General features: G+C 42.2%; 1 pseudogene across 1 annotated transcript; it reads left to right on the top strand.

The window, feature by feature from the left end:
• The first annotated feature begins 17,418 nt into the window (after positions 1–17,418).
• LOC309801632 (piwi-like protein 3) lies at positions 17,419–53,246 on the top strand (annotated as a pseudogene). Its single transcript has 16 exons — positions 17,419–17,653; positions 17,916–18,003; positions 30,127–30,323; positions 32,312–32,423; positions 38,607–38,733; positions 38,940–39,057; positions 39,774–39,888; positions 41,065–41,243; positions 41,685–41,757; positions 47,607–47,791; positions 47,917–48,020; positions 50,007–50,077; positions 50,437–50,590; positions 51,297–51,417; positions 52,276–52,429; positions 53,112–53,246. The product of its transcript is annotated as a piwi-like protein 3 (transcript).
• Positions 53,247–72,089: the final 18,843 nt, after the last annotated feature.

Here is a 72,089-nt window from a genome sequence, read left to right as displayed (position 1 = left end):
CTCCCTATCCCACCCCTCTAGGTGGTCAGAAAACCCTGAGCTGATCTCCCTGTACTATGTGGCTGCTTCCCACTAGCTATCTATTTTACATTTGGTAGTGTATATATGTCCATGCCACTCTCTCACTTTGTCCCAGCTTCCCCTTCCCCCTCCCCGTAGAGACGTCTGCATCTTTATTCCTGTCCTGCCCCAGCAATCCCACTACTGGGCATATGCCCTAAGAGAACCATAATTCAAAAAGAGTCATGTACCAATATGTTCATTGCTGCTCTATTTACAATAGCCGGGACATGGAAGCAACCTAAGTGTCCATCAACAGATGAATGGATAAGGAAGATGTGGCACATATATACAATGGAATATTGCTGAACCTTAAAAAGAAATGTAATTGAGTTATTTGTAGTGAGGTGGATGGACCTAGAGTCTGTCATATAGAGTGAAGTAAGTCAGAAAGAGAAAAACAAATACCGTATGCTAACAGGTATATATGGAATCTCAAAAAAGAAAACAAACAAAAAAGGTTCGGGAGCAGGAGTTTTGATCCTCTGGAACTGTAACAAACAACTCGGAGTAAATGAATCAGGTGCCTGAGTGCCTGGAGGAGTCTGGAAGCCTCTCTGTGATGGTGTTCTTTGTTTTTACAGGTCTAATCTCATAAATGTTGCACTAGGCTCAGTGCTGTGCATTTTTAGGCTGAGTTATATTTTTCCACGTGTGTACTTCATAAAAGTAAGCGCTTTTATGCTCCCTTTAAAAAGGGGATCTCCCAGCTGAATTGCCAAGTGAAAGCTTTCTAAGGAATTCATTAAGCATACAGATATGTGCAGTATCTCCATCTGTCATTGAAGTGAGTATGAATGTATGTATGTATATCTATCTATCTATCTGTTTATCTATCTATCATCTATCAATCATTATCTCCCTGTTTACCTATCTGTATCAGTCTGCTTAGGCTGCTATAACAAAATATCATAGACTGAGTGGTTTAAACAACAGAAGTTTCACACAGTTCTAGAGTCTTGGAAGTCCAAGATCAAGGCAAATCCAGTTCCTGGTGAATCCTCCTTTATTGGCTTGTAGAGGGCCACATTCTTGCTGTCTCTTCACATGGTGGAGAGGGAAAACTCTGGTGTGTCTTCCTCTTCTTATAAGAGCTAATCACATCATGGCAGCTTCATCCTCATGACCTCTTCTAAACCTAATTACCTCCTAAAGGCCCCACCTCCTAATTCCATCATACATAAGGGGATAGGGTTTCAACATATGAATTTGGTGGGTGGGTGGGCACAGAAATTCAGTCCTTAACTCTGTTTATCTATCTGTGTATCTATCTGGGAATCTATCTATCTATCTATGTATCTATCTTTGTATCTCTCTCTCTCTCTCTCTCTCGCTCGCTCTCACTCTCACTCTCGCTCGCTCTCACTCTCGCTCTTGCTATCTCTCTACCAGCTCTCTATCTATGTATCTATGTATCTATCTATCTTTGTACTTCTCTCTCTCTCTATCTCTCTACCATCTCTCTATCTATGTATCTATCTTTGTATCTATCTATATCTACCTGTCTATCCATCTATCCTTATGTAAAGAACAGTAACAATGCCTTATATGTCACTTCCCTACATTATTTTATCCTTCCAAAACTCTTGAGAGGTCAATAGGCCACAGGAAAAGCACTGAGTCCACTTAAACACTTGAAGGTTGAATTAACTGTTTGTGATCACTCAATCAGTAAATGGTGTGCATGGAATTCCACACACATCTTCTCTGTCCTCCTTTCCTCCTTCCCTCCCTCCTACTTGCTGACTCTATTCCAGACACATTATTTACTAACTCTTCCCTGAGGACACTGGCATCCTTCCTCTGGGCCTTGCAGAGGTTATTCCCATGATCTGGAATGCTTTTCCCTCAGATGTCTGACTCATCTGCCTCTCTCTAGACTGTTCAGATTCCACCTTCCCAGTAAGACTTATCCTGTCTACCGTTTGAGTTGAAAGCCTTGCTTCACTCTGCCCACAATCTCATCTCACCATATACTGCTTAATCTCCATAGCATTTATTACTGGCGGACCTACCAGATAAAGCACATGGGTTTCTGTTCTCCCCTCCACAGACTCAGGAATTTTGCCATTATGAAACCTAGTGGAGGCCCAGCAGAACTCTAGGGTCAGCCAGAACTGGGCACAATTATAACTCTTGTGATATGATATTTTAGTGGATTAGCTCAGAGCCAAGCCAGTTATTAAAGAGGATCTTTTCTGCTATTTTAAGCAGCTTGGTACATTTGAGGTCAACTTAAATTTTCCATAATTACAGAGCAGGTACGAACTCTTCCTTTGTTTCTCCAGACACATGAACCTGGATGCCAAATCCATCCTCTCTGGGTGTAGTGGGAATGTATGAAGATGACTGGCCTAAGTCTCAATTGAATAAAAAGATGCCCCAAAAGACATTTCAGCATTATCGAAGAGTACAATCATAAAGTGTGGTTCCTTATCACACATCAGGGATTATCTAGCCTCCAGTGTGGGTTTTTTTTTTTTTTTGCAGTAAAAATGTGTCATTTTATATTTTAAATTTGCATTATGAAAATAAGTCTGTACACGAAGTAATGCGTATTGAATGAATATGAATCATGTAAATTTGGTCATGGCATTTAAAGTTGGCCTTGGCTTTGAATTATTTTTAAATTCATAGAAAATATTGAACTTCTAATAAAATAAATAAAACATTTTAATAATTGATATTAATAATCAACTTCAAAATTAAATTTCTTTGTCTGCATTTTCTGTTCAATTTTAAAAGAGAAGTCGCTTTCAGTAGTGTTCCAAAGTGAGTGATCACACCTTCTATGATATGAAAAGAGATCCGATTGCCATTAGCTGTTCTTAAGTGCTGAACATAACTGAGAGAAATTTTAACAAGACACTCTCTGTCACTGGCAGGAAATCGATCTCCGTCCTTTGCGGGGGCAGTCCCGAGCTCGTGTTTTAATGGACGCAAATGCAAACCGTGGTTCTCACATGACTTTCTGAAGAGCCCCTGCATCAGGCCCAGGTACCTTGAGTGGACTAAGTCTCACTTTACGGCAGTGGCATCAGATGGTGGCTACAGAAGGTTGCCAACGTCCCTTTGTGCTCTTACAGGCTCTGCAGACCTGGGGACGAAAGGACCAAGGAACTGTGCCCTCAGGAATCCCAAGTGACTGGAGGGACACAGCGTCAGGGCCCCAGGCAGTGTCGCCCACTATTCAGGAGGTGGGTGGAGGCTCCGCAGCTTCAGTTCGTCCAGTCCCTTCCAGTATTTAAAATTGTTGTCAAGATGCTGCATTAACTCAGGCAGGTCTACAAAGGTGTCCCAAGCAACAAACATGTCTGTGATGAAATAGTCAATGAAAGAGACTTGGGATTTGGGGATGCTGCAGGTATTTCTGTCAAAAACTGGCATCACCACAGGCAAGTCCTGTCGCTTCTCTTCATCAGTCTGAGAAAAACATTCTTCTGAGATACGTGCGGCCCACTCGATGCCCTTTTCCAGCATGTTCCCAAATGCTGGGATGGTGCCTGCCCCTCCTACTGCAGCAGCCTTGCTGTGGTAGGTAGATGGCACGTTGTCTGGCCCAAAGTAGGAAGAGAAGCGGTGCTGGGTGCCCCACTTAGTCCTGCCCGAAAGTTAAGTGGTCTGGATGCCTCTGAATGAGTGAGGCCTGGGGCTGACACACCAACTCCAAGGCTCCCACCGGCCGTAGGGGTTGCAGGTCACATGAACAGTGGGCCCGGTGTGGTGTAGGCAAAGAGCGAGCTACCGTCCCTGTACTGGGCATCCTGGTTCCAACTCCAAAGCCAGTAGCAATGGACACAGCCCTGGGGAGAATGCCTGGGTTGTCGTCAAAGGCCCGCTGCATGTTGCTGGTGGTGGCGAATAGGGAAGAGGGCAAAGCTGACTGCAGGAGGCTGACTCGCGGTGGCTAGGCTGCAGGAGCGGCTAGGACTTCATCTTGTGCTGAGGCTGCTGGGTTTTCCAATACAAAATACTGGTTAGGCCTCTGCCCATCATTGTGCCCCAGTTTGGCCTGAGACGGGAGGCCTGGGTGCGAGGAAGCTTGAAGTGTTGGGCTATCTGTTGGTCGCATTGCAGGTAAATGTGTCGAGGCATAGACTGAGGCTACCAATGGGTGGTGTGTTCCCAGACTAGGAACAGCCCAGTGAAATGGCTATTAGTTCTGCCAGGAGACAGGGGCAGATTGGAAAATGACAGCTTGGGAAGGAGGTGTGGTGTCCATAGGTTCACTGGCAGAGCTTCTGCCTCCTGAAGCCGTAAGTGGGGGGCTGGGAAAACAGGAGCCGAATGGAAAATGACAGCCTGGGAAGGAGGTGTGTTGTCCATAGGTTCAGTGTCAGAGGTTCTGCCTGTTCAAGCCGAAATGGGGGGCTGGGGAAAAGAGGAGCACAGTGGAAAATGACAACCTGGGAAGGAGGTGTGTGATCCATAGGTTTAGTGTCAGAGCTTCTGCCTGCTGAAGCTGTAAATAGAGGGCTGGGGAAAACAGGATCCGAATAGAAAATGACAGCCTGGGAAGGGGGTGCATTGTCCATAGGCTCAGTGTCAGAGTTTCTGCCTCCTGAAGCTAAAATGGGGGGCTGGGGAAAACAGGACCCCAATGGAAAATGACAGCCTTAGAAGGAGGTGTGTTGTCCATAGGTTCAGTGTACGAGCTCCTGCCTGCTGAAGCAGGAAATGGGGGGCTGAGGAAAACAAGAGCCAAATGGAAATTGAAAGCCTGTGAAACAGGTGTATTGTCCATAGGTTCAGTGTCAGAGCTTCTGCCTGCTGAAGCAGTAAACGGGGGGGGGGGGGCTAGAGAAAACAGGAACCTAATGCAAAATCACAGCTTGGGAAGGAGCTGAGTTGTCCATAGGCTCTTTGTCAGAGCTTCTGCCTGCTGAAGCCATAAATAGGGGTCTGGGAAAACAGGAACCTAATGGAAAATGACAACTTGGAAATGAGGTGTGCTGTCCATAGGTTCACTGTCACAGCTTCTGCCTGCTGAAGCCGTAAATGGGGGGCTGGGGAAAACAAACGTCAAATGGAAAATGACAGCCTAGGAAGGAGGTGTGGTGTCCATAGGTTCAGTGTCAGAGCTTCTGCTTGTTGAAGCCGTAAATGGGGGGCTGGGGAATACAGAAGCCAAATGGAAAATGACAGCCTGAGAAGGAGGTCTGTTTTTCATAGGTTCAGTGTCAGAGCTTCTGCATACTGAATCCGTAAGTGAGGGGCTGATGAAAATAGGAGCCGAGTGGAAAATGACAGACTGGAAGGAGGTGTGGTGTCCATAGATTCAGTGTCACAGCTACTGCCCTCTGAGCTATGATTGGGGGGCTGGCGAAAACAGGAGCTGAATGAAAATGACATCCTGGGAAGGAGGTGTGGTGTCCATAGGTTCCGTGTCAAAGTTTCTGTATGCTGAAGCCATAAATGGGGGGCTGTGGAAAACAGGAGCCCAATGTAAGAAGACAGCCTGGGAAGGAGGTGTGTTGTCCATAGGTTCAGTATCAGACCTTATGCCTGCTGAAGCCGTAAATGGGGGGCTGGGGTAAACAGTAACCGAATGGAAAATAACAGCTTGGGAATGAGGTGTGTTGTCCATAGGTTCAGTGTGGGAGATTCTGCCTGCTGAATCCGTAAGTTGGCGTTGGGGAAAACAGAAACCGAGTGGTAAATGATAGCCTGGGAAGGAGGTGTGTTATCCACAGTTTCAGTGTCAGAGCTTCTGCCTGCCGAAGCCGTAAATGGGCGGCTGGGGAAAACTGGACCGTAATGGAAAATGACAGCTTGGGAATGAGGTGTGTTGTCCATAGGTTCAGTGTCAGAGCTTCTGCCTGCTGAAGCCCTGAATAGGTGGCTGGGGAAAAGAGGAGCTAGATGGAAAATGACAGCCTGGGAAGGAGGTGTGTCTTCCGTAGGTTCAGCATCAGAGCTTCTGCCTACTGAATCCTTAAAGGTGGGTCTGGTGAAAACAGGAGACGATTGGAAAATGACAGCCTGGCTAGGAGGTGTGTTTTCCATAGGTTCAGTGTCAGAACTTCTGCCTGCTGAAGCGGTAAATGGGGGGCTGGGGAAAACAGGAGCCGACTGGGAAATGACAGCCTGGAAGGAGGTGTGGTGTCCATAGGTTCAGTGTCACAGCTACTGCCCTCTGAGCCATAAATGGGGGACTGGGGAAAACAGGAGCTGAATGAAAATGACATCCTGGGAAGGAGGTGTGGTGTCCATAGGTTCAGTGTCAAAGCTTCTGTTGGCTGAAGGCATAAATGCGGGACTAAGAAAACAGGAGTCGAATGACAAATGACAACCTGGGAAGGAGGTATGTTGTCCATAGGGTTAGTGTCAGAGCTTCTGCCTCCTGAAGCCTTAAATGTGGGGCTGGTGAGAACAGGAGCTGAGTGGAACATGACAGCCTGGGAAGGAGGTGTGTTGTTCATAGGTTCAGTGTCAGAGGTTCTGCCCGCTAAAGCCATAAATGGGGGCCTGGGGAAATCAGGAGCCTAAGGGAAAATGACAGCCATGAGGGAGGGCTGATAGTCATAGATTCAGTGTCGGAGTCTCTGCCTGCTGAAGCCATAAATGTGGGGAGTGGGAAAACAGGAGCCGAAAGGAAAATGACATCCTGGGAGGGAGGTGTGTTGTCCATAGGTTCAGTGTCAGAGCATTACCTGCTAAAGCCGGAAATGTTGGTCTGGGGAAAACAGGAGCCGAATGAAAAATGACAGCGTGGAAGCAGGTGTGTTGTCCGTAGGTTCAGTGTCAGACAGAGCTTCAGCCTGCTGAAGCTGTAAATGGGGGGGCTTAGGAAAACAGGAGCCGAAGGTTAAATGACAGCCTGGGAAGGAGGTGTGTTGTCCGTAGTTTCAGTGTCAGAGCTTCTGCCTGTTGAAGACATAAATGGGGCGCTGGGAAAAACAGGAGCCGACTGGAAGATGACAGCCTGTGGAGGAGTTGTGTTCATAGGTTCAGTTTCAGAGCTCATGCCTGCTGACACCATAAATGGGAGACTGGGGAAAACAGGAGCCAAATGGACAATGACAGCCTTTGAAGGAGGTGTGTTGTCCATAGATTCACTGTCAGAGCTTCTGCCTCCTGAAGCCGTAAATGCGGGACTGGTGAAAACAAGAGCCTAGTGGAACATGACACTCTAGGAAGGAGGTGTGTTGTGCATAGGTTCCGTGTCGAGGATCTGACTGCTGAAGCCATAAATGGGGGGCTGGGGAAAACAGGAGCCAAATGGAAATTGAAAGCCTGGGAAAGAGGTGTGTTGTCCATAGGTTCAGTGTCAGAGCTTCTGCCTGCTGAAGCCGTAAATGGGGGCTAGAGAAAACAGGAACCTAATAGCAAATGACTGCTAGGGAAGGAGGTGTGTTGTCCATAGGTTCCGTTTCAGAGCTTCTGCCTGCTGGAGCCGTAAATGGGAGTCTGGGGAAAACAAGAGATGAATAGAAAATTACATCCTGTGAAGGAGGTGTGGTGTCCATAGGTTCAGTGTCAGAGCTTCTGCCTGCTGAAGCCGTAAATGGGGGGCTGGGAAAGCAGGTGCTGAATGCAAAATGACAGCCTAGGATGTAGGTGTGTTGTCCGTAGGTTCAGTGTCAGAACTTCTGTCTGCTGAAGCCGGAAATGGGGGGCTGGAGGAAACAGGAGACAAATGGAAGAAGACAACCTGAGAATGAGGTGTATTGTCCATGGGTTCAGTGTCAGAGCTTTTGCCTGCTGAAGCCGTAAATTGGGGGGCTGGGGAAAGCAGGGCCTTAATGGAAAATGACAGCATGGGAAGGAGGTTTGGTGTCTATAGGTTCAGTGTCACAGCTTCTGCCTGCTGAAGTCGTAAATGGGGGGCAGGGGTGATCAGGAGCCAAAGGGAAATTGAAAGCCTGGGAAAGAGGTGTGTTGTCATAGGTTCAGTGTGAGAGCTTCTGCGTACTGAATCCTTAAATGTGGGTCTGGTGAAAACAGGAGACGAGTGGAAAATGATAGCCTGGCTAGGAGGTATGTTGTCCATAGGTTCAGTTTCAGAACTTCTGCCTGCTGAAGCGGTAAATGGGGGGCTGGGGAAAACAGGAGCCAAATGGAAAATGACAGGCTGGGAGGAGGTGTGTTGTCCGTAGGTTCAGTGTCAGAGCTTCTGCCTACTGAATCCTTAAAGGTGGGTCTGGTGAAAACAGGAGACGATTGGAAAATGATAGCCTGGCTAGGAGGTGAGATGTGTTGTCCATAGGTTCAGTTTCAGAACTTCTGCCTGCTGAAGCGGTAAATGGGGGGCTGGGGAAAACAGGAGCTGAATGGAAAATGACAGCCTGGAAGGAGGTGTGGTGTCCATAGGTTCAGTGTCACAGCTCCTGCCCTCGGAGCCATAAATGGGGGACTGGGGACAACAGGAGCTGAATGAAAATGACATCCTGGGAAGGAGGTGTGTTGTCCCTAGGTTCAGTGTCAAAGCTTCTGTTGGCTGAAGGCATAAATGGGGGACTGAGAAAACAGGAGTCGAATGAAAAATGACAACCTGGGAAGGAGGTATGTTGTCTATAGGTTCTTCGTGAGAGCTTTTCCTGCTGAAGCCATAAATGGGGGGCTAGGAAAACAGGAGCTGAATGGAAAATGACAGCCTGGGAAGGAGTTTTGTTGTCTATAGGTTCAGTGTCAGAGCTTCTGCCTGCTGAATCTGTAAAGGTGGGGCTGGTGAAAACAGGAGCCGAGTGGAAAAATGAATGCCTGGAAGGAGGTGTGGTGTCCATAGGTTCAGTGTCAGAGTTTCTGCCTGCTGAAGCCGTAAATGGGGGACTGGCAGAAACAGGAGACCAATGTAAGAAGACAGCCTGAGAAGGAGGTGTGTTGTCCATAGGTTCAGTGTCAGAGCTTCTGCCTGCTGAAGCCGTAAATGGGGGGCAGGGGTGATCAGGAGTCATGGAAAATGACAGCCTGGGATGGCAGTGCGTTGTCCATAGCTTCAGTGTCAGCGCTTCTGCCTGCTGAAGCTGTAAATAGAGGGCTGTGGAAAATAGGAGCCAAATAGAAAATGACAGCGTTGGAAAGGGCTGTGGTGTCCATAACTGCAGTGTCAGACTTTCTGCCTCCTGAAGCTGGAAATGGGGGGCTGGGGAAAACAGGAGCCCAATGGAAATTGACAGCCTCTGAAGGAGGTGTGTTTTTCATAGGTTTAATATCAGAACTTCTGCCTGCTGATGCCTAAATGGGGGCCACGGGAAAACAGGGGCCGAACAGAAAATGACAGCCTGTGAAGGAGGTGTGGTGTTCATAGGTTCAGTGTCAGAGCTTCTGCCCTTTGCAGCTGTAAAGGGGGCATTGGAAAAACAGGACCGGAATGGAACATGACAGCCTGGGAAGGAGGTGTGTTATCCATAGGTTCAGTGTCAGAGCTTCTGCCTGCTTTAAGCCTTAAATTGGGGGCTGGGAAAATTAGAGCTGAATGGAAAATGACAGCCTGGGAAGAGGTGTGTTGTCCATAGGTTCAGTGTCTGAGCATCTGCCTGCTGAAGCTGGAAATGGGGGGTTGTGGAAAACGGGAGCCGAATGGAAAATGACAGCCTGGGAAGGATGTGTTGTGTCTATAGTTTCAGCGTCAGAACTTCTGCCTGATGAAACCCGTAAATGGGGGGCTGGGGAGAACAGGAGCCAAATGGAAAATGACAGCCTGGGAAGGCGGTGTGTTGTCCATAGGATCAGTGTGCGAGCTACTGCCTGCTGAAGCCCTAAATGGGGCGCTGGGGAAAACAGGAGCTGGGTGGAAAATGACACCCTGGGAAGAAGGTGTGTTGTCCATAGGTTCAGTGTGGGAGCTTCTGCCTGCTGAAGCCGTAAATCGGCGTTGGGGAAAACAGCGCATGGTAAATGATAGCCTGGGAAGGAGGTTTGTTGTCCACAGTTTCAGTATCAGAGCTTATGCCTGCTGAAGCCGTAAATGGGCGGCTAGGGAAAACAGGAAGCTAATGGAAATTGACAGCTTGGGAATGAGGTGTGTTGTCCATAGGTTCAGTGTCAGCGCTTCTGCTGGCTGAAGCCCTAAATGGGTGGCTGGGGAAAAGAGGGGCCCGATGGAAAATGACAGCCTGGGAAGGAGGTGTGTTGTCCATAGGTTCAGTGTCACAGCTACTGCCCTCTGAGCCATAAATGGGGGACTGGGGACAACAGGAGCTGAATGAAAATGACATCCTGGGAAGGAGGTGTGGTGTCCCTAGGTTCATTGTCATAGCTTCTGTTGGCTGAAGGCATAAATGCGGGACTGAGAAAACAGGAGTCGAATGACAAATGACAACCTGGGAAGGAGGTATGTTGCCCATAGGTTTTTTGTGAGAGCTTTTCCTGCTGAAGCTGTAAATGGGGGAATGGGAAAACAGGAGCCGAATGGAAAATGACAGCCTGGGAAGGAGATTTGTTGTCCATAGTTTCAGTGTCTGAGCTTCTGCTTGCTGAACCCAGAAATGGGGGGCTTGTGGAAACAGGAGCCAAGTGGAAAATGAGAGCCTGGAAGGAAGTGTGTTGTCCATAGGTTCACTGCCTGAGCTTCTGCCTGCTGAAGCCACAAATGGGGGGTTGGGGAAAACAGGAGCCAAATGGAAATTGAAAGCCTGGGTAAGAGGTGTGTTTTCCGTAGGTTCAGTGTCAGAGCTTCTGCCTGCTGAAGGCATAAATGGGGGCTTGAGAAAACAGGAACCTAATGGCAAATGCCTGCTTGGGAAGGAGGTGTGTTGTCCATTGGTTCCTTTCAGAGCTTCTGCCTGCTGAAGCCGTAAATGGGGGTCTGTGGAAAACAAGAGACAAATGGAAAATGAGATCCTGTGAAGGAGGTTTGGTGTCCACAGGTTCATTGTCAGAGCTTCTGCCTGCTGAACCCGGAAAAGGGGGGCTGGCGGAAACAGGAGACCAATGTAAGAAGACAGCCTGAGAAAGAGGTGTGTCGTCCATAGGTTCAGTGTCAGAGCTTTTGCCTGCTGAAGCCGTAAATGGGGGGCAGGGGTGATCAGGAGCCAAATGGAAAAGGCCCGCCTTGGAAGGAAGTGTGTTGTCTATAGCTTCAGTGTCAAAGCTTCGGCCTGCTGAAGCTATAAATAGAGGGCTGGGGAAAATAGGAGCCGAATAGAAAATGACAGCCTGGGAAGGCGGTGTGGTGTCCATAAGTTCAGTGTCAGAGTTTCTGCCTCCTGAAGCCCTAAATGGGCAACTGGGGAAAACAGGATCCTAATGGAAAATGACAGCTTGGGAATGAGGTGTGTTATCAATAGGTTCAGTGTCAAAGCTTCTGCCTGCTTAAGCCTTAAATGGGGGACTGTGAAAACGAGCCGAATGGAAAATGAGAGCCTGGAAGCAGGTGTGTTGTCCATAGGTTCATGGTCAGAACTTCTGCCTGCTGAAGCCGTAAATGGGGGGCTGGGAAAACAGTAGCCAAATGGAAAATGACAGCCTGGAAGCAGGTGTGTTCTCCATAGGTTCAGTATCTGAGCTTCTTCCTGCTGAAGCTGTAAATGGGGGGCTGTGGAAAACGGGAGCCGAATGGAAAATGACAGCCTGCAAGAGGGGTGTTCTCCATAGGTTCAGTATCTGAGCTTCGGCGTGCTGAAGCTATAAATGGGGGGCTGCGGAAAACGGGAGCCGAATGGAAAATGACAGTCTGGGAAGCAGGTTTGTTGTCCATAGTTTCAGTGTCAGAGCTTCTGCCTGCTGAAGCTGTAAATAGAGGGCTGGGGAAAATAGGAGCCAAATAGAAAATGACAGCCTGGGAAGGGGGTGTGGTTTCCATAAGTTCAGTGTCAGACTTTCTGGCTCCTGAAGCTGGAAATGGGGGGCTGGGGAAAACAGGAGCCCAATGGATAATGACAGCCTCCGAAGGAGGTGTGTTTTCCATAGGTTTAATGTCAGAGCTTCTGCCTGCTGAAGGCTAAATGGGGGCCAGGGGAAAACAGGGGCCGAAGAGAAAATGACAGCCTGCGAAGGAGGTGTGGTGTTCATAGGTTCAGTGTCAGAGCTTCTGCCTTTTGCAGCTATAAATGGGACAATGGGAAAACAGGTCCCGAATGGAAAATGACAGCCTGGGAAGGATGTGTGGTGTCTATAGTTTCAGCGTCAGAACTTCTGCCCGATGAAACCCATAAATGGGGGGCTGGGGAGAACAGGAGCCAAATGGAAAATGACAGCCTGGGAAGGCGGTGTGTTGTCCATAGAATCAGTGTGAGAGCTTCTGCCTGCTGAAGCCCTAAATGGGGTGCTGGGATAAACAGGAACTGGGTGGAAAATGACACCCTGGGAAGATGGTGTGTTGTACATAGGTTCAGTGTCAGAGCTTCTTCCTGCTGAAGCCCTAAGAGGGGGACTGTGGAAAACAGGAGCCCAATATAAGAAGACAGCTTGGGAAGGAGGTGTGTTGTCCATAGGTTCAGTATCAGAGCTTATGCCTGCTGAAGCCGTAAATGGGGTGCTAGGGAAAACTATGACCTAATGGAAAATTACAGCTTGGGAATGAGGTGTGTGGTCCATAGCTTCAGTGTGAGAGCTTGTGCCTGCTGAAGCCATAAATCGGTTTTGGGGAAAACAAAACCGAGTGGTAAATGATAGCCTGTGAAGGAGGTGCATTATCCACAGTTTCAGTGTCAGAGCTTCTGCCTGCCAAAGCCGTAAATGGGCGGCTGGGGAAAACTGGACCCTAATGGAAAATGACAGCTTGGGAATGAGGTGTGTTGTCCATAGGATCAGTGTCAGTGCTTCTGCATTCTGAAGCCCTAAATGGGTGGCTGGGGAAAAGAGGAGCTGGATGGAAAATGACAGCCTGGGAAGGGGGTGTGGTGTCCATAAGTTCAGTGTCAGAGTTTCTGCCTCCTGAAGCCATAAATGGGCAACTGGGGAAAACAGGATCCTAATGGAAAATGACGGCTTGGGGATGAGGTGTGTTGTCCATAAGTTCAGTGTCAGAGCTTCTGCCTGCTGAAGCCCTAAATGGGTGGCTGGGGAAAAGAGGAGTTAGATGGAAAATGACAGCCTGGGAAGGAGGTGTGTTTTCCGTAGGTTCAGTGTCACAGCTTCTGCCTGCTGAAGCCGGAAATGGGAGCCTGGTGGAAATAGGAGACCAATGTAAGAAGACAGCCTGAGAAGGAAGTGTGTTGTCCATAGGTTCAGTGTCAGAGCTTCGGCCTGCTGAAGCCGTAAATGGGGGGGCAGGGATGATCAGGAGCCAAATGGAAAATGACCACCTGGGAAGGATGTGTGTTGTCCATCGTTTCAGTGTCAGAGCTTCTGCCTGCTGAAGCTGTAAATAGAGGACTGGGGAAAATAGGAGCCAAATAGAAAATGACAGCGTGGGAAGGGGGTGTGGTGTCCATAAGTTCAGTGTCAGAGTTTCTGCCTCCTGGACCTGGAAATGGGGGGCTGGGGAAAACAGGAGCCCAATGGAAAATGACAGCCTCCGAAGGAGGTGTGTTTTCCATAGGTTTAATGTCAGAACGTCTGCCTGCTGAAGCCTAAATGGGGGCTAGGGTAAAACAGGGGCCTAAGAGAAAATGACAGCCTGTGAAGGAGGTGTGGTGTTCATATGTTCAGTGTCAGAGCTTCTGCCTTTTGCAGCTGTAAATGGGGCATTGGGAAAACAAGAGCCGAATGGAAAATGACAGCCTGGGAAGGAGGTGTGGTATCTATAGGTTCAGTATGAAAGCTTCTGCCTGCTTAAGCCTTAAATGGGGGACTGGGAAAACGAGCCGAATGGAAAATGACAGCCTGGAAGCAGGTGTGTGGTCCATAGGTTCATGGTCAGAGCTTCTGCCTGCTGAAGCCGTAAATGGGGAGTTGGGAAAACAGTAGCCGAATGGAAAGTGACAGCCTGGGAAGAGGTGTGTTCTCCATAGGTTCAGTATCTGAGCTTCTTCCTGCTGAAGCTGTAAATGGCGGGCTGTGGAAAACGGGAGCCGAATGGAAAATGACAGCCAGGGAAGGATGTGTGGTGTCTCTAGGTTCAGCGTCAGAACTTCTGCCTGCTGAAGCCGTAAATAGAGGGCTGGGGGAAGCAGGAGCTGCATCGAAAATGACAGCCTGGGAAGGCGGTGTGGTGTGCCTAAGTTCAGTGTCAGAGTTTCTGCCTCCTGAAGTTGGAAATGGGGGGCTGGGGAAAACAGGAGCCCAATGAAAATGACAGCCTGGGAAGGCAGTGTGTTGTCCATAGGTTCAGTGTCAGAACTTCTTCCTGCCGTAGCCCTAAATGGGGGGCTGTGGAAAACAGGAACCCAATGTAAGAAGACAGCCTGGGAAGGAGGTGTGTTGTCCATAGGTTCAGTATCAGACCTTATGCCTGCTGAATCCGTAAATGGGGGGCTGGGGTAAACAGTAACCTAATGGAAAATAAGAGCTTGGGAATGAGGTGTGTTGTCCTTAGGTTCAGTGTGGGAGCTTCTGCCTGCTGAAGCTGTAAATCGGCGTTGGGGAAAACAGAAACCGAGTGGTAAATGATAGCCTGGGAAGGAGGTGTGTTAACCACAGTTTCAGTGTCAGAGCTTCTGACTGCTGAATCCTTAAATGGGCGGCTGGGGAAAACTGGACCCTAATGGAAACTGACAGCTTGGGAATGAGGTGTGTTCCCCATAGGTTCAGTGTCAGAGTTTCTGCCTGCTGAAGCCCTAAATGGGTGACTGGGGAAAAAAGGAGCTAGATGGAAAATGACAGCCTGGGAAGGAGGTGTGTTTTCCGTAAGTTCAGTGTCAGAGCTTCTGCCTACTGAATCCTTAAAGGTGGGTCTGGTGAAAACAGGAGACGATTGGAAAATGATAGCCTAGCTAGGAGGTGTGTTTTCCATAGGTTCAGTGTCAGAACTTCTGCCTGCTGAAGTGGTAAATGGAGGGCTGGGGAAAACAGGAGCGAACTGGAAAATGACAGCCTGGAAGGAGATGTGGTGTCCATAGGTTCAGTGTCACAGCTTCTGTTGGCTGAAGGCATAAATGCGGGACTGAGAAAACAGGAGTCGAATGAAAAGTGACAACCTGGGAAGGAGGTATGTTGTCCATAGGTTCTTTGTGAGAGCTTTTCCTGCTGAAGACATAAATGGGGGTCTGTGGAAAACAAGAGACGAATGGAAAATGAGATCCTGTGAAGGAGGTTTGGTGTCCACAGGTTCATGGTCAGAGCTTCTGCCTGCTGAAGCCGTAAATAGGGGGTTGGGAAAACAGGAGCCCAATGAAAATGACAGCCTGAGAAGGAGGTGTGTTGTCCATAGGTTCAGTATCAGACCTTATGCCTGCTGAAGCCGTAAATGGGGGTTGGGGAAAACTGGACCCTAATGGAAAATGACAGCTTGGGAATGAGGTGTGTTGTCCTTAGGTTCAGTGTGGGAGCTTCTGCCTGCTGAAGCCGTAAATCTGCGCTGGGGAAAACAGAAACCGAGTGGTAAATGATAGCCTGGGAAGGAGGTGTGTTATCCACAGTTTCAGTGTCAGAGCTTCTGCCTGCCGAAGCCTTAAATGGGCGGCTGGGGAAAACTGGACCCTAATGGAAAATGACAGCTTGGGAATGAGGTGTGTTTTCCATAGGTTCAGTGTCAGAACTTCTGCCTGCTGAAGTGGTAAATGGGGGGCTGGGGAAAACAGGAGCCAACTGGAAAATGACAGCCTGGAAGAAGGTGTGGTGTCCATAGGTTCAGTGTCACAGCTACTGCCCTCGGAGCCATAAACGGGGGACTGGGGACAACAGGAGCTGAATGAAAATGACATCCTGGGAAGGAGGTGTGGTGTCCCTAGGTTCATTGTCATAGCTTCTGTTGGCTGAAGGCATAAATGCGGGACTGAGAAAACAGGAGTCGAATGACAAATGACAACCTGGGAAGGAGGTATGTTGTCCATAGGTTCTTTGTCAGAACTTTTCCTGCTGAAGCCGTAAATGGGGGGCTGGGAAAACAGGAGCCGAATGGAAAATGACAGCCTGGGAAGGAGGTTTGTTGTCCATAGTTTCAGTGTCAGAGCTTCTGCCTGCTGAATCCGTAAAGGCAGGGCTGGTGAAAACAGGAGCCGAGTGGAAAATGATAGCCTGTGAAGGAGGTGTGTTGTCCATAGATTCAGTGTCAGAGCTTCTGCCTGCTGAAGCTGTAAATAAAGGGCTGGGGATAATAGGAGCCAAATAGAAAATGACATCCTGAGAAGGGGGTGTGGTGTCCATAATTTCAGTGTCAGAGCTTCTGCCTCCTGAAGCTGGAAATGGGTGGCTGGGGAAAACAGGACCCCAATGGAAAATGACAGCCTCCTAAGGAGGTGTGTTTTCCATAGGTTTAATGTCAGAACTTCTGCCTGCTGAAGCCTAAATGGGGGCCAGGGGAAAACAGGGGCCAAAGAGAAAATGACAGCCTGTGAAGGAGGTGTGGTGTTCACAGTTTCAGTGTCAGAGCTTCTGCCTTTTGCAGCTGTAAATGGGGCATTGGGAAAACAAGAGCCGAATGGAAAATGACAGCCTGGGAAGGAGGTGTGTTATCTATAGGTTCAGTGTCAAAGCTTCTGCCTGCTTAAGCCTTAAATGGGGGACTGGGAAAACCAGAGCCAAATGGAAAATGACAGCCTGAGAAGGATGTGTAGTGTCTCTAGGTTCAGCGTCAGAACTTCTGCCTGCTGAAGCCGTAAATAGAGGGCTGGGGGAAGCAGGAGCCGAGTCGAAAATGACAGCCTGGCAAGGCGGTGTGGTGTGCCTAAGTTCAGTGTCAGAGTTTCTGCCTCCTGAAGTTGGAAATGGGGGGCTGGGGAAAACAGGAGCCCAATGAAAATGACAGCCTGGGAAGGCAGTGTGTTGTCCATAGGTTCAGTGTCAGAGCTTCTGCCTGCTGTAGCCCTAAATTGGGGGCTGTGGAAAACACGGGCCCAATGTAAGAAGACAGCCTGGGAAGGAGGTGTGTTTTCCATAGGTTCACTGTCAGAACTTCTGCCTGCTGAAGCGGTAAATGGGGGGCTGGGGAAAACAGGAGCCGACTGGAAAATGACAGCCTGGAAGGAGGTGTGGTGTCCATAGGTTCAGTGTCACAGCTACTGCCCTCTGAGCCATAAATGGGGGACTGGGGAAAACAGGAGCTGAATGAAAATGACATCCTGGGCAGGAGGTGTGGTGTCCCTAGGTTCAGTGTCAAAGCTTCTGTTGGCTGAAGGCATAAATGTGGGACTGAGAAAACAGGAGTCGAATGAAAAGTGACAACCTGGGAAGGAGGTATGTTGTCCATAGGTTCTTTGTCAGAGCTTTTTCTGCTGAAGCCGTAAATGGGGTGGCTGGGAAAACAGGAACACCAGGGGGAGAGGCCCTCTGCTGCCCATGAGTGGTCCCAAATATGGGCTGTGGTTTGGTTTGGGGGCCAAAAGTATGGTTAAAATTGGGGTGGCCTAGGGCACCATCGGCAGATGTGCGGTGATGGACACTCTTACCCCTGCAGGGTGCCTCTGCTCCACCCTGAAACCTGGGAGAGACCTAAAAATTACAGCTTGTGAAGAGGCTGTCGTGTCCATGTATAAATCAGAGTGTGCAGTAGACTGGAAGGTGAAACTTCCCGATGCCGTGGCCATGCTGGTGGAAGGGATTCCCATAGAACTTATTGGCCGCCCAGTTAAAATAGGGGGATTGATGGTAGGGACTGGAAGAGGGGTAAGTAAGTATAAAGGGGGGCTAGAATCTACACAAACAGGTGTTGGGGGTTCCTTTTCATGGAATGGTGGCTGGAAGGAGAAAGCCTGGATGCTAGGAGGTGTGGGGAGTTCAGAAATAAGAGGTGTGTGGCTGTGACTGAATGAAAAGGTCCTTCATTCTTCTTTAGTGGAATTCCCAAAATGGGATCAGAAGCTGAAGGAGGAAGAGAATCAGCAGGACTGGCAGCTTAGGGACTGTGTATCTTGTTTCCTGATCAATATTAGGTGTTGGGGAAGGTGGAGGGGCAGACAGGATGAGGGACGTGGAATATAGGTCGGCCAAGGCGGTGGTAGCAGCAGGGACCTGCAAAGTGTGAGTGGCCGTGGGCAGGGAGTCTGCAGTGTGTGAGGCAGGTGGGGAGAGAGAAGGGGCAGGCTGAGGGGCACTGCATTCTTCCTTGACCGTCCTTAATATGATTCAGGATCTTGTTCCACTGACAGTCAGTGTTCTTCTCCAAGGTGCCTGGGTTTTTGGCAGCAGCTAAGCGCAGAAGCTTAGGAGGGGACAGCTCACCTTGATCCCACGTCAGTGCCTCGATCCCTGATGGGAGTGACCTCAGCCCTGGCAGCGGCAGAAAAAGCGGCAGGGGAATCCCCCTTGCAGGGCCTACTGCTGGTAGATACCAGGGAAGAGGAGCTTTTTGATGGGATGCGTGAAGACTTTTCACGCTGCAGCTCCTTCCCAGCCATCAGTGAGCCTGGTGATTTGGGCTGGTGGTCTTCACCCAGCACTTCTTTTGTTGGCCTCTCCAGCAGCAGGGAGCAGCATGCGGTTGGGGCAGAGAACACCATGGCATGGGATGGGACCTTCACCTCCCTCTCCTTTGGGGAAGGAAGTGGGAGGTGACTGGATGGTACCAGATTCCTAACGTTGACTACCTGCTCAGGGCAGAAGTAGTATTTGGAGTACTCTGATAGCTATCCTAATAGATAACATTTTGTTCATTTCAATAGTTTTAATGAGAGAGCTGGGAACTAGGGACACACAGCATCAAGGTTTTTATAATGCATTTTGTAAGAGTTCTTTTTAAGTGTGTACAAATATAGAAAATATATGCACTCATATACACCTCTGTTGCTTTATTTAGCGCTTTACAAGAGCCCCTCAGTGAAGGGGTAGTAGCAGCTCTCAGTATCCTTCCTTTATGATGAACTTAATTTATGCAAAGTTACATCATAATTTATTTGTAACTGTGAAACTAGACTTAGTTATTGAGTAGACCCTCCCTAGAAACCTATGGCATTAATAAAACCAACAAAAATTTGTTCAATTTCCAATGATACACACACTACAGACTGAATTATGGGCCATCCATTTTAATGAAGGGAAGAAGTGCTGTAACAAATACAGAGCAAACGGAATATGAAGTTTTGTCCTCCATTAATATTAGTGACGGGTAAAGTGGGCTCCAACGCCTTCAAGGTAGCTGTAGACCATCATCTCTGTGTCATGGGCAGAGGGATGTTCAGCCAGGATGTCTTTCTCTGTCACTGAGAAAAATTTCCATAATATATAATGATACTTACTGAAACAGATATGGGGCATTTGGGTAATTAGGAATCCGTTAGCATATTTTTCTCTCTTCTCTTTTTCATATATGTCATCTTTTTCAGCAGATGTGTTTGGCTAATATTGGGAGGTAACACGAGTAAGAAAGGATATGATAAGATTCCTTAGACATTCTTGTTTCTTAAAAAAGAACTGCTTCCTTTCTCTGTTAGAAGTAATTTCATATTCAGATGGAAAGCATGGCTTCCCGAAGCTGTTAACATGTTCACTTAGTCTTGGATGTGACCAGTAGCACAGAACTCTGGTGGAACTCAGTAAGACTCCAAATGGTAGCAAGTCAGCATGTCATGGAAAGCACACCATAAGCAGGGTAAAAACTAGATGTGCAGGGGCAGCAGGAATGGTGGCAGGCACACATATTGCACGTGTCTCCTCTGCTCATGCGTACATTTTATCATCCCATAAACGTTCCTTACAAAACGTAAGTTCAAAGATAAAATTATTAAGAATTTCAAGACAGCAGTAGCAGAGCATGAAACCAAGCAAGCGTGGGGCCTTCCTGAGCATTGTTCATGAGGGACGTGATAAACTGATAAAACAACCAAGGCTCTGAGATACCCACACCATGTCAGTGACAGAAGTCCAAGCTACAGATATTGAAGGAACCCTCAATGCCGCTCAGGTACCGAAAGCCCTGTCACTGAGAATGAACCAAAATATAAATTTGGGAGGATAATTTATGGACATTTAGGACTTTGGATTTTTAACCCACAATAACAAGAAAACTTCATTTCAAAAGAAAGTGTGAGGTCTTCAAGTTTGCTTTGGTTATTGAGGGTCCTTTGTGGTTACATATCAATTTTGGGGTCGTTTCTTCTATTTCTGCAAAAATAGGGGATTTTGATAGGCATTGTATTAAATCTGTAGATAGCTTTGTATAATATGGACATTTTAACAATAGTTCATGAACATGGGGTATCTTTCCATTTATTTATGTCTTCCTTAATTTCTTTCAATAATGCTGTAGTTTTTTTTTTTTTTTTTTTTTTTTTGCGGTACGTGGGCCTCTCACTGTTGTGGCCTCTCCTGTTGTGGAGCACAGGCTCCGGACGCGCAGGCTCAGCGGCCATGGCTCACGGGCCCAGCCGCTCCGTGGCATGTGGGATCTTCCCGGACCGGGGCACAAACCCGTGTCCCCTGCATCGGCAGGTGGACTCTCAACCACTGCGCCACCAGGGAAGCCCAATGCTGTAGATTTCAGTGTACAAGTCTTTCATGTCTTTCGTTAAGCTTATTCCTAATTATTTTCTTCTTTTTGATGGTATTGTAAATGGAACTGTTCTCCTAATTTCTTTTTCAGATTGTTCATTGTTAATGTACAGAAATGCAAGTGATGTGTATATGTTGATTTCTTACTCTGCAAACTTTGCTAAGTTGTTTTATTCTAATAAATTTTTTGTGAAATATTTAGCATTTTCTATATCTTTTTCAATAGTTTCCCTTTCAGCCTAAGTGTATCCTTAAATCTAGGGGACATTATGACCTCCATCTGAGGCTTTCATCTTAATTATCAACTTATTCAGAGTCTTAGTTGGTTAATGTTCTCCTTATTGTTTGCCACTTTGGAGAATCCAACAAAATGTTCTACTCAAGGTGAGACCTCTTTTCTCTTCCACCTCTGAACCTGAATATCACTTATTACTTACTTCATTCTCTTAGAAGTTTAGCATTCGAAGTTTAAGTGGTGATCCTTCTTAAAAGAGGTCAATATGCTCACCGAATTCAAGACCTCTGGTGAGTTGTGTCAAGTGTATAGGAATCATATTGACTTCTTGGCTGTTAGCACCCCTGGAAACATTTCTAAAGTGGCATTTGAGCTTGATATTCAGGTTTATTGGACACCACATTAAAGAGGTTAACAGAATAAGAGTAGGCTGGTCTTTCCTAAAGCAGACTTTATTCAAGAGTGACCTTGTAGCCACGTGCATCAGGCTCATCCTCATTGAGTCACTGAGAGCCCTCAACCCCCCTAAACTGTAAACTCCTTATAGACACGAATTATATTTTATAGCTGTTGTTCCCCTTCCCTATGCCTAAACATGCCTGAAATAGGAGGTGCCTCTACGAACAGGTGTTGCTTTATTTTAAACTACATTAAGTACATGTATATGTTCATTTCCCTCTGGGAAAGGAGGCTGCATTCCACAGGATTCAAATATCAAGCCTTTAAACTTCTTTGAACCCATAGATATATAAGTAGTTGCATAACTATCCTCCCTCTATACAACTCTAAGATGATCATATCAAAGTATGGTCATTAATTGTTTTTAATTGCAAACAGATAATAAAGCAAAAGGAACTTATTCCACCAAAGTAAAGGCCAAAGTTCGAAAAGACAAATTAATATGGGATTTGTTACTATTTAAATAGTAAAGAACACTGACAAGAAATATCACAGTGCTGGTTGCTATTATCATCTTTTCATTTTCCATTACAGTTGTTTATATTATCTTCATGGAGTTTCACTGAAGTTATCAAGGTTTTTGAATAGTCAAATTAAAAACCAAAATCCCTTGAAATGCCAATACAAAGAAAAATGAGTCAGAACATGAAAAAATGCTTTAGACAAGTTGACAACACATATTCTTTGCTCATTTCTCTTTTTGAGAGAAGTTCCTTTTTATTCGCACCCACATGTACAAGACACTGAATAAAATACAACCCCATCACTCGATGGTGATAAAAAAAGGAAAGACAAGCTGTTTCCAGAAAATTCCTCTATTTATTCCTAGTATCTTGTTGCATCTGGCAAAAAAGAGCATTTTGAAATATTCTGTGAAGTTTTGTATTTTATAATTTGCTTATTTATCTCAATGTAAACATTAAAAACACATGAGAAATATTTTGACATTTGGCATTTGACTATTCCTATCTATTTCCTTAATGTTTCCTTTGCCTCCTATGATGATCTTTTGGGATAGACAGCACATACCGCTCTCATACTCCCCAGACTCTACAGCCCCATACACATGCAAAATAGCTTGTGGGGATGTGTTAACATACACTTGGTTGAGGCAGGAAGGCTGTAGAATACATCGTTTATACACCTCAACATTTTAAGTGTTTTTGGAAAGTAACCCTAGTTTGAGTGCAAATTCCATCGATTTATCAAATGCATTTCAGGTATACCTAGATATGTCCAGTCAAATGGAAAGGCTATATTACTGGGAGACTATTTACATGAGCAAGTGAAAAGAAATCAGTGGAAGAATATATTATAACCAAGAGTCAGATATAATAGGTCAATCAAATAGAATGTAGATCCCAGAAGCATATCCACACATATAAGGACAATTGAATTTTCAACAGAGGTTCAAAGCCAATTTAGAGGAGAAAGGATAGTCTTTTTGACAAATGATGCTGGAAGCATGTAGTACACGGATATTGTGCATAGATAGCCATATGCAAAATTATGACCTCTGATCCCTACTTCACACCATATAAAGAATTAACTAAATGTAGATGAAAACATGAATCTCTAAAACATGGACAGAATCTTTTTGACCTTGAGTTAAGTGAAGATTTCCTACAGATGATACCAGAAACAAGATCCATAAAGGAAAAAAAGTGATAAATTGGGTTTCATCTTTGGAAGCCATTATTAATAAAAGCCACAGGTTGGAAAAAAATATTTACAAATTATATACATGAAAAGACTTGTATCTCTAACACATATAGAACTCTCAAAACTCAGTAATTAGAAAAAATTTTAAAAATTAACAGTATGGGTAAAAATATTTTAAAAGAGATCCTGCCAAGGAGGTGTACGGATGCAAATAAGCACAGGAAGTTGCTCACTGTAATCAATTATTAGCTAAATGAAAGTGAAAGCCCCAGGAGATACCACTACATTCCTATTGAATGTCTAAAATTAGAAAAGTCCAACCACACCACTTATTGGTGAGGCAGTGTAGGAACTGGAAGTCTTTTACACTGCCAGTGGGAAGGAAGGTGTCATAGTCACTTCAGTCAACAGTTTGGCTGTTTCTTTATAAGTTGAACATACACCTACCGTATGATCCAGCCTTTCTGCACCTAGATATTTATGCAAGAAAAATGAAAGTATATGTTCATACAAAGACTTGTACATGGATCATCATAGCATCTTTATTTTTAATAGACAGAATTGTAACAACCTCAAGCACGCATCAACAGGCGAATGAATAAACGTACTGTGGTATCCTCATACAGTGAAATACTACTCAGCAAAACAAAGTGATAAACTATTGATAGCCACAAAAATATGAATTACTCTCAAAATGATTACATTGAGTAAAAGAAGCCAGATAAAAGAGTCCTCACTGTGTGAATCCCTTTATATAAATTTCTAGAAAAATGCAAACACATCTATAACGATAGAAAGCATATCAGTGGCCATTTGGGGATGTGGAGGGGTGGAATGTGAGGGGGGAAAAGGGGCTTTATGAATGAGGCATAAAAACACTTGCAAGTGATGGATATGTTCGTTTTCTTGATTGTGTTGGCAGTTCCATGGGTATATGCATAGTTCAGAACTTAAATTGTGTTCTTTAAGTATGTGCAGTGTACCGTGTGTCCGTTATATTTAACAGAGCCATTAAAAAAGGCTAAGAACAGACGTTTGTCTCGACAAATGTAGCAAAGAACAGAAAAGTCAAGTACAGTATGATCTCTGTCCATTGAATTTTCCTATACTTTATTTCCCTCAAAAAATATATCCCAGTTCTTAAAAGAGATGGGACTCTTAATAAAAGGTAAAAACAAAACAAAACAAAACAAAAACCGGCAAAGCCATCAGCAGGGTGAGCTCCAGCTACTTTTCAATTGTGAGACACTAGGTGCACGGTGCAGACATGCCAGGATGTTTGTTCTTCCTGCACAATATTTTAGAGAGGAAATTAAACCACCCCTGTTAAATGCCTGCAAGTGACGGCCAGAGTGGAGTTTGGAGAATGATGGCTGTGATCTTTAATATGGTTGTGCCTTTGTAAAGACTCTCACTCAGAATTTCCAGGGTAATTTTGGAGTCAACTTTTTTTTGTTTTTTGGATGATATATATGTCTTAACTCACCTCAAGAATATATACACGTAGACTTGAAGTTAGGGACCAGCTGGTATAAATTTGTGTGGTTATCTCCTGACCTTACCTTGTAGCTTCCTTTTGTTCCTTGATTGTAGTTAAGCTTCATCTTCCCTCAAGGCCTTTGTATTTGCTGTTCCCATGTCTTGGAAATAATATTTACAGAAAAATTGTCCATAAATGATTCCTTTCTATTTGGCACTCATCTCTTAAAGATATTTTTTTTCCTTGATTGTCCTACGAGCCTAACTCAGTCCCAATTTATCAGATTACCTTACTTCTTTCACAGAATAATAATAAAAACAAATATTATCTTTGGTGTCTCTTTGTATTTAGATGAACTTCTTCCCAAAGAACTCAAGCCCCGCAGTGACAGAGGTTGTTACTTTTCTTATCCCTTATTCTGTGTCTTAGAACTGTGTCTGGCATGTAGTAATCACTTGAGGTCTGTTGACTGGGTAAAGAAGATGTGAGTAGATGAACAGATTTGGAGTTATTTGAGGTCGCGCTTAATGACGGCTGGTGTTGGTGATTCAAATTGTAGGTTTTAGAGTTGGAAGTGATCTTGCTGGTCTCACAGCTACAGCAAAACTCTCCCTACTGTAACATCCCTGACAGACGATCAAGTCTGAGCTTGAATAACTGTATATGGAAGACCCTAACCAGGGCACCCTCCTAGTTCTCTTCAAGCAGATCACAACTTTCCATGGGAGTTTGCTCCCAGTTATTCAGCTGTAATTAGGAGAAAACGGTTTGACTTACCCACAATCATCTTCTCATTCTCCCTGTTCTAGTTCCTAGAGAATAGACAGGAAGAGTTTCCTCTAAATTACATCCTTTGGATTTGCATTCTTGCTTGTACCAAAATAAACACCATGCTATGGCAAAATTCTCCTTGATTGTCTGCCACTTATTGCTACATTGCTTGTTAGTGTTTAGAAATAATTTGTCTTAATGTTCCACATTATAACTGATGGAGTACCTAAATAAAAGAGCTCTCAGTGTTATGTCAGAAGCAATCATACAGATATTTTAACTTACCCTTTTCATGTATTTAATGCTGATGCTGTGTGGAATTGAGCAATAGAGTCACCACATTATTGCCATTGATGAAAAAACATATTTATGGTGAAATTTTTGGTAACTTTGAAAGCTTTACCTGATGCGGAAATTGTCAGCTACATCTTAGAGCTCTGAGCATTTCTCAAAAAGCTGTGATACGAAACATCTCTGCCTTTTCTTGTATTTCTGTTATGTTCAACCACTTCACAAAAAGCATTCTTCATATTCCTGAAATAATGATGGGCTTAGTTGAGATTCTTTTGGGACCTAAGGGACCCACATGTGTTCATAATAGTGTTGAGTTACACAGAGCCTGGATGTTTGGCTCCAGACTGAAAGCCCCATGGAGTCGCTTTTTCACATCTGTTTACCAGTGTGTATGAATGGGAGAAAACCAAAGTTCTGGTTCATTTGATCAAGGTGAGCCAAAGTCCTTTTACTTTTGCTGTGACAAACAGGTAAAGAGGTGTAAAATATCTGAAACCAGCCACTTAGGGTTTGGTAGAATGCTTAGAGAATATACAACAAAAAGAAAAACAAGTGAGTACTGCTGGCAAACTGTTTCAAGGACAGCTAACGAAATAATAATAATAGTAACAACAATAGTAAGGTTGATTTTAAAAGACTTAAGAGTGGCATAGATTCCTAACCACTCTACATGTATTAACTCCATGCCACATCTTTGTAGAATGGGTGAGGTTATTAACCCCTTGTTTTTTAAAAAGGAAGTGAAACAAAGAAACACTCCTGAAGTCCCACCACTAATAAGTGGTAAAGCTGGGGGAAAAAGATCCAGGCAAATTAATTTCAGAGTTAGTGGTCTTAACCAGTAGGTTATGTCCCACAGGTAATATTTGCACGTTTTGAAATCACTTTTCAAATACTATTTCTACCCCTAAAGTACACAGGGAATACCCAGAGAAATTGGCATTATAATTATTGTTATTTCTTTGCCAATAATCTGTTAACTTTTGGCAGTTCAGTATCCTTCCCCAACTTCTTAAAAATTCAGCCAACAATCCCAAAAAAATAAGGGCTAGTGAAAATAAATGTCTTCTAAATCCAGTTCAAGAGAGCAACTAAAACCTAAGGCCCCCAAGGATGTAAAAGAGAAAGCAAAAGAAAAGAAGAGACAAGAAGCCCAAACCCAATGATTAAGCTCCACGTTGTTAGGTAAAGGGGCACTTAACTAATGCTTCTTTAACACCTTGTGCACAGAGACATGGCTCTACAGAAGCCAAGGAGTCTCCCTTTCATCACTGATTCATGGTATGCTTCTGGCAGGGTCACTTCCTTCTTTGAGCCTCAAAGCTTTTCATGAATATAATGAGGGAATTAGAACAAAGTGAGCTCTCACAAGCCAGCTCTCATGTTCTCTCGTGGTACCTGTGAGTCTAGGTAAGTGCTGAATGTCGTTAACATGACAGGTTATATTTTTCTTAACCATTTCTCTTCTCCTGATTTTTATGTAATTTCTAATACATAGTAGAATACTAGAAAAGAAAAAATACCAAACTGAAAAGTAACTGATACACTAACTTTCCATTCTCATTTCACTGCCAATTCAGCCAAAAGCCATCTGTAGAATTCTGATGCAGACCATGAAAACACACTCTAATTGTTCCAAAGTCTTTGCCATACTTGGTAGTCCTGTGATTTCCATTGGCAGAACTATCTTGGACTGTCATCTGCAAATCAATGAAAAAGAAATTAAGTAATAGGAATTCATATCAATGGTATTGGAGAAAGAAATCCTTGAAGTTATCTTATTGTGTGAACCTTCATCCATGTACAAAATCGACAAGAAAAGTTAAGCTTTAAAGGCAACATATTCCCATGAATAGAAGGGAGAACATAACACAAACAATATACAATGCTGAAATTATGTACATGCACATATATACAAGTGGTCTTGAAATATATTCCAGGATATTAATTGGATTAAGTTTTGGGGCACTAAAGCATTTTTTCTCATAGAGAACATTATTCTTTAAGACACATACAGACACACACATATCTGCCCTGCTGGCCTCTCATAGTTTCAGTTGATTCCAATCATTTCCCCATATATTTATTCTCAGATTAATGATTTTTGAACAAGTGTTCATCTCTTTAGAAATACCTGTGCCATGACCGCAGAGTGCTCAGATTTTTTTTGGCATTTGGTGGCATATGATGGGGAAAATGATGAGTTGTGTGACAGGAGAGGTACAAGGTGAACCTTAGAGTAAGTAAGACTTTGTGCATAGTTCTTAATTCCAAAAGGAAAAGAGAAGGATAGCAACAGCAGTCATTGGAATAAAGGACCTCTCAGATGAATCAGCATTAGGATAATTCATTGGTTACTGACTGTCCAGTCATTTTACGTTATAAAGTATTCCTGAGTGACTGCATCATTTTATGAAAGGATCTACCTAACTATAGCTATGTCTTGCTGGAATTAGTTTAGATGGCAATAATGTGCATAGAGAATGGCAATTCTGAATTCATGTCTTCCCAAAATTGAAGACACTCATTAAGGTACAAGTTTACCCAACACCAAAAATGATTTATCCATACTATACTAACTGAGACTGTGTCTTACCATTCTTGTTTGTTAAAGGAGATAACAAGGCTAACTTTTAGTAGAGTAATAGCAGTATACTTAGAAAATGCTTTCAGGTTAAGTTTTGTAAGCAAAGTTCAGTGTTCACCCACCAAAAGCAAATCAGCTCATTTAGTATTGCAGGAAATGCCTTCATACTTTTTCATTGCCACTAAAGGAATTGAAAACACCTGTTGGATATATTCCCTCCTAGAATGTCATTTGTACACTTATTCCTAATAGGACCTGTTATTTTAAAAGCAAACTCCTATTATACAGCGCAGAATAGATACTCAGTATTTTTAGTGATCACATGGTTTTGGGTTCTAAGATTTGGGCTCAGACTTGCATTTCAAGCATTGCAATCTGGGCTTGTTAAATGATTTCCTTGCAACCAGGAAAAGTTGTTTATCTGAATCTAGAGCCCAATTAAGTAAATGTGATAGTGGTGATAGTGGTTGATGAAGCAGACTAGCATAGCAGCTAGGGCAATTATGGACAAGTTCCTTTCAACCTCTCTGTGCCTCAGTGTCTTCCTCTGAAACTGAGTTTCTTCATCAATGGTGATAAATACTGGTACCAATCTGACAGACTTATTGGAAGAAATGAAGGAGTTCACAAATTTCCTAAAGGCTTAATGTTTAGCTTGTCGTTACTAAATGCTGGTAATTAGTAGTAAAACAATATCCCTCTATTATTTATTATATCAAAATAATAATGATAAGGGCCTGTAATTTTATTTATTTATTTATTTAGTTTTGTTTTTTGCGGTACACAGGCCTCTAGCTGTTGTGGCCTCTCCCATTGCGGAGCAAAGGCTCCGGACGGCAGGGGCAGCGGCCATGGCTCACGGGCCCAGCTGCTCCGTGGCATGTGGGATCTTCCCGGACCGGAACACGAACCCGTGTCCCCTGCATCGGCAGGCAGACTCTCAACCACTGAGCCACCAGGGAAGCCCAGGGCCTGTTATTTTAGTAGTTCTATTTTTTGGTCATATAGTTTAGACTAACACATATTGTTTAAATGTGAAACCAAGAAGAAAAACAGTTTTGTTTCTTAAACCTGGTCAAGGCACCCAAATCACCTAATTCAGAAATGTTTCTAATTTGGCATCTGCTTTGAATCTGTCACATCCAGAGAAAGTTTATTGTCTCAGAAAGTGACAGCCTTGTATTTGTGTAGCATAGAAAAGAAGATACAAGCTAGATAAGATACATATACCCCTTATCCTAGTCATGCCACATAGAGTGCAAAACTATTCCTGCTGGGTTCAAACATTGTGATCCAGAGCCTGCCATTGCCTATTATCAGGAGCAGCAAAGGGTAAGAACCGTATGTGTTTTCCCTTAAGTTGGTCTACAACACAGATACTGTCAATCAGCGTCTGATAGTACCCTCCCCATGGACAAACTTCTGTGCTCTTTTGAGCATGCTCAGATGGAGTCTACCATCAGTGTGGTGGGAGTTCACTTCGCTTAAAGTGTGTCCACGTTGAAGGGTGAAATTAACACATACTAACGAAATTGTGGCTGTCCAAACTAGGAAAATAGTTAAAGAATCAGGACAGGAAGAATCAGGCAAATACTCATTTGGCATCAACCCAATAAAAAAGCTTCTTGGTGAGAAAATAGTTGCCAAAGATGAAAACCCAGAATAGTGCTACTTTAGCCTAACCACAGTGTCAAAGCAAATAACACACATACACAAAACGCAAAAGGAAGCCCTCTTCACACTAATGCCCCAAAGTCCTTTATGGGTCTTCAAATTGAGCAGGTATGTTGGTTGATTACTTGGGTAATTTCTCTGAAAATATTGTCAGTCATCACACTTGTGTCTCTGTGTATGTATTACTCCTTGGTATACGTGTATATAATTTACATATGTATGTACCATATATATCCTCACATTTGAGTACAGATAATAGTTTAAGCCCATAGGTGATAATAAAAATGGTTTAACAAAGATGATGTATTACTTATAACTAGTGTATCTGGTAAAAATCTCTGTTTGAAGGTCCTTCAAAAGACCAGTGATTATTAAAAATAAGAGATTAAAACTGACTCTAAAAGCCTCAATTTTAGACAGTGAGTTTAGGTTCCCTAATACCTGGATTTACGTCCAGAGCTGGGATCTTGACACCCACATCTAACTTATTTGCAGATCGGAAATCTGGCCTGGCTATATTACTTCCATTCTTCCATATGAAACTGGTCTTACCCTCTGTGCTGATGTGAGCCATAAACTGCTCCGAATGGAAACTGCTTATGATTTAATATCACACACTCGTGAAAAAGCCAGAGGAGAAGATGCAAAAGAGAAATTCTTAAAAAATTAGTTGGGTCATCTGTTCTTACAAAGTATGTCTGCTTTTTGGAAACCTATCCAATCACTTTGACTTTTTTTCATTAGAGATGTTCCTAGGGTTTTTGAATGATTAAATGTAGACATTCAGAAGTAGAAATAGCATGAAAATGGCAAGAATCACTGGATAATTTTTCTCATCTGGTTGTACAGCATGGGAGAGGAACATGTGTCAGTTGTAAACTCTGAGGCTCTTGTGAGGCCTACTGTTAACTCAGTTGTTGGCTCTGAACGCTCACTTGCACTCAAGAGAGTACGCATCTTCCAAATTTCTCTTTTCCTTTCTCTGTCTAGCTATTTTTAAAAATTGGTGCTTAATTACAATCTACTAGAAAATTTCCATTCGAAGGAAGCTTTTATTTTTAATCTCCCTCTACACCAGAAATCTTAAATTGATAAGAGGATGTTTTGGCTAAGTAACCTTAAATCCAATCTTTAAGAAGAGCAAAGTTGGAAGACTCGCACTTCCTAATTTCAAACCTTATTATGAAGCTACAGTAACCGAGACAGTGTGACGCTGGTGTAAGTATAGACCTAAAACTCAGTGAAACAGAATAGGGAATCCATGAATTAACCCTCACTTTTATAGTCAGTTGACTTGAACAAGGGTATGGAGATAATTCAATCAGGGAAAGAACAGTCTTTACAACAAGTATTGCTGGGATAGCTGGATATTCACCTGCCCCTTCATCACAGGATACACAAAATTAACTCAAATTCACTAAAAAATTAACTCAAAATAGACCTAACTAAAAGAGGTAAAAATATAAAATTCTTAGAAGAAAACATAAGAGTAAATTTTGACTTTGAGTTAGGCAAAAACCTTATTAGATAAGACACCAAAAGCACAAGTAATGCCCAAAGAAACAAATAAATTGGACTTAACCAAATAAAATGTTTGTTCTTTAAGGTATACTGTCAAGAAAGTGAAAAGACAACTGGCAGAACAGGGGGAAATACTTGCAAATCACATGTAGTAAATAATTTGTATCTACATACATAAGGAATATTTACAACTCAATAAAAGAAACTCAACTTTAAAAAATGGGCAAAGGATCTGAATAGACATTTCTCCAAATAAAATATACAAATGGCCAATAATCACATGAGAAGATGCTCAACATCATTAGCCATGAGGGAAATGCAAATTAAAGCCACAATGAAATGCCACTTCCTATCTACTAGGATTGCTAAAATTTAAAAAGGAAGATGTTAACAACTGTTGGCAAGGATGTGTAAAAATTGAAACCAACCATTATACACTGCTGGTATATGTATGGCCTCTTTGGGAAACAGTCTGGCATTTCCTCAATGTGCTAAATATAGGATTACCATACGACCCAGCAATTCCACTCCAGCTTATATACCCAAGAGAAATGAAAACATATCCACCACAATTGGTATATGAATGTCCACAACATCACTATTCATAATAGCTTGAGCATAAACAACCCAAATGTTCATTAACTGGTAAACGGATAAACACAAATGTGGTATATCTATACAATGATATATTATTTGTCAATAAACTGGAATGAAGTAGCAATACATGCTACAGCATGAATGAACCCTGAAAATATTATGCTAAGTGAAAGAAGCCAGTCAGGGAAGATCACATATTATTTGACTCAATTTATATGAAATGTGATGAGTAGGCAAATGCATAGGGACACTAAGTAAACTAGTGGTGGTTTAAGGACTGGGGGAATTGGGTGGAAACAAGGAGTGACTGCTCATGGTTCAGGTGTTTCTTCTTTGGGTGATGAAAATATTCTAAAATCGCGTTATGATTGCATTACTCGGTAAGTATACTAAAAACCATTGGACTGCACACTTAAATGGGTGAATTGCATGTTATGTGAATTAATCTTAACAAAGCTATATATATCCTGCAATTACCTGTAGGATTTTAAACCACTTCTTTCTTACATGGTTTCATGCAATAACGTCAGGAATAATACCACATATTACATTTATTCCACAGGTATGACAACAGAACCTATAGGGTGGATGGTATTACTTGGGAGAAGTCTCCCAGCTCTACATTTACAAGATCGGATGGTAGTGAAACCTCCTTTGTAGACTATTACAGGGAGTTATGAAATTTTATTTCTTCAAACATATTTGTCTTAAAATTTTTCATGTTATACAATTAAGTATATTTCTCAAGTCTTAGTTAGACACATATATATGTATTTGTATATATTCTCCTTTTGGGGTATTATAGCGTGGCTTATATCTGTTATCCATGTATTCAGTGTTTTGTGTATAGGGTAATGTCACATAATTAGAATGGCTCCAAGATGGCCCTCCCTGTCAGGCTTAGAAGTGGCTATGGATGTTTTGACCATGTAGATGGATTGTTAGGTAGAAATAAAATATGGTAAGACTTCAGAAATGAGAACTTTATGTAGGAGTTTCAGCCCTACAGAACTTGGTTCAAAAAGAAGAAAAAATGACCAGTTACAATCTGAGATGATGTCTGTTATGTGCTAAATCTCATAATTCATGGATTCCTCTATTTATTTATTTATATTTGCCTGTGTTGGGTCTCCGTTGCTGTGCGCGGGCTTTCTCTAGTTTCGGCGAGTAGGGACTACTCTTCATTGTGGTGCGCGGGCTTCTCATTGTGGTGGCTTAGTTGCTCTGCGACATGTGGGGTCTTCCCGGACCACCGAACGAACCCGTGTCCCCTGCATTGGCAGGCGGATTGTTAACCACTGTGCCACCAGGGAAGTCCCTCCTCTATTTTTTTAATTTTTAATTTTTTAATTTTTTTTTTTTTGCGGTACGCGGGCCTCTCACTGTTGTGGCCTCTCCCATTGCAGAGCACAGGCTCTGGACACGCAGGCTCAGCAGCCATGGCTCACAGGCCTAGCCGCTCCGCAGCATGTGGGATCTTCCCACACCAGGTCATGAACCCATGTCCCCTGCATCGGCAGGCAGACTCTCAACCACTGCACCACCAGGGAAGCCCTCCCTCCTCTATTTTTAATTTGAGTGCTCACAAATAAACTCAGGCCAGTTGGTGAGGTTGGTTTTCTAGCTTTAGCAGATGAGAGAAAGGTAATTGAAGGAATGGCAGATATTTGTGGCAAATGGAAAGAACTTATAGATGGATGCTTTTTTTTAAGAAAGCTTGTATTATACTGGGAGTCAAAACATAGCTACTTGGAACAATTGCAGGTACATAACCCTCTGACATCCCTTCAAGGGAGGGTTATTATGACATTATCCTCATTTGTGTTCCACACTTATTACTTGTTCATTCAATCCCAAAAGCATTTAGTGAGTGCCTATTGTATATCTTGGGTATACATTAGTAAGACTATTTAGTTCTCAGCTCTTAAGGCACTTGCATTCTCATGGCAGACAGAGAGATGACAAACGAGAAGAAAACTATTCTAATAGTTATAAGGGATATGGAGATAATTAAAATTGGGTGGTACTATGGAGAACATCTGGTGGCTATTAGTCTGCAAGGTCATGGATATCTTCTCTGCGAAGCTGATATGTAAATGGCAGCAAGGAGCGAGCTAGGTACGGATGAGGGAGAAGAGGTAGAACAAAGGCACTATTTTTGGGGTGGGCATGGTGTACCCAGAGCCCAAACTAGGCTGGAGTGTTCTCTAGAGAAGTAAATTGGATTTTATTGTCAAATCATATTATGTAGGGCTTCCCTGGTGGTGCAATGGTTGAGAGTCTGCCTGCCGATGCAGGGGACACGGGTTTGTGCCCCGGTCCGGGGAAGATCCCACATGTCACGGAGCGGCTGGGCCCGTGAGCCATGGACACTGAGCCTGTGCATCCGGAGCCTGTGCTCCGCAATGGGAGAGGCCACAACAGTGAGAGGCCCGCGTACAGAAAAAAAAATCATATTATGTAGATATTTGTAAGATTTCTGTCTAATATACAGAGAATGGGCTGTACGGGGGTAAAAATGGAGGCAGGAAAACCAGTGAGGAGGTTATTAAATCAGTTGACTTAAGTGATGATGGTGGCCTGGAGCAGGATGGGAGAAGTGGGTGAAAATGGAGAGGACATAGTGAAGGCTTGGTTGTAATAAGTGTAATAAGATTGTTCTGGGATGAGATAGGCACAGATGGAATTGCAACCTGAAATATCAGTAAGTTAATTTTAAAAGGTTTATTTCTGGCTTGAATAAAGTCTAATGAGAGTCAGGGAGACTCAGTGATCTCATCTGTTACCATTTTGTGGCTCTACCATCTCAACAAGAGGACTCCAAGGTTGTCATGTTAGAAGAAAAGAGGTAGAAGCAGCATACTGGCTCTTAGGTCCCTTAGACTGAAAGTGATAGGCTAATGCACTACTTTCACTCATATTTCTTTGTTAAAATTCAGTCCTATAGCCTGAACCTACCTAAGTGGACACTCTTTTCTTTCGTGTACAGATGTGGTGAGTTCAGTATCATCTCTCTGCCAAAGGGGGTAAAAAAAGTATGCTCTTTGGGCATGCTGATGAGTCTGGAGTCCCACGGTGTAAAGCCTGGAGTTTTCATTTTGGGAATTATTAGCTCTTACCTAGTCTTGGATTTTGATATGCAGTCACCTAGGCAGAATATATAGATGACCAAGAGAATGTAATATTTCAGGAAAGAAAGATATGCGTCTCTGTAGAATGTTAAGATGAGGTTAAATGAGAGCGTATACATATGCCCCAATTCACCAAACTGTACACATTATGGGCAGATTTTTGTATACCAATTATACCTCAATAGAGCTGGGGGAAAAATACACAGTGAAGAGTATATTGAGTTTCATAGCATAGAGTTCACTGCCAAGAGCAAATTGTGTAATGGTGGGCATTGAAGTCCAGGTGGAGGGTACTGAAGGAAAAATTTAGCAATGTTTGCATAGAAGGGAAGAGAAATGCTATGTAGATGAAGGATTTTTTTAAGTCAGAGAATACTACAGTGTGTGTTTATCCTGGTATAACTAGAGAAGGAGAAATTGTTAATACGGAAGGCAAGATAAATGAGGGGTAATGATAGGAACAAAATCCCTGAAGGAAAGAAGAGGTTAGAATCCATAGCTGTAGTAGAGATTACAGACCCTTTTCTGGAGCAGGACACATCCTCCATAGTAATCAGAGGGCAAGAAGAACATACATATGTGTAGAGAGAAGGCAAACACTGGGCAGAATATAAGTGTATTCCTGTCTGAATCCTCAGACATTCACTTCTCAGTGAGTATGAAGCAAGACCATTGGCTGAGTTAGTTGATGGGCAGCGATGAGGGAGATGTATAGCAGATTTGAGAAGAGATGAGAAAGTGTGAAATGCTGGTTTTTTGAACGGGTAGGAAGCATAACTAGGGAATCTGAACAGAACACCCCTTTTAGATTGTGGCAGACTAACTCTAGAACCAGTCAGCAGGGTTTGGTTGTTGGTTGCATGGGCAGAACAGACAGCTGGGTTTTACCAGGGTTTGAGACTTGCCAACGTAGCATGATCAAGGCATAGTGAAGGAATGAATGGCATTTGTGAGGACGTGATTGTGACAGGCTATGGAATGCAAGCTGGGGAAGTAAGGGAGGTGAGGCTGTGAGAGAGTTAAGGACCTCTCTCCTTCTCAGTTTATGTGTGCTGATACCTCCACCTAGGCTGATGTTTGCTTGTTCATCCTACAAATTTTATCTCAAAGATCTTTGATTAAGAAGAGCCGTTCTGGGTCCATCCATGTTGCTGCTAATGGCATTATTTCATTCTTTTTTCTGACTGAGTAATATTCACTTGTGTGTGTGTGTGTGTATACACCACAACTTCTTTATCCATTCATCTGTCGATGGACATATGATTTACTTATATGTGCAATCTAAAATATGACACAAATGAACATATCTATGAAACAAACAGACTCACAGGTACAGAGAATAGACTTGTGGTTTCCAAGTGGGAGGGAGTCGGGGAGGGAAAGATTGGGAGTTTAGGATTAGCAGATGCAAACTATTATATATAGGATGGAACAACAACAAAGTCCTACTGCATAGCACAGGGAACTATATTCAATATCCTGTGATAAACCATAATGGAAAAGAATATGAAAAAGAATATACATATGTATAACTGAGTCACTTTGCTATATAGCACAAATTAACACAGTATTGTAAATCAACAATACTTCATAATTTTTTTTAAAAAAGAGCCATTCTGGATATCCCAACAGTACCCCTCCCTCCCATGTATACACTGACCTGCAACATCAGGCCTCTGTGAGGTCACCCTTTTCTGTTATGTACTTGTATTTCATAACACTTATCCCAATTTGTAATTATATATTTGGGTGATTTTTATAAATCTCTCCCCTCCCCAATAGACTATGAGTTTCATAGGACTAGGAGAGCTATGATTCTGCTCTTTGCAATACATATCTCTTATACCTTACACCATGACTGACACATAGTAGTTCATACACATAGGTTGTAATAGATAATTCATGCATGTTAGAATCAGAGAGTAGTGGGATTAGTAATAATTTGAGAGAGTGTGTCACATTAAGGCAAACTACCTTCTCAGCATGTGTTGATATATAGAGTCTTACATGTAAACATAAGAAAATGGTTCCAGCAGATTTACTTGAGTGAAATGGATGTGCTGAAATATTTGAATGACTAGGGTAGTCTCAGGATGCCCTGGTAGGAGCTGAGTCTCATAAGAGTCTCATAATGAGATCTGGGAAAAACTGCTGAATTCATAGATGAGGCATTAGAAAGTAGGCACAATCCTACCTTTCAAATAATGGAAATAGGGACAACAGGACTGATTTGTTTTTTGGACCTAAAACAATAGACTGCAGGTTTCTTCTTCAGCAAAGATGGGTTTATTTGGGATCAGTGGAGAATTGCAATTTGGGGTCTGCAACCCTGGTGAGCCATGTGCAAGTCCCACTTGAGGAGGACAGGAGAACCCTTTCATAGAAGAGAAAAGAAAGTTGGAAGGGCTTTAGTAAACAAAGAGACCATGGCTTTTCATTGGCCAAGGTCTTGCCTGGGAAGAAGAGAAGTCTTTCTTCTTCCTGTTGGGCTCTGCTATCATGGCAGGGTATGAGAGAGCTCCCCCTCTGGTCTCCTGACTCTATTTAATTGAGGTTTGTTTATTTTTTTATTTTTATTTTTATTTATTTTTTATTTTTTTTTACAAATTTAATCAGTTATACATATACATATGTTCCCATATCCCCTCCCTTTTGCATCTCCCTCCCACCCTCCCTAGAGGTTTGTTTATTTTTTACAAAAGCTATAAGAAATGGGAAGTGTGATTTCTATAGTTCTCTATAGGAGGAAGAGCATGTCCGAAGGCTTTGATAAACTGGGTGATAGGAGCTGTGGATGAAGCTTAAAATGATGCCATGATTCTACATGCATGTATATACCTGCACAAGTGCCCTCCTTAAAGAAGGGTCTAGGACAAGGAAATAGGGGGTGAATCTTAGCTGCCTTCAAATAACTACAGTGCTTGAAGGAAAAAATATATAATCTGTAACAATAGCATGAGAATTAATAGTAGCCACCCAGCTTGAAAAGAAAAGAGCCATGAAACCTCGATTTGAAGTCTTCTTGCCCAAAGTTGGAACTCCTTTTGAAGCTCTCAGATGCTTAAATGACAGATGATACCAGAATTCATGTGGTTAACTTATTGATGAGGACCTTGCTAATAAGCAGCTTAGGAAGATCTACAAAGAATCTCCACTTTGTGTTGGGGAGTAAAGTCACTCTGTTGTACAAGAATTTGCTGCCTTAGGGATAGGAACTTCTGTATGTGATGTCTTAGAAGATGCCTTTCCCTACTGGAAGCAGAGACTAAGGGTTTAGGGGAAATAAAGTAAGAGGAATGTTGGGAATAGATCTGGAATTGCCACTCTAAAATGTTGCCAGGTTTTTTTGTCCCCCATTAGTAGAGGAATCCTCTTGAAAATTCTCAATATGTTTTAGAAACTTTCAAGGCATTACTGTGGTGAGAAAAACATACTACACAAGTCTCACCCATCTACATCTATAATAAAAAGGGTAGCACAATGATTCCATTATGTTTTGTGGGTGTTCTACTCTCCTTGGCCATCTATGTTTATAAGTGATCCCTGGGACATCAAATTAAGAGAATATTAAGAGTGTTTTGGAGGCTTTCTTAAACTGGGGGAAACAATATCACCACACCTCTAGGCCTCCATTTGTGATCCGAAAATGCACTTTTGTACCTATTTATTTGATGTTACTAAGGTTTTGCTAATAGGCATGCCAGTGTTCGTTTTTCTGTTGAACAGCACTGTGGTACAGTGGTCACTACCTTAAATCAGCCACTTTTGATCACCAAGGGCAAATGGAAAATGAGCCGACAGGACACACTCCATCAACCTATAATGCTGGTTCCTGAGCTATGCCACCTGACAGGTACTGTGGATTTATACCATTTTCATAAAAGAGAGCCCTTCTTTAAAGTCACCAATATTACTTTACAGGATTTTCACAAGACTCCACATGACCCAGACTTGCTCTCTCTGATTTTCTTCTTCTTCCGGATACAACAGTTAAGTTTTCTCTAATAGAAATCTATTCTTGCTAGTTTGGAGTGTTATCTTTCGGATTTTTTTTTTAAGGCTTAACGGATGACCTGCATAAAGACTACAGAATGATGAGAGAGTTGTCCACCTATATGAGGATGGATCCAGGTAGAAGGCAGCATAAATTGCTAACATTCATGGATGCTTTAAGGGAGTAAGTGCGTGGCAATTCCCTGGCTGTCCAGTGGTTAGGACTCCATGCTTTCACTGCTGAGGGCCTGGGCTCAATCCCTGGTCAGGAAACTAAGATCCTGCAAGCTGCACAGGGTAAGTGCTACTTTTCTGTGTGTGTGAAGTGGAGACCTGTGTGGATCACTTGGCATCTCAGATTCTTCAATTAAAAAGTGACAATTGGGGCTTCCCTGGTGGCACAGTGGTTGAGAGTCCGCCTGCCGATGTGGGGGACACGGTTCGTGCCCCGGTCCAGAAAGATCCCACATGCCGGGGAGCGGCTGGGCCCGTGAGCCATGGCCACTGAGCCTGCACGTCCGGAGCCTGTGCTCTGCAACGGGAGAGGCCACAGCAGTGTGAGGCCCGCGTACCGCAAAAAAAAAAAAAAAAAAAAAAAAGTGACGATTGGGAAGAAAGTGATATTTGGGGAGTGGGGAGGTGCAACTCTATTTTTTTCTGTCATTGCAGTGTCAGAGGAGGCCAAGAGGGGCTAAGAATGAAATAGATTCTAAGTGTCTGCACAAATGTGAGAACAAAGACAAGATTGAGTCTTAGGGAGTTTACCTGTAGCATCTTGACACAAAACACAAGCAATAAGGAACTTTAGATGAGAGGAACACTGACTTGTGTTTTGCAAATGGATAATTGCCTCTGCATATTTTCTTGGATTTGAGCATGTGGAAATATTTTTTCTTTCAGAAATAATACTGTGCAAAAGGAGCTTCGAGACTGGAATTTGGAACTTGAGACAGAGTTTTTATTCTTTTCTGGAAGAATTTTGCAAGATGTAAGAATTCATCAAGGAAGAAGAATTGTAAGACAGCTGCAGAATTGTCACGTCAAAGTTGGGTCAAATTAGTAACAACCCAAAGGGGAACTAACTCGGTCATGTCAATAACTATGACTGCTGTTTTCAGACTACCTGTCATTTCCATATGAGAGGACAAGCCATCATTTAATAAGAATACAGGTAACATGCTTGGCATATAGTAGTCTCTGTATTATATCTTTATTAGTATTGTGCACATTCTCTCATAGTAAAATGATCTTCCAAATGTATCCTTAAGAGTCAAATACCTAAAATCATAATAACCCATGGTATTCTAGTGTGACTAACCTATATCTTAAGGAAAAATAGCTGACATTAGACCAGATGTGAAAGACTACAATGTACATAGATTTCCTTGGACTGCCTTTTTTTTTTTTTTTTTTTTTGCGGTACGTGGGCCTCTCACCGCTGCGGCCTCTCCCGCTGTGGAGCACAGTCTCTGGACGCGCAGGGCCAGCAGACATGGCTCACGGGCCCAGCCACTCCACGGCACGCGGGATCCTCCCAGACTGGGGTGCGAACCCGTGCCCCCTGCATCAACAGGCGGACTCTCAACCACTGCACCACCAGGGAAGACCTGGACTGCCTTTTTAAGTCAGCGTTTAATTCCAACCCCAGGATTCTCATCTCAGTTGTTTGTGATTTCATAGATCCGTGAACTTTGAATATCTGTCACGTGCAATCTTATGTTACCTGTTCTTGTCCTTCAGCATTTTGAATGAGCATTATAATGACAGTAGAAAGCAAGTGGTTTGTTGATTTCTTAATTTTAATGGACCTTTACCTAGAATATAATGTGTTGGAGCTTTTCAGGATCAACTGACAAATGAGAATTTCATGTTTAGATTTCATGTAAAACTCTGTCCAAGTTCTTACTCTGTATCTTGTGGGGAGGGGTAACAAGGGAGGGATTTACTTTTTTTGCAAACATGTTTGAAAACATGTCAGCTTTTGTATTCATTAGTTATAATAAACTTATTTTTAAAGTACTTAAACAATCTTGTCATGGCTGAAGTTTAAAATGGTAATGTTCCAATGGGAGATAGCACAGATTTACAGTGGAAAGGATTGTAAATGGATAATTGCCTTTGCATATTAGATGATGTTGGTTTTCTTTTTTTTTAATGAAGTTTTATACCATGTCTTGGAATTCTCTTCCAGTTTGACAACCATAATGAAGATTGGTCAAGAAACACAAGGGTACCTGTACTTAGAGCAATGTCACTGGATCATTGGCTAATACTCTACACTAAGGGAAATTATGGAACAGCCCTTACCTTTCAGCAGAATCTACAGAAAATCACACCCAAAATGGGCATAATTGTCAGAAATGCAAAACTGTAAGTAGAGCAGAAATTATCTACAATTTCAAAATCGATTGCTGGCAATTTGAAAGTGGAAAAACTTCTTAAATTGTAGGAATCTGTCACGTTATCCAAACTCTGAAAGTGTGTAAGCAAAAAAGTAAAGTCTGCTCCAGCCCACACATATTAAATCAGGCTTTTGTGATCTATGGATTTCTGGCTATTGGGCTACATCTTGAAGACATGAGAATTAGCAACTTGATATGAGTGGACGGGGGAGGAGGGAATAGCAAAAACTACTTCCCAGTCTTGTTTCCAAAAATTGAACTTGTTTTTGTCTTAAAAACCTTCAACTGAAATACTTACCTTGGCAGTTTATCTTGCCTTGTTTTATATCATGTTTCATTGGCTGTATAAAATGTGACATGTTTCACTGTTCATTACTTTTGAAGTATAGATGAAATACTTATTTTCTAGGCTTGAAGCAGATGATACAGTCCATTCTTATATAAGCACCTTTGAAAAACATGCTTCACAAAAAACACAGATTGTAAGTGTCTATTTGATGTGTGCCCCGTCCTTAGTGAGCTGCATTTGTATGTATTTTAGAATTTGGATGTTGCCATTGGTTTCCTAAACCAGCCAGAAAATATAAATTTACCCCTATAATGTAGCTGAATACAGACTTTGGGGTTTAAGCTACTACTTAATATCACCATGTTATGCTCATTCTTTTAGGCTTGAGGACTTAGAATTATCTTTTAAGTCTCAGATTAAAAAACACCATACAAATATTAAGTAATATGGATTATGGTAGGCACACATTCATCATTTCTCTCTCCAGCTGTAACCTGCAAAGTCTATGATCTGTTCTCTTCCAGTAAGTGTTCTTTCTTTTGTCTGGTATTTTTCTTGGGATTTTTCCTTTCTCCCATCTGTTGTCACTACGTTGTATCTGAATTACTAAAGCAACATCTTTTTCCTTTCTTCCTTGGATTCTTTTCCCAAACTCATCTCCCATTCTTCCCTCATCATCCAGGATGCTCTTTATATTTATCTATCTATCTATCTATCTATCTATCTATCTACCTATCTATCTATCTTGGCAGTGCCAGGTCTTAGTTGCGGCATGTGGGCTTCTTAGTTGTGGCATGCAGGGCCTTTTAGTTGCAGCATGTGGACTCTTAGTTGTGGCATACGGGATCCAGTTCCCCAACCAGGGATCGAACCTGGGCCCCCTGCATTGGGAGCGTGGAGTCTTACCCACTGGACCACCAGGGAAGTCCCCAGGATGCTCTTAAAAGGGATCTTTGTTTCTTGATCCTGAAACCAGGATATTCTTCCTATTGTCTTTTCCATAGAGCCTAGACTTTTCTCTCCTTTCAGCTTCTACCAAGCAACCTTGTAGGCTACTCTGAAGGATACCTTCTGTGAGCCATTATTATACTCAAATGAAATGTCTTACTTTTGAAATCCTGTTCTTAAATCTGTGTCTTGCTTCCTGTTACTTTGATTGAATGCCATGCTTCATGCTTCTCTGGTGCTGTAGCCTTAAATGCTCAGCTAGGTCAAGGAAGCCTCTGGTGGGACTCAGCAAAGCATCACGTGTTAGAATGGAGTTCAAGAGGCCTTGGTGGTGGTTTGCATCCCAACTCATCACATGACTTTCTTTGTTCATTTAGCATCTGCCTAGAAAGTGAAAGACTGCCTTTCTAATTGTGGGAATTTCTCTTAAGAAAGTTTATCTGAAACTTGAATGGGAATTTGCCCCACTTTTACTAATTTATCCTAGTTTTGCTTTTTGGAACAATATCTTTTATTCAGGGCAGTCCCTTAAATATTTTAAGGTATCTTTTCAAATGGTGGGGAGAGCATGCCTACAATCTTATGCATTCCAAACAACTGGGAATGACCAATAAAATAGGAACTGGAAATTATGTGTAAAACATCTTCTGGCACAAATGTAAGTCTCCCTAGACCAGGAACAGAGGGGAATTCTCGTATATAAGCAGGGGTGAAGCCATGTGGCTCACAAATTTCAAACGCTGTGTGGCGCTGGGTGGGGGCCAGAACCAGGCTGTGTAAGGTAATCCACTGAATGTGATGGGAAGACATCAAGTCAAATATTTATATTATATCCCAAATTAAACATTAACTTCCCAAATATTAATATGAATTGGTGGTAACACTACCAAGAGTTCATAAGTACTCACATAGTTTGGGAATAGTAAAGAATTTAATTCCTATAAACGTGTGAGCTGGTGGAGTAAGGCAGAAATAGAGGAAATAAAAGCATAGGTAAACTATAGACAATTTTAAAACCAGGAAGGAAAAGCAATCTAGTACTGTATTAATAATTTAAGGCTAAAAGAATAAAAATAGCCCTCTTACACATAACATTAATAACCTATTCCTCAAAATCAGATATTGGCAGTAAAAATGGCAACTGTGAACATAGTCCCTGTTATTTTAAATAGAGAATCTTTTACAAATTTTCTGTTTAAAAATGAGTACACACCAATCCAATCTAAAACCTCCACTATCTATTTTCCTGAATATTTTAAAACTTTTTTCTTTTCACTTTATATTTTCAGACTTACAGGAAGAGTTGCAAAGACAGTACAAATCTCTCTATAACCATCATCCAGATTTCCCAACCAGTAAATTTTAGCACATTCCTATAATCATTCTCTCCCTCTCTATATCTACCTACATATAATCATTCTTTCCTTCTCACTATATATACATATATATGTATATATATATACACGTGTCATTATTCATAGTAGTTACATGTGTATATATATGTTTTTTCCTGAGCCATTTATCTGATCTATACCCCTAATCCAAATTCTTCCAATCATTCCTTTTTACAGCAAAATAAATTCTTTGGTCCATCAAGGGTCACCTGAGGCATCTAACCAACAGGCTTTTTCAGTCTTCTTTTAATCTGGGAAGTATCTTCAATCTGTCTTTGGGTTTTATGGCCTTGACATTTTAGAAGTGTACTGGCCAGTTATTTTATGGAACAATCCTCAATATAGGTTTGCCCATTTCCTTATGACTAGATTCAGGTAATGCATTCTTGCAGAATATCACAGAAGTATTCTATGGTTTACTAAATCCATCATATTTGGAAGACCATGATGTTGATTTAACTGGTCTTTTTTTTTTTCTTTTCATGGTTTAAGTCATCAGCTCTCCATGTAATAATTTTTTATCATTATTAGAGTTTAGTTGATGTACAGTGTTGTGTTAGTTTCTGCTGTATTAACTGGTCATTGTAATTTTGCTCATTTGATTAAGTTGAGGTCTGGTAGGTTTCACCATTATAAAGTTACTGTTTTATCCCTTTGTAATTGATTAAAGTTATTATGGTGCGACACTTTGAGACTATGCAAATGTTCTGTTTCTCATTGAAGTTTCACTCATTAATTTTAGCATCCATTGAGGATTCTTGTCTGAAACAGTTGTTAGTTAACATAGTCTCACCAAATAGTGATGTCTATGTTTCCAATATCCCTTCTATATTTATTAGTTGATATTTTATTATAAGGAAGAGCTCTTCATTCTTACTTATGTAAACACAGACTCATGGATTCTTATTTAATGGATCATAATCTTTTAATCTCATTGGATGCTCACTTTGTCCCCTTCACACTCACTATCCTACGAAAGAAACTACTTCCCTGACTTCTTATCACCATAGCTTAATGTTGTCTGTTCTTGAACTTTACCTAAAGAGCCATGTGGCTTCAGTCTTGTGTTGGTTTTTCTTTGGCTCAGCATTGAGGTTTATCTTTGTTGGGTGTAGCTGTAGTTTTTTGTTCTCTTGCTCTAGATAGTAACCCATTGTTTTTAACTTAATGCATCCTATTGTCAAACATTTGGGATATTTGTAGTTTTGCTATTACTACAAATAATCATGACTACTATCATGACTACTTTTGTACTTGTCTTTAGTGCTCATATGTATGCATTTCTGCTGGGATGTACCTGGGAGAAGAATGTTCCTTGTCACTAGATGCTGCTAATCAGATTTCTAAATGGTTATACCAAGGTGGTACACACCCACCATCAGCTGGAACATTCTCATAGCTTCATGTCTTTAAAGCATAGTATTATAAATCGAATCTGTTTAGAGTGGTAGGCTCAAGATTTAACACGAGTACCCTTTCCTTGGCAGGACCTGGTCTTTGATTTCTGTCCTTCTCCCTCTTTGAGGAGAGGCTGTTAGTCTTTTCAGAGCCTCCCAACCTCTCAGCCATGTTTACTGGGATGGGCAGATACCTCAGGAGAGAATGCAGCCTCAGTTGCTGGGATCACCTCTCTGGGTCCCTACTTCTCTCCTATCTTAATCCTATCATTCTTTATTGCCTTGTTAAACTGGCTGAGCCTGAAACAGGCATGTTTCTATATCTTCATCAGCTTGAATAGCTCTTAAGAGGAGACAGGTCCATGCTATTCCAGAAGCTGAAATTTTAGGAGACAATATTAGCTGACCACTCTCAGGAAACTCAGATCAGCAGATTTAAAAAAAAAACAGAATCTAGAAGATTTTAAACTTGTACCTAAAAGCTTGACCTATTAACCTACTCACATATATATATATATATATATATATATATATATATATATATATATATATATATAGAGAGAGAGAGAGAGAGAGAGAGAGAGAGAGAGAGGAAGGAGAGACAGGGAGATGTGTGCGTGCACGTGGGCATGCATGTGTGTGTGTGTGTGTGTATAAAATATGGACTCAAAAGATTAGGTGCTCTTTAAAAGTGCATCTATAAGTTCATTTTGTCTTTGTCTTCAACTGATCACACTGGGCTTGGAGAAACCTAGCCAAATAATGTAGGACCAGGATCCTATCGACCACATACACTGACCACAGTACATTACAATTAGAAATCATTAAACCACGTACACCTGAAGAAACCATTATTTTTTTAAGTAACAGTGATATTAGAGAGAATAATGGAAATTTATTAAACTCTTACAACCGAGGGACTATATAAATAAGTACTAGGCATCAAAACGTGGGTGACACAGCAAACTAGAAATGAGACCAACAGCCCTTGACGAATACACTGGGAATGAAGTCTGGATTTTAATGCACCAAGAACCAAGTCAACCAAAGTAAAATAGAATGAATGAAATCAACAGTAAAAAGAGAAACTAAATAGAAAACAATCTGCAAATAAATCTAAAGCTTTGGAAAAGTTAAAATTAGATACTGTCAAGAATAAAGAAAAAGAGTAAGTCTCAACAACACTAGGAATAAATAGAGTTCATTATTAGAGATTTGCTGGTGGTTAAGGAAATATTAGGAGAACACCATGGGCTAGAGTGGGCCACTAAGTTCGAAATAGGTTGTTTATATTTTTCAAAAAAACTGGTTAGTGTGGTGAATTATAGTGTGGTGAATATTTCTTAGTCCATGCAGGTAATGCATTTAATAAAATCTCATACTTCTTCATGTGAAAAGAAAAACTCACTTAATCTACAATGAGAAAAGAATTATCCTAATCTGATAAAGAACGTCTGCCAAAAACTTCTATAAGCATCATTATGTTCAAAAGAATATACTGATGATTTTTCCCATTAGTCAGAAACAAGGCAAGCAGTAGCCTCTCTTCCTAACTGCTCAGTGTCCAAAGAAAAACTCACTTAATCTACAATGAGAAAAGAATTATCCTAATCTGATAAAGAACGTCTGCCAAAAACTTCTATAAGCATCATTATGTTCAAAAGAATATACTGATGATTTTTCCCATTAGTCAGAAACAAGGCAAGCAGTAGCCTCTCTTCCTAACTGCTCAGTGTCCTACTGAAGGTCCTGGCGAGGGTTTGGAAACTTGCTCTGCTGCTTGTAAATCAGGCAGTTTCCATAACAGCCCCCAAGCTTGTTTGCTGGTGGGGGCAGATAATAGTATTTATCTCAGTCGATTGGTGAGAGAATTAAGTGAATCAAGTAGAATGCTTGGGAAGTGCCCACACAGAGCCATCATCCCATCGACGGTGACTGTCCTGAGGACGGTATAGATCAGTCTGTGTTTTTAACCCACCCATATTGACTTCATGATAAACTTCTGGAAATGGAATGACTCCTGGGAATGGAATGACTAGGATGAAAGGGTTTTGCAAGTTTAAAGGATCGATGCATATTGCCAAATGCCTGTCTCGCAGCCTGTCTCTTCCATACACTCACACTCACACTTGTTGAATGCAGTGTGATTCTAGACCCTTCACCCTCATGGATTCAGATATCTATTTAATAAATAGTCTCTACTTTGTCAGTGCTCCACCTATATAGCTTCCTCGACACGCATCCATTTCTCACATCACTGTGTTCTTGCATTTTGGGGAATGTCATGTTTGCTTTCTTTCAAGGTCCTTTTCTTGCTGCCCACTGAAAATAAAGAAATTTATGAAGGCATAAAAAGATATCTGTGTGTCAGTTACCCGATTCCAAGCCAGTGTGTGTTGAAACGGACCTTAGAGAGACCATCACTACAAAGATTGCCCTACAGATGAACTGCAAGCTAGGAGGTGCCCTCTGGAAGGTGGATATAGAAGTACGTGGGGATTTTGTTGCCTTCTCTTGCTTTCATCTGTCTTTGGTAGAATTTGTTAAGGTCCTATTTAATTGGAAATTTGCTTTGTGTTCTAACTCAAGCTGCTACCTGGTTTAAAATTTAAGTTGCAGAATGCAATGTTCATCATTATCGATTGTTTCCATGGTATTGTACATCGACGGAAGTCAGTCGCAGGATTTGTGGCAAGCATCGATCCAGACTTGATGCGGTGGGTAAGCTTTGGCAGACAGTGTTTAGTGGGGAGCTATCTGGAGGCCAGATAGGAGAGGCGGACCTAACACACATTGTTGGCAAGCTCCATGGGCAAGTTGTTCTTAGAGATGTGCTCTCCTGATCTTCTGGCAAAGTCAGGCTCCCAGAACATTCTGTATGGAAGCCTCTGATCATTCTCTATTGCTGCCTAACAACTATGACAAAATATGGCAGCTTAAGACGACACTCACATGACCATGGACAGTCCTGTGGGTCAGATGTTGGGCACTGCGTGGCTCTCAGGGCCTTACAAGGCCAAGATTTTGTTTTTTGGCTGCACTGCGCAGCATGCGGGATCTTAGTTCCCTGACCAGGGATTGAACCCATGCCCCCTGAGGAGGAAGTGCAGATTCTTAAACACTGGACAACCAGGGAAGTCCCAAGGCTAAGTTAAAAGTGTCACAGAAGCCACATTCTCACCTGGAGGCTTGGGATCCTCTTCCCAGCATACGCCGATGTGGCAGAGCCAATTTTCTTGTGATTGTGGGACAGAGGACCCCACTTCCTTGCTGGCTGTCACCTACAGCTAGTCTCAGCTTCTAGAGTTCCATCCACATTCCTTCTGATGTGCTCCTTGCCTCCCCTCCAACTTCCAACCCGCCAATTCACACTGTGCTCTTGTTCTCTTTTGAATCTCTCCATCTTCCTCTTCTGTCATCAGCCAAAGAAAACTTGCTGATTTTAAAGGAGCTCATGAGGTCGGATATCATCCATCTGGAGACTCTCCTTATCCTAAAGTCAACTGTGCCATATAACATCATCACAGGGGCTAGATCTCAGTATGTTCACAAGTTCCAAGGATGAGGACAGGTAGAATTCTGCCAACCGCAGGATTTGATCAGTGAGCCTCTGCATAGGGACACATGAGGAAGCACTTAGGATATACGTGGGTGAAGACACCTATGGGAACATACCTAGTGGCCTGTAGGTATCATAAGATCTTGTCTTCATACATTTGTATATAATGTACCTGAATAAGGAGATGTGCTTCTATAGCCTATGATTCTCCTTTTCTCCAGGGACCTTCTTTTTTCTGTGCTTAGAGTAGAAAATAAAACCCATAGTGCAGATGGGTTTGCATATTCTTCTCTTGTGCATTATGGTATGTGGGACAGTCACAAACCACCACTATGTTCAATGTTGTTTGTGGCCCACCAAGTATAATTCCACAGTATCCTTTAAGGATCTTTTTTTTCCAGTCATACTCTAAATACAGTAACATGGATTTACTCTGCCTTTTTTAGTAGAAAATGTTGTGATAATAGGTAAAAAGTTAAGCTTACATTCATGCAATAGATATTTTTGAGCACTTGCTATGTGTAAATACTGAGAATGCAGCAGTGAAAATGTAAAGCCAAAATACCTGATCCCATCCATCGGAGTACAGATTCAGATGAAGAGGCAAACATACATCATACCCTATCAGGTCATCCTAATACTCTGAAGTAAACAAAAACGCAATAAGGGGATAGAAACTCTAGACAAACAGGTGATTTTACTTGATACATTGAGCAGTGGTCACAATAGCTATTACTGTTTTGAAGCAAACTGCTCCCTCCAAAGCAGATTCATATGGATGAACCATTGTTTAAGACATTGAACTAGAAGTAGGAGTCTCCAGAAAAACACTGGGTTTGCACTTTGTGGAATTCCCCAGGAGCTGAAACAATATGAGTCATATGTATTCAAAGCATGTATAATTTGTAGTTAATGTTAACAAATGTTTCCATTCTTACTCTTTGTGTGCATGCAAAATGTTACAAAATGCCTAAGATATGTGAAGAGACCAATACTTGGATCTCTACAGCAGGATGAAGAATGGATCTTTAATTGGGTCCTCAACCACTGATAGTGAATTTTTTTTGGTCATGGATTAATTTCATCATTTTGATTCTGAATTAATCTTGTTTTCCAAACTAATGGCTTATTTTTCTCCATACAGGTGGTTCTCTCAATGCATCATCCAGCAATCGGGGCAGGAGCTTGTCAATGGGCTGACGACCTGTTTGCATAGTCAGTGCCTGGTGGAAGCTGGAGGGCTTGAGTCTATACTGGTGGAGATACTGCCCCCCCACCTGGGACATCTGGCAATGAGTGAAAACATTTTTCATTGTCACAATGGGGATAGAGTGCTAGGGATGCTGTTAAATGTCTTACCATGCATGGGACAGCAACACTCCCTGTCCCTGACCACCACAAAGAATTATCTGGCTCAAAATTTTCATACTGTTGTTAAGTATGGACTAGACTGAAGATTTAAGCAGTGTCCTGAAAGCTACCATGTTGACAAATGAACATAGAAGTTGTCAAAAACAGTGGCCACTTTGTTCCAAGTTATGGTTTATTTATATGTGTTTCTGACTTCCTTTCAGCTGCCTTGAAGCTCTGGTATGAACAAAATTCATCTCTGCCACATTCTACCATTGTGCATCGAGTTGGAGTGGGAGATGGACAGTTTCAAGCACTGATTGACCAAGAACTAAAACAGATGGAGTCCTACTTAGAAAATGCTTACAGAGGACACAAGTGGGTATATTACTCATTAAGTGCAGATTTTGTAAGCTTTACATTTTAGTTTCCGGGGGCAGGGGGAAATATCTACAACAGTTGTGATGTGTGAATTGGAAAGCTGGATACAGAGGGCTTCAGTGGATGGGTGGGGAGAAAAAAACAGACCCTTCCCACTTTGTGTTCCATGCCCATGTCAGAGGAGAAAGCAGAACTGAAGCCTTGCAGTAGCAGGTTGTTTCCCCATATGGAACCGCATGATTCTTCTCTTTTTCTAATCTCCTTCCAAACCTTGATGGAGGAGGGCTTGCTAACCTCAGATATTCCTAAAAATCCATGAACATAGCCTGTCAATGGTTTGTACTATGCAGCTCCTTTATCCTGGAGTTCTGTACGTCCCAGGACTGGGGATTCCTCTCAGTTCCCTTCTCTGGCTTCACCTGTTTGTCAGTGAAGCCTGGCGCCCAGCACAGACAGTACTAGTAATCCTGACTTTGGGAGGAAGGGACCCTTCCCCTAGGATCTGAATGGCTATGAATAGAAACCTCCTCCTTTACTTCCTGAATCAGGCTCTTGGAGCTAAGACAGTAAAATTGGGGTGTGTGGAGAGATACCATCTGCAGACTCCTTTTAATGGCTCCTATGTGTGGGCTGTTTTCGACACTCTGAATGCTTCTGAGATAATGCAAAGCAAACAGAGTGACATTGATCTTAATCTTTTAAGTGTCAGACTAACTTTCATCGTGGTGAAGAAACAAACATCAGATTTTTTATTGAAAAGGATGAAGACTTGACAATCCATCTCCAGGAACAGTTATTGATTTAGAGGTGACTAGGATGGAATGGTAAGCCATCTTTCTTTATTTTAAAGATTCCTTTTTATTTAAATAGTAACAGAGTTTTTTAAGGTTTGCATGATTTGGACGAGAAAGGAAGAATTGACCTAAAGAAGGTTAAAAATGATAGGTATATTAGATGATAATTTTTTCTGTCTTCAATCATTTTGTTTTTCAGAGAATTTTAAAAACAGACAAATATTTATTGATCGTTCTATGATTCAGTTGTTAGGAAGAAGGCTAGAACTTCTGGTTAACTTTAGACTTCTAAGTGAATTATGCAAATAAGAAAGTTATGCAAAACCACAGCAAGAAATAAAACAGGACATTCATACCAACTGATAGGGAGAAATGAATTAAATTTGAAGGCAGAAACATTGATTTTTCTAGTAGAAGGCATGAAAGGATTGAAGAAAACAAAGCAAATGAAAAGTACAATTAACATAAAGTATAACATAAAATGACATAAACATTCAATATTTACAATAAATTGGTTAACCTTACCACTTATATAACTTAGTTTGAATATATTCTGGTGATTTGCAGAGATGGATATTCCGATCTTTCCCTAAATCTCTGAATCACATTACCTATGACCATGTCTAACATGATAATTTGATGTTTGCTGCCTCTAGGCATCAGTGCATATGCTTGTGAGTTTAAATCCCATGAGTGTTATTGTCAATGATTTCACTGTCCTTTGTGGATTTGCTTTAGCAAATCATTGCTCAAAATTTAGCCAGGCTTCTAAATATAAAGGAAACTCTGTATCATAGATTTCTGTAAATTGTTACTTCAAAGACTAGGTTTGCTACATTGTTTTTCTTCTAAAATAAGCTTGATACCAATTATGTTCTATAATTCTAGGTATGACTTTTTTATTGTGAGTCAGTCTGTGAAAGAAGGCACTGGCACTGGCACTCCCACTCATTATAATGTCATCCATGACATGCTTTACTTGAGCCCAGATGCAGTACAGAGTCTAACTTACATACTATGCCACATGTATTACACTTTTTTAGTAAGTATTCTTTTTCTTTAATTTGGTAATGTGCATCTGTTAATCCTATACTCCTAATTTATTGCTCCCCCCTGCACTTTCTTCTTTGGTAACCATAGGTTTGTTTTCTGTCGCTGTGAGTCTGTTTCTGCTTTGTAAATAAAAATAAGTTCATTTGTATGCTATTTTTTGGGTTCTACATGTAAGTGATATCAAATAATATTTGTCTCTGATTTACTTCACTTAGTACGATAATATCTAGGTCCATCCATGTTACTGCAAATGGCATTATTTCATTCTTTATGAATGAGTATTATTCTATTGTATACACCTACCATATCTTTGTCCATTCATCTGCTGATGGACATTTAGGTTGCTTTTGTGTCTTGGCTATTGTAAATAGTGCTGCTATGAACATTGGGGTACATGCATATTTTTGAATTAGAGCTTTCATCTTTTCTGGATATACGCCCAGGAGTGGGACTGCTGGGTCATATGGTAGCTCTGTTTTTAGTTTTAAGGAGGCTCCGTACTGTTCTCCATAATGGCTATGGTATTTTTTGATACTGATTTTCCTTCAGATCTGTGAAACTGTTCAAAATTGAATCTACTTTTTGAACCTTGGATATCCATAAAAATTTAAACTTAGGGAAAGTAGATATAAAGGTAAAAAAAAATTTTTTAGTTGATCTTTCTCCTAAAGGGTATCATCCGAGTTCCTGCTCCTTGCCATTATGCCCATAAGCTGGCTTACCTGGTGGGCCAGAGTCTTCACCAAGAACCACATGGATCTCTGTCAAAAGTCTCTTTTACCTTTAACATAGAGAAGAAAGCATGATGGGATGTTGAAAACCACAATTTGTAAATTTATTTTCTCATTCTGCATCTGTACATCTGAAATTTTTTTCCTAGATGCACGATCAGAGTTTAAAACCATTCTTGACTGGACATGGATGAGACTCCAAGTGTGTTATGCTATTTTCAATACTACCACTAACTTAACATGAGGCTTCTCTTCTCCAGGCGGGAGAACTGACAGTGAGAGTTTTGTTTTACAATTTACCTCTCAAATGTGTTACAAGGACTGAATGTGTTACATGCCTGAATATTCTGTACTCCAAGCAATGCTGCTCTAATTGTAAAGGTTGGGGGACTTCCCTGGTGGTGCAGTGGTTAAGAATCTGCCTGCCAATGCAGGGGACACGGGTTCGAGCCCTGGTCCAGGAAGATCCCACGTGCCGTGGCACAACTAAGCCCATGTGCCACAACTACTGAGCCCACATGCCACAACTACTGAAGCCCACGTACTCTAGGGCCCATGCCCTGCAACAAGAGAAGCCACCGCAATGAGAAGCCCGTGCACCACAATGAAGAGTAGCCCCCACTCACCACAACTAGAGAAAAGACTGCACACACCAATGAAGACCAAACGCAGCCAAAAATAAATAAATAAATAAATAAATAAATTTTTTTAAAAGGTTGGTCATTAGTCACATGGAGAATATATATATATCTATGAACAAGTAAATTCTACTTGGAAAATCATACCTACTTTATTTTTGTAACATCCTTTTTCTCAAGGACAACGAAGACATAAAAGTGGCAAAATTAAATGGGAATTTATTTGTGTGTAATACTTTGTATGAAAGAAACAACCTATGTATGAAATAGTTTGTTCTTTGTACCTGCATGGGAATCTGAATTTTTTCTGGTGGAGCTGCAGTAAGGAGAGCTTTGCGATTTAAAAGTTGGTGGCTCAGGAATGTAATATTTTGTCACTTTTTCCACAAAGAAGGTAAATTAAGGGCTTTGTTAGCATTTCTGTTTAATTCATTCTCTTGTGCATGTCTAAGAGTGACATTATTGTGTTAGCTGTATCATCATCAGAAGAAAGTCTTGAATAAGTTGTTTAAATGAAGCTATCATGTTTTTCCTGAAAGCAGACACATTTTTTTTCTCTCTCCACTTAAAACTATCTTTAAATAGACTTAAGAAACAATATGAGGGACTTCCCGGTGGCTCAGTGGTTAAGAATCCACCTGCCAATGCAGGGGAGACGGGTTCAAGCCGTGGTCTGGGAAGACCCCACATGCCGTGGAGCAGCTAAGCCTGGGCGTGACAACTACTGAGCCTGCACTCTGGAGCCCGCGAGCCACAGCTACTAAGCCCACACACCACAACTACTGAAGCCCACACGCCTAGAGCCCATGCTCCACAACGAGAAGCCACCGCAATGAGAAGCCTGTGCACCACAATGAAGAGTAACCCCCGCTCACCGCAACTAGAGAAAGCCCGCACACAGCAACAAAGACCCAACAGAGCCAAAAATAATTAATTAATTAATTTATTTATTTATTTATTTAAAAAACAATATGTGAAACTTTTGTTCTCTTATACTCCTAGAGTGTTTTTTTTTTGAGGTGGGGTAGTTAGGGGGCTTCAAATACATCAAAAAGGATATGTTTAAAAACAATATAATTGCTTTGATTATAGGTTAATCAATTTAGGTTTGCAATTTGAACCCATCTTATAAGAAACAAAATTAAAACAAGTCTTTTAAATATACTGTAATCGGGCCTCCCTGGTGGCGCAGTGGTTGAGAGTCCGCCTGCCGATGCAGGGGATATGGGTTCGTGCCCCGGTCTGGGAGGATCCCATATGCCGCGGAGCGGCTGGGCCCGTGAGCCATGGCCGCTGGGCCTGCGCGTCCGGAGCCTGTGCTCCGCAACGGGAGAGGCCACAACAGTGAGAGGCCCGCATACAGCAAAAAAAAAAAAAGAAAAAAAAAATATATATACTGTAATCCAGGTAACGTCCTACCTAGCTGTATTGCTAATAATGATAAATATAATATAGGATATGGTTTCCATGATTAAAGATAACACATTCTTTTCTAAAGCTAGAATTTGATTTATGATAATACATTTATGGTAGTACATTTCTAGAGAGCTACAAAAATCACTTGGAACAAATTCAAAGTAATGAGAACTTTCTGAACATTTCTTATAAATGCAATACAAATATTATTTATTCACAAAACTATAATGTCTAGAATTATAAATTTAAAATGTGATTCAATAAAGGTATTCATGTTAAAATCACTGAATTCAGTCTTGTTATTAAAAATATGGTCTTGGGCTTCTTAATCTACTGATTAGAAAAAATTGTTGCTTTTGTAAGATGAATAGAAATATTGTGACCAGGACACCATCTGACTTTATTAGCCTACTAGTCCTTTATAAATTAGATGAAGGAAACTGGGTATCAAATATTTCTAGGGGAAAGTGGGCTTCCCTGGTGGTGCAGTGGTTGAGAGTCCACCTGCCGATACAGGGGACACGGGTTCGTGCCCCAGTCCAGGAAGATCCCACATGCCATAGAGCAGCTGGGCCCGTGAGCCATGGCCACGAGCCTGTGCATCTGGAGCCTGTGTTCCACATTGGGAGAGGCCACAGCAGTGAGAGGCCCGCATACCGCAAAAAAACAAAACAAACAAAAAATATTCCTAGGAGAAAGCTTTATTGTTCCAAAGGCTTATAGATAAACTTTCTCCAGTGTATCATAGTACCTAAGTTTCACGTTACTGAGTAGCTTAGGAATGAATTTGGCCTAAGCAGCAATATAATATATAATCTAAGAATAATGAATTTCCTGACTCTGAGTTAGAGGTCTGATGTGGGCATTACTGGGCTAAAATAAATATCAGCAGGGCTGCATTCCTTTCTGGAGGCTGTAGGAGTCTGTTTCCTTCATTCTAGCTTCCAGAAGTTGTCTGCATTCCTTGCCTCCTGGCCCCCCTTCCATCTTCAAAGCCTGCAATGGCCAACGGAGTCATTCTCATATCCCACTGACACTGACTCTTCTGCCTCCCACTTCCACTTTTAATGGCCCTTGTGAAGATGTTGGGACCGCTTGGATAATCCAGGATATTCTCCCTATTTTAATGTTAGCTGATAGGCAGCCTAGCTCCATCTGCAACCTTAATTCCCTTTCCCCATATAAGGCAACATTTGGGTAGAATCCAAGGATTAGAACATAGACATCTTTGGAGGGGCCATTAACCTGCCACAGAGACATTGTCCAGGGCTGAGCGTGTCGGGGAACAGGGACACATGTGAATGTAGGAACTCCTTCCTCCAATGGGTGCCTCAGAATAAGAGAGACTTAGGGGAGCACCCACTGGAGTCTCAGGCAGCACAGCTCTTGAGCACCTGCCCCATGACCTGCACCCCTCTCCTCATCATTCTCCTCCCTCTCTGCATAGGTGAGGGCTGACCTGTTCTGGGTGGAATATTTGTGGGGGACCCCTCAGTTCTGCCCTGTACCCTCATTCACTTGGCTCACTCTTCCCTCTCTCCCTCTAGGGTCTTTGGCCCAGGCAGGGCTGACTTAGCCACCCTCAGCATCCAAGGGCCCAGGACAGATGGCCACCATCACCTGTACTGGAAATAGCAACAATGTGGGCAACCAGGGAGCAGCTTGGCTGCAGCAACACTCAGGCTGTGTCCTCACACTCCTGACCCACAAGTATGTTAACCCACTCTCAGGAATCACAGATTCGTGGGCTCTGGGTCAAGGCAGACTGGCTTCTCTCTCTCTGGTCTCCAGCCTGGAGATGAGGCTAATTATTAGTGCTCAGCATGGGACAGCAGCTTGGTGCTTGCATTGTGCTCAAGGTCCACAGGGAAGTGAGAGAAAGACCTTTGGGCTTCAGGCTACCTACTCGCTGCCCAGAGCATCGGGGAGCAATGGATCCCTGAGGAGATATGGAGTAGACAATATTGGGTACTTGAAGGGGCTTTTTTAAGTTGGGACTGCCAACAAAACTCAATAAATCCAGTTAAGGATGTTTAGAATTACTCATTCAAAAATATTTATATGCAGCACAGTTCTAAACCTACTGGGATCTACTTGATGATGTGTATTACATGTATTTATTAATGAAGAGGAGCTAGGTTAAATGTTTATTTAACCTCCGATTTTTTTTCCATAAAGGAACTGTAAACAATTAATGCCAAGAATAGCTAAAGGGACATTTACTTACCCAACTTCTTCCTAACAATCTTTCAATTCCATACAATGATCTACTTTTTCAGTCCTGTGGATTATCCACCATTACAGCATATATTGGCCACTTCCTGGGGTCCCTAACGCTAGAACAGTAATGCTCTCACACAGCTTATGTTTTTGGATGTCAGTCTCTTCAACTGTGCCTCCAAAGCCCCACCTTCACCTTTTTCTACCAGTCCCTGAACACAACGGTGTGAGAATTAGAAGGGTGCCTTGGGAGCACAAATTGAGTTAAATCCCCAGTGAGGGTTTGGGCTTGGGGGAAGCATTTAGGACACAGAAACCTGACCCCAGAGGGTGATATCTTTAGGATTTATGGAAATGAGCTAGAAGGAGAAATGAGGGGGGAAATGCTCTAGGTGTTGGTAACAGCATATGTCAACAACAGAAAAAAAATTTTTTGGTTGTTCATCCAAGTAAATAATAGAATTTGCACTGGGCCTAAGTGTGGCAGATGGCGGTAGGGACAGGGTCAGGAGAAGTGACTCTAGATGTGTCTGGATGAGATGAAGGAAGGGTGCAGCCATGTTGTAAAGTTGACACATTCTAAGTATGCATTTGGCTGTAGAGGTCATGTGGAGCCTGAGCTAGTCAGAGTTCTCTAGAGAAACAAAAAGAGATAGAAGGAGATTTATTATGAGGAATTGGCTCACATACTCAGGGCTGTGCACATGCTCAGGAAAGACCTGGGAAGGTTCTAAGCTCTCACCTCTGGCTGACCTTGCCATTCTGCACAAGCAGGAAGTGAAGGCTTAGGTGGGGATTTCCACTGCCTGGCTGAGTGTTAAGACAAAAATCCCCATGCTCACAGAGCCCCTCAGTAAAGATTGGGTGACTTCTTGGTTCCAGGCTGTTAATGAAATCTCTATCCAGTCAACAAATGACCACCAAGTAACCAAACAGGGACGACAGTGGTCACACACGACACAGAATACACTTTAGTGAATTCCCCCAGAAAAGTCAATAGCAAAAAAACAACAAAAGAAAAAAAAACCCAAAACAAAAAACAAACCAAGGGCTTCCCTGGTGGCGCAGTGCTTGAGAGTCCGCCTGCCGATGCAGGGGACACGGGTTCGTGCCCCGGTCTAGGAAAATCCCACATGCCGCGGAGTGGCTGAGCCCTTGAGCCATGGCTGCTGAGCCTGCGCATCCGGAGCCTGTGCTCCACAACGGGAGAGGCCACAACAGTGAGAGGCCCACGTACTGCAAAAAAAAAAAAAAAAAAAAAAACAAGTACAAAAAAACAGCATAACAACAAATCCTGGGGAAGGGTGAGAATCTGATTCTCAGAGTTTCCATGTGATATTAATTTAAATGTCCAGTTTATGCCCCCCCACCAAAAAAAAGAAGAAAGTAAAAAAAGTGTCCTACGTGGTCCAGAAAAGAGTTGACATAGTAGGGCTGAGACTGCTTTCCTTAGAAAGGCCTGCTTGCTAGGTTGGCCCTTGGCTCGAGACTGGGAACTTGGAATCAAGACAGTCCCCACCATTCTCCAGTCAAAGTGGCTCACTGTGCCCAAGCTGTTGTTGCAAACACTGTGCTTTATGTTGAACATCTCTTTCCTGCTGAAATTCTTGAGTTTAGGTATGTGCTAGGCAGAGGATGACTAAATGACCAGCCCCCAGTAACAACCTCTGGGCACACAGTCTCTAATGAGGTTTCCTGGAAGACAACATTTCACATGTGCTGTCACAAGTTTTGCTGGAGGAGTTCAGTGTGCCTGTGTGACTCCACTGGAGCAGGATTCCTAAAAGCCTGTGCCTGGTTTCCTCTGGACCTCCTTCATGCACTTTTACCCTTAGCTTATTTTGCTTCGTGTGCTGTCATGGTAATAAATCATAGCAGCTAGTATGATAATATACTGAGGGCGGCGAGAGAATCACATAGCCTGGGGGTGTTCTCGCCACCCCCCAAAACAGGCTGACACACAAGGGGAAAAAAGCCCTAGTAGACAGTATCTTCATGAAACTCCTGACAATGGACAAATACTTTATATCAGCTATTTTTTAAACCATTTTTTAAAACTGAAGTGTAGTTAATTTACAATGTTGTGTTAGTTTCAGGTATACAGCAACAAGATTCAGTTTATATATATATATATATGTGTGTTCTTTTTCAGAATCTTTTCCATTATAGGTTATTATAAGATATTGAATATAATTCCCTGTGCTATACAGTAGGTCCTTCCTATTTATCTACTTTATACATAGTAGTGTGTATATGTTAATCCCAAACTCCTAATTTATCTCTACTCCCTCCCCCTGCTATCCCCTTTGGTAACCATAAGTTTGTTTTCTATGTCTGTGAGTCTATTTTTGTAAATAAGTTAACTTCTATCATTTTTTTTAGATTCCACATATAAGTGATATCATATGATATTTGTCTTTCTCTGTCTGACTTCACTTAATATGATAATCTCTAGGTCCATCCATGTTGCTGCAAATGGCATTATTTCATTCTTTTCTATGGCTGAGTATTATTCCATTATATATATATATATATATATATATATATACACACATATACACCACATCTTCTTTATCCAGTCATCTGTTGATGAAGATATAGGTTGCTTCCATGTCTTGGCTATTGTAAATAGTGCTGCTATGAACCCTGGAACATTTTTTGAGTATGTTCAAAGAATTAAAAGAAATCATATTTTAAAAACTAAACAATAGTATGAAAATTATATTCCTCGAAGTAGAGAATGGCAATAAAGAAGATAAAATTATAAAAGAGAACCAAGTGGAATATCTGTAGTTGAAAAGGACAGTAATAACTAAAAATTTCACTGGAGGGGCTTAGATTAGTTTCCCAGGGCTGCTGTAACAAATTACTACCAACCACATGTCTTAAAAACAACAGAAATTTACTGTTTCACACTTCTGGACGGTGGAAGTCTGGAGTCAAGCTGTAGGCCCGGCTATGCTCCCTATGAAAGATCTAGAAAATTATTCTTCCTTGCTTCTTTCTAGCTTTTGGTATTTTCTGGAACTCATTGGTTTTCCTTGTCTTGCAGCTGTATCATTCCAATCTCTGCTTTCATTATCACGGGGCCTTCTTTCCTCTGTGTCTGTGTATCCAAACTTCCCTGCTCTTATAAAGACAACAGCCATTGGGTTAGGGCCCACAGTAATCCCATATAACCATATCTTAACTTGAGACCCTATTTCCAAATAAGGACACTGTCACAGGTACTGGGTATTAGAGATTTAATATATAACTGGGGGGACACAAACCCACAATAGGGCTGAACAGATGAGAGCAGGAGGAAGACAGAATCAGTGAATTTGAAGACAGGTTAACTGAGTTCCAGTCTGATGAACAGTAAGTTAAAAAAAGGGGGGGATAGGGAAGAAAAATGAACAGAGCCTTATGAGACCTGGGTAATACTATCAAGCATACCAACACATGCATAAAGAAGAGTCCCAAAAAGACATGAGAGAGAGAAAGGGAGGCCATGTGAAGTATTAGCCAAAATCTCACCAAATTTGATGGAAAACACAATCAATATTCAAGAAGTTCGATGGACATCAAGTTGAATAAGCCCACATCACAATAAAATGGTTCAAGGTCAAAGACAAAGAGAGAATCATGAAAGCAACAAGAAAGAAGTGACTAATCACGGGCAAAGGCTCCCCACTAAGTTTAAGGGTCGACTTTCATTAAAAATCATGGAGAACAGAAGGCAGTGGGATGACGTAGTAAAAGTACTAAAACAGGGAATTTCCTGGCAGTCCAGTGGTTAGGACTCCACGCTTTCATTGCAGAGGGGCCGGGTTCAATCCCTGGTTGGGGAACTAAGATCCCACAAGCTGTCTGCAGCGTGGCCAAAAAAAAAAAAAATGAAGTGCTGAAAGACATTGACTGTCAACCAAGAATTCTCTAGTAGAGATGCCCTTCAGTAATGAAGAAGACATTAAGACATTCCCAGATAAATAAAACCTGAGAGAATCCATTGCTATCATCAGGCCTATAAGGAATATGGAGTCCTTTAGGCTGAAATGAAAAGACAACAGAGTAACGCAAATCTACATGAAGAAATTGTTACATATGTAAATATAAAAGAAAGTGTAAATATAAGTACATAAGATGTATATAGTACAAACATATAAACAATGTACTATTTTCTTCTATCTGCTTAAAAAGGACACTTACAAGAATATAATAATCTACATTGCTGAACACACAATGTATAAAATATGTAATTTATATGACAATAACAGTATACAGAAGGGTACATGGAACAGATCCACAGATGAGTAAAGTCTCTTTAAGTCACTGAAATTAATTTGGTATTAATCCAAATTAGAATGCTATAAATTAAGATGTTAATTGTCCCCAGGGAAACCACTAAGTCTATAACCCAGAATCTATAGTAAAAGAAACAACATGGGAATTAAATTGGTACACTAGAAAATAACCAGCACAAAAGAAAGCAACAATGGAGGAATATTAGAACAAAAAGATATAACTCATACAGAAAACAGATGGCAAAATGACAGATTTCAATGCTACCTGATTAGTGATTAAACTAAATGTATTCATACATAGTTTACAGACTCCAATAGGCAGACATTGGCAGAATGGATAAAAAGCTATGATCTAGCTATATGCCATCTACAGAGTTGCACTTTAAATTCAAGATACAAAGAGATCTAAAGAAAAAAGATGGGAAAACGTATATCAAGCAAATATTAACCAAAAGAGAATTAGACTGGCTTTATCATATAAGGCAAAAAAAACATTATGGCAATTTTTTTCTAGAGACAAGTAAGGACATTTTAGAGTGACAAAAGGGTCCATTTCTCAAGGAGGAAACATTATAAACATTTTGCACTTAACAAGATAGTTCCAAAATACGTGAAGCAAAGTGACAGAATTGAAAAGAGAAACAGACTCCTCAACAATAATAGTGAGAAACGTCAATACTCAACTTTCAGTAGTGGAGAGAATCTGTTATTTCTTGGGATTCTCACATCAGCACTGTGGGGTGGACAGAGTAGGGGCTGTGGCCCATATTTTACGGTTCAGGGCACTGAAATTTAGAGAGATTGAGTAACTTGCCCAGAGTCACAACACTGAGGAGTGATGGGTCTGAGGCAGGGGAGGGAGTTGATTCCCTGGGGATAGAGATTCCTGAACACGTGGACATGAGATCATGCCCTGGATACACAAACCAAGAGCTCTCCTCACTCCCTTTCCCACATCCTCCTGCCCCAAGGATGCTGCAGGGAGACAGCTGATACTCGGAGGAGGTACCAGGCCCAAGAGAATGGCTCAAATCGGGACCCACCTCCTGGCTCTACGTTTCAATCCCTGACCCCAAATACAATGCCTTTCCCCCAAATGAAGACCCCCTGATGGAGCGGGATATCCAAATATGTGTGCATCTCCCCTCCCTTCCCCCTCAGCACTGGATTCTAGCAGCTGATTTGCAGTGAGACTTCCTGGTGGTCAGGTGACCACCCTGAATAACCAGTAGTCTACTTGACTCCCTAACGACTCAGAACCCAGGACATTCCAAACCAACTGCCCACATGACAGTTGCACAGAGAACTAGCATCATCTTCAACTGACCAAACCTGGATGATGAGCAGTTAATATTCATTATCTGGGAACAGGGTCTACTGGGCTGGTGTTTTGGTGGCTTAACAGATGAAGTTTACAGCCCCCCAGGGTCTCACTGACTAGAAACTGCCCAGTCATCTGAGCAGCTTGGACTAAGCCCTGGCTAAGAGCGGGCAGTGGCTGCATGGGCTCTGAGTGGGCACCTTCCCTGCCCAATCCTCCCTCAGCCAGATCCAGGCTCTGCTGTACAAACTACAGCCATTACTCCTGAATCTACTTACTGGTATTATTTCCACAGTACCTTCGGTGGAGTGGTTAGTGGGGGTGCTATTTGTGTCTGTACCCTGTTGTTTGGCCAGATGCTGATTCTGATGTGTCTGAACCACCGCTGCGGATGGCCAACAGATTATCTTGATCGCAGAAGGTATTCTTGTGCATCCTGTGTTTGATTCCTTTATAATCTTCCTTTTCTTCTTGGTACCCAAGTCATGATCCTGGAAAACACAAGAAAAATTGAGAGAACTATTGATATGTTGCTGGGAGAAGACCATGAGGAGGTGTCAATTCATTCCCAGGTCACACGTCTGTTCTCTTTGTTCACCAGCCTCTTAGGGGAGCCAAGTGAATCAAAGCTGGGCTTGAGAAGAGGGTGTTGCAATGTGGTGTGCACTTAAACTAGCCAGCAGGCTGACTGCACGGGGACATGACTTTATTTAGTGAGATAATATAGAAAGGGAGCACAGCACAGTGACCAACAGAGTGGGGGCTGGTGCCTGATGGTCTGGATTAAAATCATACCAGAAGCCACGTGAACCTGGGAAAGTTATGCAGACCCTCTGTGCTCACTTCCTTGTTCTGTGATAATGGAAATGTTAATAGGGCCCACTTACTAGTATTACATGATGAAGCTTAATACAACAAATCAGGTAGACCCTGACGAAAAATGATGGGTACTTCATAAGTGCTACCTAAGTGTTCAAATAGTAAATGTCTGGAAGAATAAGCAAGAAATGTGGTAGTGTTGCCTCCAGAGAGGGGACCTGGATGCCACAGGGCAGGGGAGCAGGGAAGGTTATGGGTGTGATGCTTTAGAGCTTGTGAAGAATATCTGTTATCATCTCCTGTGATCCCCACATCAGCCCCGTGGGGAACTCACGGCAGGTGCTGTGATCCATATTTTATGGTACATGGCACTAAAATGTTGAGATTTTAAGTGACTTTCCCAGAGTCGCAAAGCTGATGACAGATGGATGTGGGACAGGAATGTAGTTGGTTCCCTGGGACAGAAATCACTGAACCCCTGAATCCTCTAGATGGTGCCCTGGACTCCTGAGCCCAGGGCTCCCCTCCCTCCATCCCCCCATTCCTCCTGCCTGCCCCATGGTTGCTCCAAGGACAGGAGGGGTCTGAGCCAACAGGAGGGCCCATGCCTGATCCAGCTGCCTCCCTTACATGTTGATCCCTGACTCCACAGCTGTTAAATATCCCTGAAAGAGGGTCCCTTTAAGGATCAGGGGGTCCCATCTACGACCCTCCTCCCTCAGCATCTTCACACACTGGGTGAGCCTCCTGGTGGTTTGACCAGTGGTTGGCTTGTCTCCACGTGGCCCAGAGGCCTGGTCTCTCCAAGCCAGCTGCCCACATGGCACATCTCTAACAAATTAGCTTGGTCTTCAACAACCAGCCCTGGATGCACAGTTAGTGCTGATTAATGAGGACAGTGGCCTGCTGGGCTGTGCTTGGTGGTTTAGTGGGTGAAGCTGGCGTGCCCCACTGTCGCCTGACTATTGATGTGAGCAACTGTCTGAGTAGCCTGGGCTACAGCCCGGCTGGGGAGGGGCCGTGGCTGCACCGGCTCTGAGGGCGCACCTTCCCTGCTCATCCTTCCTCATCAAAATCCAGCCCCTACAAACTCCTCATCCATCCCTAGACCCTGCAGTGGCACAGGAGAGAGGCCCATGTCCTCCTAGAGGGACCCCTCCATAGCCACAGCCTAGAGATCCCATCCCAGGACTGTCTCTGAGGATGACCCAGGCCCTCCCAATCTCTGTCACCAAATGTTCATTCCACTAACCCGATGGCACTGTCCCTTCTCTCCACGCAAACACCCAGTGATCCTGTCCACATCAACCACTGGAAATACTGCCATGAAATCCCAGTTTCCTTCCTTTCTGAAAACCTCTAGATTTAGAATGCTAACATTTGCTTTTGGATTTTGACATTGACATTCAGAAGTGTTTAGCCTGTAATTTCTCCTGTCCTGTAATATCTGCTGCTGGTATGACATCAGTATTCTCCTGGTCCGATGAAAGCAGTGTGGGTGTGTTCCCTCTGTATCTGTTCTCTGGAAGAGTGTGTAGGAGACGGGCATCATTTCTGTCTTAAATGTTTGGTAGAAATCAGAGGAAGCCACCTGGGCCTGAAGTTTGTTTTGCGGGGAAATTTTTTTGCATCTCTTTCTAATTGAAGTTTACTTGGTGTATTGTACAGGGCACAGATCTTAAGTGTAGAGCTTTATGGTGTCTTGTAAATATAAACACATCTATTACCAACACCCAGTTCAATACACAGGACATCCCCAGCACCCTCACAGCCCCCTGTAGAAGGGGAGAAGAATAAGTGCTAACTTATTCGGTTCTAAGAATGAAATCAGTTACTCCGTGTATATTCCAAGTGCAGTGATTTACACACAAATAACTCAAAATTAGTGTGGCAGCACAATCAGAGAGTAGTGGAGGGCGCTGGAGGGCTGGGAGAATCCAGTCCCTTTGGGATTTCCGCTGTGGAGGTCTGGGGCCAGAGTAAGGAAGCTGAGAGGAGCTTCTCAGAAGCATCTGGGCTTTTACAGAGGGAAAAACTACTGCTCCCCAGAGTGGAGCGCCCATTGTAATTCACTGAGCCCTCCCTTTGCGGAGAGTGCTTTTCTATACTTGTGTGTTATTTTACATAGAAATGTTTAAAAAATAAACCAAGGAGGAGATCAATTTTGCTTGATGTAAGAGCCTCCAGTGTTAAAAATAAAACATATATCTAAAATTAATGCTAAATCTGTACAGCTCTGACAGGAAGTAACCGGCACTCACTAGCTGACTCAGGAGCGGAGGGGGAGCAGAGAGGCGGCCCTCCTTCCTAGGCCTCGTGTCTCATTTAAGCTGCCAGACGCTGCACAAGCTCCATCCCCTCTGAGTCTCAGGCTGAGGCCTCCAGGTCACGGTCTTCACAGGTGTCAGACCAGAACCTGCCACACAAAGGCAGGGACTGGAATCAGTGGGGAGGTGGGCTCCCTGGGGTCGGTGTGTGGGGCCCAGGGGGCTACTCAGACCCTGGAAGTGACTTTGGGCCCTGACATCCACAGGGCTCACATCCTCAGGGCACTGAGGCCTGTTTGCTGCTCTTTGCCAAGTGTGTTCTGGTATAAGAGAGAGATGTCCTACAGGGGCGATTTAACCTGGGCATTTGGCTGGGCGGCGTTCAAGTGACTGGTCCCCTGAACAGTGAAAGTGATGCAGAGGAAAGGGGAGGCCCTGGGGCTCCAGGGTGAAAAGTGTGGGTCCCTCTCACCTGGGCACTGTGAGGAGTGGGAGGTCTGATGACACAGGTGGGAGTAGTGACCCTGTCCCTCCAGCCCACACACAACACGGCCCATCATGAGACCAGCACAGTGGAAGTGGGCAGAGAACCGTAATGTTCCCTTTTCCCCTAATACTCATTTTTCTTTCTTTAACACCCCAGCCAAACTTGCCTGTGCTTTTTAATTTAAAAATATCCTGATGATCACTGCTTTGTGACCGCCTGGAGGGGTGGGATAGGGAGGGTGGGAGGGAGGGAGATGCAAGAGGGAAGGAAAAAAAATAAAAATAAAAATATCCTGATGCTGTGGTAATAGAATCATAAATTTTATAGCTTTGCTATATCCCAACATGAAAAGTTTACAGAAGACACTGCCTTTCAGAGTGTAATAAAACCAGATGTATTTGTTATTTAATTTTAAGGTCATAATTAATTTGGAATCCTGGTCCTTCAATTCATCCTAAATGAGCATTGCCTTGAATTGCCTTCATTTTTTGTGTGTGTTGTATTCAATTTTTACACATCTATGAAAAATCTATAGAACCTCAGGTTGAGAAATGGTGCCATGAGGTGACCCAGGCCTTTCAGTGGGGCTCCACAGAGGCTGAGGGGTCCCCAGTCCCCAGGGGTTGGGAAAATCCCGGCCAGGTGTGGATCCTGCAGTGTCCCCTACTGGATACCAGGGCTACCGCGTGCCCACAGGGACGCAGCAGCGCTGGGCCAGGTGAGCTGTCTTCTTGCATGAGAAGAAGCCCCGGTGCCTCTGTCCTCCTCACCCTTTCCCCAGGAGGCCTGAACTGGGGGGTACCAAGGCCACTCCAGATATCTCACCACACCTGGTGATTAACTGGGGATGTTGCCTGCTGACCTTGGCGGGTTGGGAGGGCAAGGCTGGGTCCTGCAGAGGGAGATGTTGAACCTCACCAGGGACACTCTTTACAAAGAACACAATGTGAACACCACCACCAGGAGTGATGTATGTGGTGACCCCACAGACGCCTCCGGCCCCCCTCTAAACATAAGAGCCTGGCATCTTCAGGGGTTCTATGGAACGGGGACCGTTACCTGGCGAGATGCACTCAGGTCATCCTCCAGTTGCCTGCGCAGATTACCACCATTCTCTTGTCTCCACCTTTTTGTTCACACGCAGTGGTGACCACCTCCGTGCTCTTTTCTGGCTTTTGGGTTTTCCTGAAGCGCCAAAAAAAAAAAAAAAAGTCAGGGATGGTAAGGGAAGCACATACACTTAGTTGCCTTCTGCTCTTCCTCCTACCCTCTCCACGCTCACATTTCCTCTTCTTGTTCTTCCTCACCCTTTTACTTCATCCCTTCTCTTGAATCCAGGACGAGAGAATTTCTTTTCTTTTTAATTGGATGAGTCAGTCTTCTTTTATTTATTTATTTATTTTTAACATCTTTATTGGAGTATAATTGCTTTACAATGGTGTGTTAGTTTCTGCTTTATAACAAAGTGAATCAGCTATACATATACATACATCCCCATAACCCCTCCCTCTTTTGTCTCCCTCCCACCCTCCCTATCCTACCCATCCAGGTGGTCACAAAGCACCGAGCTGATCTACCTGTGCTATGCATGCAGCTGCTTTGCACTAGCTATCTATTTTACGTTTGTTAGTGTATATATGTCCATGCCACTCTCTCACTTTGTCACAGCTACACTTCCCCCTCCCCATATCCTCAAACCCATACCGTTTTTATGTTAAGTTATATTCTACATGTAGCTGGAAAAATGTTAAAATATTTTAAAGAACTGCACATCTATTTTTGAAGTTGATTTGTCTGTTCAAGGCTTGCTAGCACTTTATCCATCTCAGTACTACTTCACTTAGTAAACAAATGCAGTTGCCATAATTGCTGCATATGTGTCTGTGTTCCCTTCTAGGTTATATGTTTTTGAAGTTAGAAACTATATTTATATCACAGCCCCTATGTATAGCACAATATCCATTGCTAATTCAGATTGTGTTTTAAGATATGAGACAAAATTTAAGACTTTTATTATAGTCATAAACATCTAGCAAACCAACCAGAAAATAAAAGCTAATTTTCAATTGGTTGTCCAAGAACAAAAAAGAGAGGAATACCTAGTGCAAAACCATATCTCTAATAACTACTGTTGGATTTAGAGCACACACATGCTAACCTTATTTTAAAATATCTTCTTATCAAAGATTTGAGGTTGAACCTGAAAAAATTATATCAGAAGTGAAAATAATTATGTGGTCTGACCAGCCTGGATCACACAAAGTAAGTGTACACTATATATAAAGTAGATAAACTACGAGGTCCTACTCTATAGCACAGGCAACTATATTCAATACCTTGTAATAACCTATAGTGGAAAAGGATCTGAAAAAGAAATATATATATATATACATACATATATATATATATATATATATATATATATATATATATATATATCTGAATCACTTGGCTGTACACCTGAAACACAACACTGTCAATCAACTATACTTCAAGTAAAAAACAAAACAAAACAAAACAAAACAAAGTAAGTGTAAAGGGAAATATAGATTTATAAATTCACCTCTGATATCCAATGGACCAACTGAAAGACAACAGAAACTACAACTTTCTAGGAGACAGGACATGGCTAGCAAACCAGGCCGTTACCCTCGGTAATGGTCATACCTGCCAAAAAATATACAGACTAGCCTGCATTCATGAATACATAGGTATTCTTCACTTATCTGGCATTATTAGGCAATGAGGTATTGTATGTTAGGAGAAGTTTTTTTTAAATGACAAATTTAAGAGGAGTTATTTTAACCTTCACTCGGTAATTTTTTTCTAAAATTAAGAAATGTATCCACTGGTGTATCTAATGTTTCCGTGATAACTCGGGGTCATCAGTTCAATCAACGTTTGCATGAATAATGCAAATGGAAACAAGACAGGCATGCTTAATGAAACTGAAAATGACATAGCACTGGCTGGAATAACTGATGAGAGAGCAAGAAAAAAACAAAAATGAAAACAAACCGTGATCAAGAAACAATCAGTCAAGTTCTGACTTTCTGTAGTTAGTTTCAAAAAGAGATATCACAAATCCCAGCGAGAGACTCCAGCATCATTAGCTGTCTTTCTCCTTTGTTTCCACCTTCCTTTCCTTTTCCTTCTACCCTAGATTGTTCCAGGAAATGTTTATAGCTGCTTCCAAGACAAATGCTAATACTTACTTTCTCTCACACAAACTTCACAATATGTCACGTGATAAATAGTGTGGAGGTAAAAGACAATTCATCACAGGGACATCTCCTATGAAAATAAAATTAGAAACTAGCTTCTAAACATGCAGAGAGAAGGGCGTGGTGTCAGGCACTAATTTCCTTGCAAATTCCTCTCCATTTCTAATAGACGTTCTTATTTACCAAGATCCCTTTTTATTGGTGTCCTATTCCAGACTGCTCCACTCCGCCCATCCTCATCCTGTAAAATACATTCACACTCTTTTGTGACCCTACTTATTTGCCCATTAAATAATCAATCATAGAATTGTCGGAATTAAACATAGCGTGAAATTAAAATACTGGAGTCACTTGGAGGGTTTAAGCAGCTCCACCAGAAAATACTGGGCATGGATTTAAAGAGGCTGTGCGGGATTTGCTCTTGTCCAAGTTCTTTCTCAAGAAGTATCTGAAATAAGCCTAAATTCAGAGTTAATCAGATTGGCCTGCTTTCTCAGGGGGACTGGAATTCATTGTTCTTTCCCCTCAACTCCCTGATGTTAATGGCACTTTCCAGAGATGAGGTGGACTTCTCTGCCTACTGCAGAAGCTCAGTTCCCCCCGGGCCCACTTCCTGTCTGAATCCCACACCTGAGGCCAGATGCCAGCCTTCCCAGAACATTCGTGGTCTCATTTCAGTTTTTGACCTGCTCAGATTGAATCCCTGTAGACTCTTTCTCAGCTTGAAACCTGATCTTCAACCCCTTTCCCTGACCTCGATGGTTACCTTCCTACTTTAGGTCTCAGGTGCTTTAGCTATAAAATGATATAGTTGCCCTTAATTCTAAAGTCTTCTTTCTAAAGCTCTACAATGTGGTGGCTCCTTGAAAATGTTTCTCTTTGCTGGTTTTAATTTTGTAGAGAATTAAAACCACAGCTACTCTAAAAGACAGTAAGTTACATTGGATAAGGAAAGTGTGTTTTTGTAGTTAGATTAACAGGGATAGAAGACGACTTAGTATGTTTTAACATACTCATGATCCATTCTCGGGAGAGTCAGGGGAAGAAGGGGAAGGGAGTTAATAAAATACCAAATCATTGTGACAAATTAAGTTAACCAAGATGTAGCTGATTAGTTACTACTTGAATAAGCCACACATATCCAATTCAAGTTTTCCTTTATTTTTCTAAGAAGGGATCCCAGTGAACTGAGTCCCATGTTCAGTAACTCCACACTCAATGGCTTAGTCTTTAAAAACTGTTATGTTGCTGGAAGAAGAAATATTTCCCATCAGTCTTAATTGATGTTCAGCTATCACGCACATTTGAAATAAATTTATTACTTTTCCTGATCTCAGTGTAATACATTCCAAAGGGGGCAAAGAGCACACGAAAATTTATGAAGTCTCTATCTTCTACACTAAAGTGTGTAATAAATTACATACTATTTGTCTGTGAAATTCACAAGCCATAGAAATCACACCATTAGCAATGTATACAGTGGTAAACAGGTAATGATAATGATATAAAACAAAATAGACTGTGTATGTTGGCACTGCAGCCAATAAAGTAATCATTAAATGCATTCATATGCATCTATGCTAGTTAAGCTCTTTGAGGGCAATTGCTATGAATTCTACATACCTGTCAGGATATTATATAAAGCCCAGTTTCTATGGCCTTTATTCAAAGATGCTGAGAAAGGGTTACTGTGGGTAAATTCAGACCTTTTCTCAATATAGAATTTGGTCAAAATGCATTCTGAACAACAAAATTTCACACTGCTTTCAATTTTCCTACATTAATTGCCACCTCAACAAATGCAGGATTAAGTATAATGGATTATAAGAAGTTAGAAAGGAAAGATGGAAGAAAAGAAGGAAGGTAGAAAAAAGGTGGGTATGGAGTACTTCAATATTTATGTAAAGAGTGGACCTAAAACTAACCTGAGGTTACCCTAAACTATTAGCGTATGATATAGAAGCGTAAGTGAAAAAATAAAAAAAAAACAGCAAGGAAAACTCAAAGATTCTTTGTTTTTTCACTTTACTGCATATACACATCCATCTTAAACAATCTATATGCTTATATCCAATAAGAGAGCATTGTTTTGCAAGGCTATTTGGGTTCTATCAGCATATAAAGGTTGGACAACTCAACTTTAGCAGAGTTAGCCTTCAGGTGAATAATTGCTTCTTTCAGGTTGTGAGCATTTCAATTTTCCACAAATGTTTCCCAAAAAATGAAAACTGAAAGAGTCC

The sequence above is a fragment of the Mesoplodon mirus genome, assembly GCF_964341445.2.
Source record: "Mesoplodon mirus genome assembly, contig: SUPER_3_unloc_12, whole genome shotgun sequence".
In the NCBI taxonomy this organism is placed as follows: domain Eukaryota; kingdom Metazoa; phylum Chordata; class Mammalia; order Artiodactyla; family Ziphiidae; genus Mesoplodon; species Mesoplodon mirus.
The sequence above is the reverse complement of the archived record's forward strand: the minus strand, read 5'-3'. Positions and strand labels throughout refer to the sequence as shown.